Source organism: Rutidosis leptorrhynchoides, chromosome 5 (assembly GCF_046630445.1).
Source record: "Rutidosis leptorrhynchoides isolate AG116_Rl617_1_P2 chromosome 5, CSIRO_AGI_Rlap_v1, whole genome shotgun sequence".
Lineage (NCBI taxonomy): Eukaryota > Viridiplantae > Streptophyta > Magnoliopsida > Asterales > Asteraceae > Rutidosis > Rutidosis leptorrhynchoides.
This window is the reverse complement of record NC_092337.1, coordinates 92,274,650-92,346,738: the sequence shown is the minus strand read 5'-3', so window position 1 is coordinate 92,346,738 and position 72,089 is coordinate 92,274,650. Positions and strand designations below refer to the sequence as shown.

Below are 72,089 nucleotides of genomic sequence, written 5' to 3'. Positions count from 1 at the left end.
ATGCAAGAATACTTGATTATTTGAAAAAATTGTTAAAATTATAGCTTGTCATAAAATAATGTACATAAATGGGGTTTCTTTGTATACGCTTAACCTGAAGGGTTTAAATGATATGTTAGTTCGTATACTTTTAATTTTAGGGGTTATAATAATATATAAATCAATAGTTAAGGGGTCTATACGAAAACATTAACAAAAAAGTCGTCATCTTTACTCTAACTTCCTGCAACTCCTTAAACTCAATATGCAGCAATAGGCTTTGAATCTTGAACTTCACTTTTCATTGTTAAGACTAGCAATAAATATTATATACTCTAGCATTGTTGAGGGTGGCTGGACATCCCCATGCCACCCTACTAGCTCCGCTACTAAGTACTATGGTGTGTTAAAAAACTCAGTATGACTTGCTCCGTATAATAGTTGGGAATAGTTTAGGACTTGAAGTACATGTTGCCATTCATTTATTGACAAGACTGTAACAAGGTTTTCAAGAAGGCTTAATAAACAACGAGTGACACATACCACATAACAAGGCTAAGGTCTAACCTTTTTTCAGACAATCTCAGTTTATTGAAAAGATACACTTCCCTACAGCTTAATATATACTTCATGTCTTGTCTCATCAATTATAATTGAATATTATTTATTTTATTCTTATTCCTCCATATAAACTACTTACTCACTTTTTTTTATCCTGATATGTCTTGTTTTAGGTGTTGGTTTGTTACTTATTGGGACAGATCTTTAGAGGGCATGGAGGGATGTTGACCCTTCCAAAATTATGAGGAAGTAGTGTATAATGTTCATAAAATTAAACTGAAATTTAATAGGAAAGGGAAAACTGTAAAAATGGAGACGGTGTGGTGGAGTTAATAGGGAAAGGAGAGTAATAGGGAACAAGATGTCAGAAGTCCATTATTTTTTATTTTATTTCAACTAATCCATTAAGGTTCAATTAAAATACACTTTCAGCCTTACAATTTAACGTACTAATATAATCCATTATAATACACTTTCATATACGGAGTAACATACTAATATATTCATTTCATTTTATCATTTCATTCTAAAATAAAATAGTAAAACACTAAACATAATAATTTAATTTTATAAAAGTACTGGTTAGCAAAGTAGTTATAAGTAACTTCATATAAACTACTTATTTCGAGAGCACTAAATCAATGAAGTTTAGAAATGTTTATATGTAATCAGAGGTGGAGCTAGGAATTGCAATTGAGGGTGGTTTACTTTATTGGAGAATACAAAAATATAAATACGTAGTATTATATGATTATATCAGTATCAAACAAAATAAAAGAAGCTCATCAACCTTGAGATTATGAATTTGAGTCTCTTAGTTGACTATTTATAATTGAGTGTGTTTATTTTTCTTTCAAACAAAAAATATGAGTTATTGACAAAATTAAATTCTTTAAGTTTTTTCTAATAAATTCAATAGCAACTTACTCAAACATTAAAGAAGAATTATATTTTTTTGAATAAAAAGTCATGATGTATAAAATTGTCAGTTACTATATATTAATTTAAGTGTTAAAAGTGATTTATGTTATGTTTTTGCTTGCTAGTCCACTAAGTGTGGTTCGTTTCTAGGTGACATTAACCGAAACTGAATTACCGGAACGTTAACAAATCCACTAAGTTTAATTTATTAAAACAATTAATAAATTAATTATATTTTTCTAAGTTAATAATTATTAAAATAATTATTAATATTTACTCAGAGTGTTTCGTTAATCCGAAAAACAACTTTTGCGGTGATCAAAATCGTATCGTTTTATTCGTATTTCAATATCTAAAATAAGTTAATCAATTAATATGATATTATATATGTATTTATAAAGTTGAACACATAAAGTTCAAGTAAACACCGTTAAGATTAACTAAGAGAAAGTTAAGTAGAAGTAACGGAAAAAGTAGGGTTGTTACACTTGTGAATTCGGATCGATCTCATCATGTTGTTGATCTTTAGAATGATATTGAGAAGAATCTCATGTCGATTTATCCCCCTCATAACAATAGTTCATTGGTTGACCGAAAGAGTCAAAATTAGAAATGAGACCATTATCACAAGGTTGATCCACGGGAACGAAATCATTCATATAACAAATATCATAACTTCTGTTTAGATAATACCCATCATAAGTATCACAATAACCTCCCGACTCATTATTAGCTTGCCAAAATTCATACACCCGTTATCAGTTAAACCCTTGCAACTTTCATCCATATACCCATAACCATCATTTATACCCATATAATCTTCATTGTTCATGCCCATGTACCCATTATCATCATTCAAACCTCCCGACTCATTATTAGCTTGCCAAAAATTCATACACCCATTATCTGTTAAACCCTTGCAACTTTCATCCATATACACATAACCATCATTTATACCCATATAATCTTCATTGTTCATGCCCATATACCCATTATCATCATTCATGCCCAAATAACCACCATTCATATCCGTGAGACTCGAGTCTTCCATCAATTATTGACCATCATTCATGGTTCTTGACATCAAATAGTCATACAAAGCATTCCGGCGATCTAGCTTAATTACACCGCAAATAAACAAACATTTTTCGAGTACAAGCAAATATAAACAACAAAGTAACTTTTGCAAGAATGAGATTCTTACAAAAGGATCGAACAACTACTAGAAAATTTCAAAATCCAATTAAAGGTCGGTCCCCGGCAACGGCGCCAAAAAGTTTGATTTTGTGATTTATACACTACCTTTCAATTTAAACAAGAAAATAGTTCTAAACAATTATCACACAAATAGGCAACTAGTCCCAATCGTATAGTAAAGTTAATAGCAAGTCCAAGTTCGTTCCACATAGAGCGATGTAATTGAGATTATGAAAACACTAATAATTATCCTAAGTTGATTGGGGGGTTTTAAGAATGTGTTGAATAAACTAATATTAACCTAAGAGAGATTAACAAATAAGAAAAAATATTGCTCACTTGATTTATCCACCTTTTAAAATGAATACCCTTTTACAAATGCAAAAAATTAATTCTTAAAACACAAAGTTTCATTTGAATCTCACAACTTCATAAAACCTTCAATCATTCAAGTTCGTTAACTCACGTAGACTCAATTTGAACAATTGAAACCATGTTTGAGAAAAATCATTGAGACTCAATCTTGAATTAAACTCACGTAAAACTCTTAACCAAAACAATCACTTGAAAAGGCTAACACTTCCATGTTGACAATAAACCCTTTTTAAACCAAACTAAATCGAAGACACAATCACTTGAATTCTCCAATTTAAATGTCTAGATCACCAAATGGTGTTTAAGCATAAATTGCATCACAAATCAAATCACTAAGATAGTTTAATAACTTATGTAATCAAACTAAAGCTTGAAACAATCATGACAATGGTTCTTCAATCAAGCTCAACAATTAATACTCATTCAAACATCAAATTCATTATTTAGGGCAAAAAAAATCATCAAGTTTCATAATCAATTGAACAATAACAAATCTAAGCTAGCATAATTAAAGAAACAAGAACTAAATCAAAGAAATCAAAAGTATTCATCATTACAACTAGATCAAGTAAGAACAAGACAAAAATGGAAAGGAAATTACAAAGTAGAGAAAGGATGATAGAATCTAGCAACTATCTTCATAGATCTACAACTTGGATCTTCAATTAGGCTTTGATCTTGATGGAATCATGAAATGGACCCTTTTAGGGTTCCATTTTGGACCCGAATCGCAGCTCTCTTGGGTCATCTTATCTCCTTCCTTCTATAGCGGGTCAAAACAAAAAATTGATGAATCAACGTAAGTGAGCCGCATTTAAAAATGAGGAGCCGCATTTTTCTCAAAATGGAAAAGTGAGCCGCATTTTTTTCTTACTGACTTTGAGAGGGTCAAATTTGTTCTTGAGGTGAGCCACATTTCCTCTTTTGGTGAGCCGCATTTTTTTTTCTCAAAATGGAAAAGTGAGGTGCATTTATAATGTGGTGAGCCGTATTTCATCAGCATCCAACATTTTCTTCAATTTTTACTTGGTTCAATCTTGTGGCTCAAGTCTTGATTCTTTTGCACCATTCTGGACTTTTAGACTATTATTGCCTTGAACCATCTTCTTATCAACAAACCATCATTTTTAATCACTAAACTCTTATGTAAGTAACTAGAGGGTGGGGTGAATAATTACTTAATACGATAAACTTTTTCGATGATAAATAAGATTTGAACAATACTTGATCACCTTAATCAACTCAAACCAATGTGTGATGTGTTTATGTTTGTAATAATGCGGAAAGTAAAGTAAAGAACATAAACACAAGGATTTATAGTGGTTCGGGTGGATGTTAACTAATCCACCTTAATCCACTCCCCAATTCACTAATCTGGATTTTTGCTTCACTAAGCAACTTTTTCAAATCCGGTGGAGATCCGATTTACAAGCCTTGTACTTCTCCTTAGACAACAAACCTATCCTTCTATCCCTTTGAAGGATTACCTCCAACTTAGATCAACTTGTCTTCACCTTGGACAAGTATTAATGCCCAATGAGATTTATCAACTCACTAGTTCCTTTTAAGGAAGATGATAGCTAAGCTAGCATATGCTTCTAATTACAAATTACAAAGACTATCCCCTTTTCAGTGATGACAATCCTAAGACAATTTTAAGGATTAATACAACACTATGTAAACTCATAAAGATAAGAATTTGAAAGTAAGTTTACAAAGACCTCTTCTATAACCTATGAGATTATAGAACTTCTTTTGCTAATCACAAACATATGTATGAGTGTTATGTTTTTGTGATTCTCTGATGATTTTGAGCTGTAGCATGCAAGAGGTCCAAGTCTTCAAAGTTCTCCAAGCCCTGCTATTTATATGGAGAGATAAAAAAAAAGTCAGCCACTTCTGCGGCTTGGACCACGGTCGACCGCACGCGGTCCAGTCCAAAAAACCTATCCGTTGTATAGCTGTTTGAATCAGTTTTGGACATCACTCTTTGGACACTTTACTTCATTTAACACCTGCAAAAGATAACCAACATCCTATACAAGTATTATATGCATTAAATGTCCATTTACCTTGGATGTGTTGCCTTGATAGTGACTTATCGTGCTCAAAGTGGAAAGCCTAACATTCTTGGATACAAGTCATGATAATCATTTGAGGCAATCTCAGTTTTGTCATAATTCTTTATTTGTAATTAACACATTTGCTAAATCTCAATTGGTTGGTCAACATGTCATTGATGACACAAACTCACTTTAATCACAAAGCATGCTAGTATTCAAATTTAAACTTGTTTGTAATTAATTAAGTGTGTTAATGATGTCTTGACAAATTAAGCAAGTAATAACAACTAAGCATATTGCAAGACCTCAAGTTTATCAAGTTTAAACTTATTCATAAACTTAATTTTAGACTTAAGCAAACCTATGTGTGTTAATGTTTCATTGCCTTTTAAGTTTACTAGACTATGACATTTTAAGTATTATCCAAGTAACACAAGCATATATTGAAGTAGTCCAAATACTAGTTCCAACTTGTAACAAATAGCAAGACAATGTTGATACATATACATATTAACTAACTACTTAACATTTAGTACTTAAACACATAGTCAAGTAAATACACATGTACTAATAGCAAGTAGTCAAGTAATATTCATGTAATAACTAGCAAGAGATCACTAAGTAATCTTAGAATTAAGCATATAGTAATAACATAGCATTAAACTAAGGCTATGTAAGTTTTACTTGCAAAGTGGCATTTTGCAAGATTAATGTATAAGTATGCATTAATGTCCAACACGTGTACAAGGAAGGAGCAACTCTTGGTTGGGACTTGGTGACCATCCTAAGTATGTTTATATACATTTTAGATGTACATATTTTCCTATAACACTTATGTGTTATCTTTAATCAAGGCTTAATCGTCATTAAGATGTCAATTAGGTGTGATTAACCAAGATTAGTGTTTTAGTGACCAAAGCTCCTTTGGGAATGAAGGAGGCAACTATCCTAAGCATGTTTGAACATGTTATATAAATTATAGATGCCCGGAAGTGGTCAAACATTTTTCGATCAATATCCGGACAGTAGGATTATGCGGTCGATCCACGGTCAGCCGTGGAGTCGATCGTGTAACCCCGATTTCATAATTCTGGGTGCAAGTCTCCACGGTTTGACCTGCAGTCAACCGTGGGTCTAGCTGTGTACCTCATTTTTCATTTTAAGCTTTCTTTGATTTTGGTCTTTTGCTAGAGTAAGTGTGGATTAGTGAACTTGTTTATTTATGTCAAGATGTTTACCATCACCTTTAGCTATGTGCATATGTCATCATCAAAACACTTATTGTTATGGGTTAAGATTAGTATAGTCATTAAGCATAATCCCATATTAACCCACATCTTCAAAACTAAACGAATGGAAACGGATATTGCGAGGATAATATGTGTAATTCGAGCTATATCACTTACATTTCATTTTAACAAAGCAAAGTCATATTAAAAGAATATATTTTTAGAGAAAAGCTTTTAAGATTATAAATAATTTTTTTGTTATATTATAATATTAAAGTAGTTTTTGCTCTAACAAACATTAAGAAATACATATAGTATATATTATTCGTGTTTTAACATCAAATTTATAATATTATTTTTATTATCCTTCCCATCTCAATTACACTGCCATTAAAATATCATCAGTCATTTTCAATATAAAATAGAATAAGTAAATATCACGTTTATTGACGGTCTGACTTCCAAAGTCTCTATGTACCACCGTTCTCGTATGGTTTTGGTGAAGGTCGTCTGAATCTCAATTATCCGTTAGGTCTAGTAATGGCAATGGATGTTTTATCCATTGATATTCATATGATATGATCCATTTATAATGAATATGGATGCTTCAACTGGACGAATAATGGATATTGACACAGATTTGGATGATCCAAATATCTGGTGGATTGGATATGGATGATAATTTATCATTCATGGATATATACATTATCACTCGAAATACATCTATACATACATTTTTAGTACTAAAATATATGCATATACATTCACATATCGATATACATATCCATATACATATAACCTATAAATTTTGAAGTTGTTAACAATAATAATGGTTATAAACGATGCAATTGGTAAATTGTTACTAATAATATTAAATGTTACTCTTTTTAATTGGTTTAAACATATATTTACTTATATTATAACGTATTTTCCTCAATTAAAGTCACATTATGCGACATATTACAATCAAAACATGTGTGATAAACCAAAACATAAATATTATACATTTATATTTGTTATATTCTATATTCAATTTCCATAATCGTCATTAGATTAATACTTTTTGAATATCTAATTGATATCGATTAACATGCTTAATCCATTAAATATGAATATGAATGGATGAAATAAAACAAAACGGATATGGATGAACAAAAATTAAATCATGAATATCAAAGTAGATATGACATCATCCGATCTATATTCGATCCATTGTCATCCTTAGTTAGGTATGAGCTTGCCTGCTTATTACCCGGTGGTTTTTCGTGTTCCTTGGTTTTGGCCGGATTTGTTTATGGTTGTCGTTTTCTAGTCAACGTTCTATCGGCCGCTCGTGCTCTTTAGATGGTTTTCTTTGTCATATAGGGTTTTGCCGTTGATATGCGTTGTTTTTTTCTCATTGCTTGAATTTGCTTTTGGTTGCTGGAATTATCTTCTCCGGTTCCGTTCTGCTCCGGAACCAGGCAACGAGTACCTTTCTTGGTACTTCGGTTCTTGGTAGCAATCGGTTGTGGAGTTTTTTTTTTGTGGGTTTATTGTTTTTTGTTGGCGGTTTTGGTAAGGTGGTGATCGAAATTTTCTGGCTAACTTCTATTTTGCCGGGGTGGTGTCGATTGTTTTTTGGTTCGCCTCACATGCTTTGCTTCCTCCGTAACGTTCTCTTGCTTTGTGGTCATGGCCTAGATGTGTTCCCTGAAGGTGGCCGAATATTTTTCCGACAACTAGCCGATGAGTTGCTGGCGGTTTGTTGTGCTGGCGGTTAGTGTTAGCCCGACTGTCTTCCATGTCTATCTAATTCCCGCAAGCTTGGGTCTTGGGTTTGTGGTGTTCTTTCCTGTGGTATTATGCTCGTATGATTTCGTGGTCGTGTAAATGGTTTAGTGTAGCTGATATTTTATATTCTATAATAAAATGATTTAAAAGATTTAATTAATTCTCAATTAATCATTGTGAAGGAACATGGTAAATATCAATTCCAATCTGTTTGTTATTAAAATCTATCCGTAATCTCATTTCGTATCGCAGCCGGTTCCAATTTACAAGAAAGTGACACGTGTAAAGAGAGGAACAAAACACGTGGGATGAAAGCGATACGACGTCGTTATCGGACTTCGCTTCCAAATAATTTCGTAACGTAGTCGGAGTCTCAACCACAGAAGACATCTTCGGTGTTCGTTGAAATCTAATCAATCCCACCGCTTAAACCCTAATAATATATATCTTTATATACACAAATTTCACATCCTAAAAGCTAATTACATTACTGCATCCAATTTCTGCCGCATAATAAACATCAATTTTCAAGGATCTTAGAGCTAGCTAGCTAGGGTTTCAGTTTTTGAAGGAAAAAAGAAGAAGTAATGATTGAAATTGAGAATGACAATGGAAGGAGTTAAAAAAGTTGTGATTTTAGAAAATGGAACCTCGTCTTCTTCTTCTTCACCAGCTGATGGTAAACCTCCGAATCCACTCGCCGGAGGATATCGTCGTTGCTTCGCTGACGTCATCGATCCTTCTTCTTCCTCGGTTAAGAAGTCTTTAGTTCGTCATCCATCTCTCGTAAGATTTTTATGTTTTTTTCTTAATTGAATATGTGATATAGATATACAAATCTTATTTACTCATAAAGTTTACAACTTTACTGAATTCATATTCATGTATCTTAATTATGAGTAGGTTGTACATACACATAAGCTTAGGTAATTATGATAAAATGGGAGATGTACAATTATGAACAACATCCCTAGCATAAATGCACATACTTTAAAATTTATGAGATATATATGATGGTGAAGTTACAGAATTTGTCGACTTTATATATGTATATGATGTGCTCTTAATTTTTGCATTTTATGCGTCTTATCTTGATCCTTTCACTATGTATGCTGTTATGATTTGGTAAGTATACAAGATTTGATGATAGTACAGTTGCACTGAAGTTTTACCTTGTAGGAATAACTTGATGGTTGCATTATAATCCAGGGCAACTTTGTAAGAATTGATAAAAATTTTGTTACCTTGGATGAGTTTTGTAGTTTGATGACATCAATAACGTGTTTGGAAGTTGGATATATAGCGATACTGATAGACTACTAAATCTAGTGACCAAATTAGGAGCAAAATTAAGTTGCTTTTCTATTAAGTTGTTTGGTGTTGAATTTGGAAAAGTGATGATTTGATCTGTTTAAGGTGAGATGTTGCTATATTAATTGAACACCGTTTAACATTTTATTGTATGCTATGCTATGCTGTGCTGGAAGCTGTTGAACATCTTAAAGCAATTATAATATTGACTTTAATGGTTTATCAATAGCGTAACCAGGAAAGACATCTAATTTATTGAACCCTTTCGACTAAACTAGTTTACCTTTTTAGTTTGAAGCATTTATATTTAAAACGAAATACAACTCTATGATTTCAGGAACGCTATTGACTATTAATGTTTTATATATAATTATCATGTGTACTTGTGCTTATAGCCATGGACCGAAATTTTGGTAAAACGAGATCCAGATCGGCCCGCGCGTTGCGGCGGGGCCTTCCCAATTGCATATTCAAAGTTAACGTAATGTTATGTATATATAGAAGCGAAAACGCCCCATGTGTTGAGCTCTGTTTTAGATGTCGGTGTGTTTAACGTGTTTTAAAAAGGTGTCCGTTTCGCGTATAGTTAGTTGCGTTGCGTTCATAAAATTATTCCGAGTTGAACAGTGGTTCCGGAAAAATTTAACGATCAGCGAGCTAGAAGATACGGCCTGCTAAAAATTGTGGTGAAGTTTGTTTAAGATATTTTAATAGAATAATGAGTTAACAGTTTCTACCCCTGAAAAATTGTAAGTTGAACGATACTTGAAGGGACATGTTCTAATAGATCATATTCATGTGCCAAATTTATGTGTTTGCGCTGATTAAACTGATATAGGTGAGTCAGTTTGAACTAATTACATAGGTGTTTATCTATAAGTATACCTGTGTGTTACTTCTTCTACGTGTCTTGTGTGTCTGAGGTTCACAGTGTGTTGTGTCCTGTACTTTATGATCATGAGTTAATTATAAATTACAATCTGTGTTGTTGAAGTCTATATATGTAATTTTGTGTATGGATAGTAACCAGAACTTATATAGGTGAGGACAAGGATTTCAGAAGCATCTGTTGAACCAATTGTGAATCGAGAAGATTGTAAACCTGAGTTTATACCGTTACTCCGGTCAGGAGCATGGTCGGACATAGGAATACGTGGGACCATGGAAGATGTGTATATCTGTGCTGACAGTTATGTGCATGACTATGGTGGGAAGAATCCAGTTGAAGGACCAGCTGCATTTTATGCGGTATGTTATCTGTCATGGCTCACAACTTCTATTTCTTTACTTTTTAGTTTCTTACATGAGTATCGGTTATACATGAGAAAGTGATACTTAAGCTAGAAACACTCATAATTACATATTGAATTAAGTGGATCAACCTTGTGGTTGTGTTTGTTAGTTTTATTCTTGTAAACTGATAATACACTTGAGCTAAAATCAAAACCTAATGCCACATGATTGAGCACTAAAAGTGATTACACTACTTGGTGTGATGCTTAATGGCACACTAAATTTGCATATTTGTTTTGAAAAGGATTGTACTACACCAAGTGATTACACCATTTTTCTGTCACCACATTTTACATTATTGTAGGGTGCTGGTGCACACATCGGAGGTGGTCTTATTGAAGTTTTAGAATGTTGGTAGTGTTATAGTGAACAACGTGACTTGGTTCCTCTAAATTACTAAGTTCACGTGTCAAATTACTCATTCTAGTTTACGGTTTATTCTTTATGGGTAAGGGTTGGATATGGAATACTAGATCTTCTTCTTAGCTTAGTTGAATAGGTGTTATGCTGTGGAATCTGGATGCCATTGATCGTAATCCAGTTATGGTTGTAGTAGATGTGTTTACTTATGAATGGGTTGATTTGGGTTATGTCAAATAGCTTAAAGATCAACATAAGGTAACAAGTTTAATGGGTCAAATATCGCTCAAAATCTGTTCTGAATATACAAAAGTTCTAAACATCTCATTCTAGAAAATTGGGAGATTGTTGAAGCGATATAAGTTTGCAAGTATATACTTGACTCCTGGATTTACTTGAAAACTTTGGACGTACTGGATCAGAATGTTTTGGGTCATTCAAATTGACCCATTTCACCCCTACAAGCTTCTAGATTTTGTTATGATATTGTATGGTTTTACAGGTTTTTGATGGACACGGAGGAAAACATGCTGCTCACTTTGCATGCGACCGTTTGCCAAGATTTATATTCGAGGATGACGACTTCCCAATGGATATTGAAGGCGTGATTACTTCAGCCTTTGCACAGACCGACACCGCTTTTGCCGAAGCTTGCACTTTGGATGCTGATCTTGCTTCTGGCACAACTGCATTGGCTGCTCTTGTTATTGGAAGGTAACAGTTTTTTACTTCTTCATACATGTCCAAATGGGTAAACGGGTCAAAATTAAATTCATAGCTACAATGACATGTATCAGATGGGTCAGAGAATGGTCCAAGAATTCTTAAATACTTGATACATATTATTATTCGACTGCAGGTCATTGGTGGTGGCAAATGCTGGAGACTGTCGGGCAGTTTTATGCCGTCGTGGTAAAGCAATTGAAATGTCTAGGGACCACAAACCAATCTGCATTAGAGAAAAGAAGCGTATAGAAGCGTCCGGAGGATATGTTTATGATGGTTATCTCAATGGACAAATAAACGTTGCTCGTGCTATTGGAGATTGGCACATGGATGGACTCAAGAATCAAGACGGTGGGCCCCTCAGTTCTGAACCCGAGTTCATGACCACAAAACTGACCGAAGAGGATGAGTTCCTCATCATTGGATGTGATGGAATATGGGATGTTTTCATGAGTCAAAATGCAGTTGACTTTGCAAGAAGGAAACTGCAAGAACATAATGATCCAGTTTTATGTAGTCAAGATTTGGTCAATGAGGCACTCAAGAGAAAAAGTGGAGATAATTTATCTGCTGTTGTGGTTTGTTTTCAATCTCAACCACCCCCGAATTTAGTGGTCCCGCGGGGGAGGAGAGTACAGAGGAGTGTTTCTGCTGAGGGGTTAAAGGAGTTGCAGGGCTTTTTGGATGGTTTAGAAACTTGAAATGGTATTTTTCTATATTTCTCTCTTTTGTTTCTCCAGGATTTTTGTTCAGTTTTTTTTTTTTTTTTTTTTAAATTATATACTTGTTTATTTGTTGTTAGATGTTGAGAGAGAAATTAATTATGGAACTGTAACATAGGCGGCCAATGTAGTTTTCACCTGGAATTTTGATATGTTATTCTTGGTCTCAACTTGGGTTTAAAGACTGTTGTCTGCTATCTTAGTTTGTTTGACTCTGTTACTGACTATTAGGCTGTGAAGTTTTAATCTTTAAATAATAGAAAGGATAATTCGTTACTTGATAAATCTTCTCAGACTTGTCCCTTTGGCGTTTTCCCTTTAGCCATGATGATGGTGCTATAGTCACGCAGTTAGGCATATGGCCTCTTAGCCTGGCATATGGCTGCCGATATAAAGGTAAGTGGGTCCCGCGAGGTTTTGATTTGTTTATACATTATGCTTAGTGATATTGTAAATGTAAATTATTTGTTAAGATTTGGGCATGACAGATAGTCTTTAGTTATATGTTAGTTATGGTGTTTTGGTGTTGGTGTAGCAGTTATGTGAATTGCTTTTTAACCATGATAGAAACCGGCGTTAACTTGCACCTACACCTAACTGTATGGACTGTTTCTATAATATAAAATACTGTCTTATAATAGTGTCATAATAAGTGTCATGTTTTGATTTTCAAAGTTTTTTCCCTCAATTTTGATTTTATATATATTTGGTTGTGTTATATAATATTTGATAAAAAGTATGAGTGAATTGAGTTTTAAATTTAATTTTTATTTGTATTCGTTCATCAACTATTATATAACACAAATAAAAATATACGAGGTCAAAATTGAAAATGATAGACTTTACACTTATTATGGGACGGAGAAAGTAATAATTATTTAATATTTAAAATTAATATAATAATATAAATTAAATTGTTTGATATGATAATTTCCCAGGTTAATAGTCCTTTCTCTAGTAAACAAATAATGCTTTTACAAGTGCTCAAGTGAGTAATCAAGAACGCCATGTTGAATGCAAAAGTGTCTTATCTTTTCAACAATAAAATCCATTATTTATTGATGATTATAATATTGATCAATCAGTTACACAATTTTCTAGCTACTTTAGTTAATAACAAATACTCGACCATTGCCAGGTAGCAATGGTGGAAATATTGTACCAATGACAGTTCTGGTTCATCTTAATTGGTTTCTTTGTTTAGAATTAATGAAATTGGACATCTGTTTAATACGGAGTATATGGTTTACTAATAATGTACGTAACTAGAATAATATAAAATTCTGACATAGAAATGATGAAGAATATAGAATAAGTCCTGACTAGCCTAGTCAGAACCACATGAGTTCACTGGGATGGAACACGGTCTTGGGGAAGTTTAAGAGATGTGAAGAGCCCAACTTAGGCTCATTATGCCTTACTCGCATGAAAGGAAAATAAGCTAAGTTTTTTTTATTATAGAATATACAAATTGCGGGAAAACCACCTCGACTCGATTATAGAGTATAAAACACTAACCATAAGGATATAGGGACTTCATATGTCATATTTGGTGTCATAGCGACTTCTTGCAAACTCGGCAAGGTGGCGAATACAAGTCATCGTAAGTGAACTTGTGGGCCGAAAAGGAGCCATGAGCTAGTCTAGTACTTCATAACCATTAGTAGTTACGAAATGTGCCAATTAGACCATATATAACCCTGATGTGACGTCATAGGCAAATGGTGCACTTTTTGGCCAAAAAGTGTAATCTGCCTGTGACGTGACAATGTCAGAAGAATTTGACCCCCATTAATGTGTCAAATTTTGGTGTCAAAGTCGAGTATGGTCCACCAATTTTTAATTTGTTTACGGATGGTGGGTGACGCTGGGTTAACCATGGTCTTATGAAATGCGCATATGGATTTGAACCGTGAAAGGCCTTGTAAGTGCCTTGCATGCCTTCGCGCCTTACTATGCCAAAGAGCCAAAAATGCACTAATGAAGGGATGTAGGGACTCTATATGTCATCTTTGTTGTCATAGCCACTTCCTGCAAACCCGACAAGGTGGCGAATACAATACTACAAGTCATTGTAAGCGAACTTTCTGGCCGGAAAGGAGCCATGAGCTACTCTAGTACTTCAGACAGTGAACTTTCAGGCCCGGGAAGAAGCCAAGAGCTGGTCTAGTACTTCAGGACTATAACCTAAGTGGTAGCAAGTCAATCCCTAAACCGTTAGTAGTTATGGAACGTGCTAATTATGAGCGAGAATGTTTGAGAGTTGAGACGAGACGAAAGTGTTAGCAAACTAACAAATACTACATATCAAAAAATGATTTTTGATTTTTTATCTACAAGGTATTATTCTTGTATTGTCATATTATTTTTTATATTTGAAATGTTTCATACAACATAGTACTATATATCAAATGAATGTGAAGCTTATGAAATTTTCTATAAGCATTATACATGTAGTATTTACTACTCCGTAATTATTTTATTTTATTTTTTATATGCAATAGATTACAAACATAGAATGTTTCTTATCGACATAAGATACTAACAGGCCAACCTGATAAATGAATTGCTGTTTACTTTTTTTGAACGGCAATTAGGAGTCACTGACGGGAAGTCGAACGCGATGTCGACACCTACCCACCAGATCATTTCCTTGGCACGAAACATTACAATCCTACAGTCCCTTAGGAGAAAACCCCAACGATGAATCTATACGAGCATCGCGTGTGATAAAACTCCCTCGAAATGGCTTGGCGGTATCGAGGTCACCCTTACAACCTTGAGGTTGAGGGTTCGAGTCCTGTTTAGGACAATTCGTGGTGAATATCGAGTTAGATTTAGGTGGGTGTGTGAGTTTGCCTTTCAAAAAAAAAAAAAAAAAGTGAGGCCCGAACGCAAGACGTCCGCAACCTCTGACGCCCATGAAATGGGCGGGTAACAACGATGGAAATTTTGCATCGAGTGAGAGTCGAACCCCTGAGCTCCCGGGAAGACAATTGTTGTTAAATTGTTGTTTACTAATGTTAGCATATTCGAAGACAAGTCACCCTTGTTGTAAAATTGTTGTTTACTAATGTTAGCATATTCATATATTACTCTGTCTATGAACTAGTATAACATATGTTACCACAAATACATAAGGTTCTAATTATTTTTCATATAACAAGTTAATTAGGGTTAACATATTCATATACTCTAATAATACCCATTTAAGATCTTTTGTGGTTCGGTCCTTAATGAGGTGCAACACAAGTGTTCCAATTCGACGAAGTTAAGAAATTAGCTTGTAATACGATCCCTGGCTTTATTCGGCGCCGAGCTTTTGTAAAATTAGACTGTCATACTAAAAATTCTCAAAAACATAAGGGGCTGTTTGGTTCGTTGGTTTTCATTGGATTTCATGGGATTTGGAAATGAAATACATTGAAATCCCATGTTTGGTTGACAAAAAAATAGAGGGATTTAAATTACCGGGAGATATTAAAATCCTTTTGCTTTGGGATTCTAAATGCTTTGTAAAGTCAAGGGATTTCAAGGGATTTTTAATAATATGAAACACGGAGTTTTCAACTGGCTCATTTAGACAAAAATACCCTTCACTTTTATAAAGGCACAATAGCTCATCTTTCTCATTTGCACAAAACCTAACCCAGCCGCTGTTATATCTCTATGTAATTGCTGATTTTTTCTTCGATTGCAGGTAAGTATTCGACATATATTTTGTTATACATCATTTGTTTACTTCAATTTGTTGTCAATTTTATAAATAATATACTATATAACCTACTTCAATTGTAGATTAAAAGTCATACTTAATTTCATGTACAATTAATGATGTCTTTTTCATTGATTATGGGTATGTATTACTCCCTGTTTACATATTTCTGATTTCATCTTGATTATTTAATTTTGATTATACTACTTTTAGCTACTGTTTGGATTAGGTAGGTCAAACATGTGCATTTTGTTCTATGAAATTTATTGATAAATTATGCATAACGTAGATGTCTAACTTAGTTTTTTTTCCGCTGTCATCTTACTCGCAAACTAAAATAAGTTATGACAACCAAAAATAGAGGTTATCGCGGGTGGTCACCAATTGAAGAAACAAAGCTTGTTGAGATTCTAGTAAATATGGTTAATAGTGGTCGATTTAAAGCCGATAATGGCTTTAAATCGGGATACTTACAACATCTTGAAGAAAAGTTAAAAGAAACATTTCCGGACTCGGGTTTGTTGGGTAAACCCCACATTGAATCAAAGGTAAGGACTATGAAGCGTGATTGGCAAGTTGTTCATGACATGTTTAGTGGTTCTAACACAAGCGGGTTTGGTTGGTTTGATGATACAAAACTTTTGAGTGCTACTTCTGAAGTTTGGGATGCGTACATCAAGGTAAATGCTATATACTTATGGAGTATATGATTAGATATTGCATGGTTTAATGTTAGATAAATTATTCTTGCATTTAACAAAATTATTTTGGCATTGAATAGCATCATAAAGAAGCGGCTAAATGGAGAAACAAACCATTTCCTCACTATAATGAATTGTGTACTGTTTTTGGAAAAGATCGGGCTCGCGGGAGTGGAAGTAGATCATTTGGTAACATCGATGAGGAGACGAATATAGGAGTGCAAGATTTCGATGAAGATGTTCAAGTCGAAGAAAATACAAATACTCCAACTAATGAAAATGTTCAAGTCGAAGGAAATACAAATTCTCCAACTAATGAAAATGTTCAAGTCGAAGGAAATACTAATATTCAAGCTAAAAATGTTTCAAGTGTTCGTAGCAAGAAAAGAAAAAGAAAAGATCAAACTGATCCTTTTGTTGATGGATTGCATGAAGTAGTTAATGTACTTGGTAACACTATAAGCGAAGCGGCTAGCACAATGAGTCGAGACATTGACTTTCAAGTGGATTTAAAAATGAAAAGGGCCAAAATCACTACTGATATTTTCAAAATGTCATCACTTACTCAAGAAGAAAAGTACCAGGTAATGGGAAAGATTAGAAGTGATTCTGATAATGTTGAATACTGGGATTTCAAAACCTCGAACCAAACGGCCCCTATCAAAAGTATTTAAAGGACATATTTAAAGGACATTTGTATAGTTCACAAGTGTCACAAACTTCAGAGTTTTGTCAAATATTCTTTGCAAATACCTTCAAGAAGATGTAGTCTTTGACCAAATATCCCTCTCTATAGTTTTATGCATATCCTTTTGTGTTTTATTTTATTATTAACTAGTAATTTGTAAGAAAAAAACACAATTTCATCCCTGTCACGAAGTATCCACCCATGATACCTTTACCATATCGTTTGGGAGTAAAGGGGAGGGGGGTTTTACTTGGTCGTGCCCTTGGATCGGTTTCAAGGTTTCCTCCCGGGCAGCGATGGGGGCGGGGTTATTATCGCTGCATCGTCATAGTCGAAACGGGAGATGATCGCAACGGGTGGTTTAGTCCCCTCGGGTGATCCCAATCGCTGTTCAAAAAAATAGACAAAATTGCTGAAATGGTCCCTGTGGTTTGTATTAAAATGCTGATTTAGTCCCTGTGTGGTTTTTTTTGATGAATTTCGTCCTCATGGTATGCAAATGTTGCTGATTTCGTCCCTCTGACTGACAGACGTCAATAAACTCCGTTAAATCTGATCACATGTCATGCACATGAGGGCAAAAATGTCATTTCACGTTGTTTCCTTTCTCACCTTCATCTTTTACCCATTAAAGAGGATGAACAAACCCAAATTTTCCCATTTTCTTCGCACACTTTTACAAAACCCTTCAAATCTAAAATAAAACGTCTTAAATAAACACCCCAATCAATACTCACAAACACAAACTGAAATTGGAAGAGAAATAAAACAAAAACTACCTATGATTTGTTCATATTTCTCACGTAACCAAAATAATCAACAAAATTAAATAATTTGTTCCACTCCAACAAAATAAATACGGCGTATTAGAATATGATAAACACAAAAAATAATAAAATTGATAAACTTTAGAAAACATAACATTAGAAATTTGTATGAAGATTTACACTAATCAACAAACATGGAACAAAAACGGGGCACACTTTTTTGCCCCATACAAATTTCACCTATGAAACAGATCTGTAAGTCGAAACCGAAATGGCCGGAATCTGGGTGCGATTTTTGGAAATCGATATACACAAAACCAGGGTGCGTTCATCTTGTTCATTAATAGATCGGAAATCATGAACAGATCGATACTTACAAGCGACGGCCAATTTAGACATCTGTTGTTGTTGCTCTTCTTCTCCGGCAGCGGCGACGGTTCTTCTTCAACGGCAGCGATGGTGGTTCTTCAAGCGACGGCCGACAACCCAAACAAGCAACACCAACACGAACTAACTCAATTAGTTGTCTTTTGTGTGATTACTTTTATCTTGGGTAAAGATTTGTAATTGATTTGGGTTTTGCAGAAAAAATTAAAGGTGAATGAGTTTGGGGAAGAAATGAGGGGAAGAACAAAATAATCCTCCTTCAATCAATTGGTATTTTTGCTGTGAAAATATAGGGGGAAAAACAAGATGGAATGCACCATTGGTTACAGTGAAAAAGTGGGTTATGGTTTATTTACATTTGGTTTGTACTTTATGCACTAATGGTAGTACTCATGTTAGAATAAAGAAATATAAAAAAATCAATTCTAAATTGACTAAAATACCCCATGTGCATGACATGTGATCAGATTTACGGACTTTTTTGACGTCCGTCAGTCAGAGGGACGAAATCAGTAACATTTGCATACTACGAGGACGATATCCATAAAAAAATCACAGGGACTAAATCAGCATTTTGATACAAACTACAAGTACCATTTCAGCAATTTTGTCAAAAAAATAAAAAAAAAATTGTAAGAAAAAAAGGTCCTATGTATCTTTCATTGATCGGTCTAAGGGAGAAAGTGTTGGTGCTTGCTTATTGAGATAGACTAGACAGATTGATGCAACCAAGTGACCAACCATAAAGTGATTATATTTTTGTAAAATCCACTTGTTTGCTTTATTTTTAACACGATATTTTGGAGACTAAATAAAGGAATTATTTTATTAAATAGTAATTTCCAACCATCTAAAGAAAAAGAAAAAGGTGATAGCCATCTACAGAGTGGCCAGCTAGCTGTGATATAATTAATTTAAAAAAGCCAATTAAAAATACATGATACATGTGTGCAAATCTGTATACAAGTTTTTTAAGAAATAATAAAATCTGATAGGGTGGTAATTCATCATTTTTGATACATTCACCATCGTATATGCATTATATATCAACTTTAAACTGATAGAAGAATATATTATATATACATATACAATATATATGGGTTTAAATAACCAATAAATGATCGTAACACAATAGTTAATTAAAACTTTAATTTAGTTATGTGAAGATTTCCAGCCTACAATCTAGAAGCCCACCTTCTAGATATTCAAAGTAGGCAACATTGACAACTCATATGGAGGTAGCAAAGTTGATGATGATGACGGCCGTCAACCTTCTCCGTTCACACCATTCTACCGCCATAGAATTTTTACTATAAATAGAGGTGCAAACCTCAGTTGTAAATTATCTCAAATCATTCAGAGAAGTGTAATCACAACCTAGAGAGTGTGTGTGAGTTTGAGAGTTTTTTTTTTTTTTGTAAGAGTTTTGTAATACTCCGTAAATCTATTCTTGTGAGTAATAGAGTTGTTTTTCTCTCAAATTTATATCTCCCAACGTCCAGGCGATCCCCTCTTCCTAACAAGTGGTATCAAGAGCTTGGTTAGAGACGTTGGTTGAGTTTTTGGGTCTTCTGAAGTTTTCTCAAAATTCAATTTTGAGTGTACCATTGGATTCGTCTCGTCGAACCGAGTCCAACGCAAAAAACGGAGACTTAAACGGAGTTATAACGAGCCCAGAAAACGCGGTCAAAGTTTGGTCAACTCGCCGGAATCTCGCCGGAGAAGATGACCGGTGCCGGAATTTTTGCCGGAGAAGACGATCACTGTAGCAATTCACTGTAGCAGCTGGCGGCACTGTAGCAAGTAACTGTAGCAGTACTGTAGCGGTACTGTAGCAATTCTGAAATTTTACAATTTGGTCCCTGAAATTTTCAGAATTTCATTCTTGGTCCCTGAAGTTTATAAAAATTATAATTTTGCCCCGTAAGTGGAATTTAAGCCGCGAAGTGTCTATTCTACCATTTTCAACCGTTCCGGACGTAACGGTGATCTCTGTTTTCTACAATTCAACCCCGTTTGTGTTGAAACATTATTTGTAAGGTAATAATGTCTACAGAAGAGTCAACATCATCTTTCGGAGCTATGATTATGCTCACAGCCACAAACTACACGCTGTGGAAACCTCGAATGGAAGATCTCCTCAGCTGTAAGGATTTGTTCGATCCTATTGAATTGAAGGGTATAAACCCTGATTCTGCCAAAGAGAAAGAGTGGAAGAAATCAAACCGAAAAACTATTGGTCAGATCCGTCAATGGATTGATCATAGTGTCTTCCACCATGTTGCACAAGAGACAGACGCATATGTCCTCTGGAAAAGGTTGGAGGACATGTACCAGGCCAAGACTGCTCGGAATAAAGCCCTGCTGATGAGGCGTTTAGTCAACATGAAGCTCAAAAGTGGAACTTCAGTTGCCGAGCATACCAGTGAGTTCCAGAGCTTGGTCAACCAGTTATCGTTTGTAGAGATGCCGCTTGGCGATGAAGTTCAGGCGCTACTGCTACTTAGTTCCCTTCCCGATAGTTGGGAAACGCTGGTAGTAACACTCAGCAACTCAGCCCCGAATGGCAAACTTACCATGTCAATGGTCAAGGATGCCCTATTCAGTGAAGAGGCAAGGAGAAAAGACATGGGCACAGATCAGACCCATGCCTTTGTCACAGAGAATCGGGGAAGACAGCGAATGAGTAGCAAAAATAAATGGAGAGGCAGAAGCAAGAGCAGGGGCAGGTCAACTGATGGCAGAAAACCAACATATAAATGCCATCATTGTGGATTAGAGGGACATATGAAGAAGAACTGCTATAGATTAAAAGAGGAACAAGGTCAAAGCAGTTCACAGCCGAAGAATAAGGGTGGAGAAACATTAGTGACTATCTCTGGTGATGTAGCTTATTGTTCAACCCATGATGAGACATGCCTTCACGTCTCACGAGAAGAAACAGAATGGGTGGTAGATGAAATGTCCCGTTCTTATTGATTAAAAACGTTCCATATTAATTGATTTCGTTGCGAGGTTTTGACCTCTATATGAGACGTTTTTCAAAGACTGCATTCATTTTAAAACAAACCATAACCTTTATTTCATCAATAAAGGTTTAAAAAGCTTTACTTAGATTATCAAATAATGATAATCTAAAATATCCTGTTTACACACGACCATTACATAATGGTTTACAATACAAATATGTTACAACAAAATAAGTTTCTTGAATGCAGTTTTTACACAATATCATACAAGCATAGACTCCAAATCTCGTCCTTATTTAAGTATGCGACAGCGAAAGCTCTTAATAATCACCTGAGAATAAACATGCTTAAAACGTCAACAAAAATGTTGGTGAGTTATAGGTTTAACCTATATATATCAAATTATAATAATAGACCACAAGATTTCATATTTCAATACACATCCCATACATAGAGATAAAAATCATTCATATGGTGAACACCTGGTAACCGACATTAACAAGATGCATATATAAGAATATCCCCATCATTCCGGGACACCCTTCGGATATGATATAAATTTCGAAGTACTAAAGCATCCGGTACTTTGGATGGGGTTTGTTAGGCCCAATAGATCTATCTTTAGGATTCGCATCAATTAGGGTGTCTGTTCCCTAATTCTTAGATTACCAGACTTAATAAAAAGGGGCATATTCGATTTCGATAATTCAACCATAGAATGTAGTTTCACGTACTTGTGTCTATTTTGTAAATCATTTATAAAACCTGCATTTATTCTCATCCCAAAAATATTAGATTTTAAAAGTGGGACTATAACTCACTTTCACAGATTTTTACTTCGTCGGGAAGTAAGACTTGGCCACTGGTTGATTCACGAACCTATAACAATATATATATATATATATATATCAAAGTATGTTCAAAATATATTTACAACACTTTTAATATATTTTGATGTTTTAAGTTTATTAAGTCAGCTGTCCTCGTTAGTAACCTACAACTAGTTGTCCACAGTTAGATGTACAGAAATAAATCGATAAATATTATCTTGAATCAATCCACGACCCAGTGTATACGTATCTCAGTATTGATCACAACTCAAACTATATATATTTTGGAATCAACCTCAACCCTGTATAGCTAACTCCAACATTCACATATAGAGTGTCTATGGTTGTTCCGAAATATATATAGATGTATCGACATGATAGGTCGAAACATTGTATACGTGTCTATGGTATCTCAAGATTACATAATATACAATACAAGTTGATTAAGTTATGGTTGGAATAGATTTGTTACCAATTTTCACGTAGCTAAAATGAGAAAAATTATCCAATCTTGTTTTACCCATAACTTCTTCATTTTAAATCCGTTTTGAGTGAATCAAATTGCTATGGTTTCATATTGAACTCTATTTTATGAATCTAAACATAAAAAGTATAGGTTTATAGTCGGAAAAATAAGTTACAAGTCGTTTTTGTAAAGGTAGTCATTTCAGTCGAAAGAACGACGTCTAGATGACCATTTTAGAAAACATACTTCCACTTTGAGTTTAACCATAATTTTTGGATATAGTTTCATGTTCATAATAAAAATCATTTTCTCAGAATAACAACTTTTAAATCAAAGTTTATCATAGTTTTTAATTAACTAACCCAAAACAGCCCGCGGTGTTACTACGACGGCGTAAATCCGGTTTTACGGTGTTTTTCGTGTTTCCAGGTTTTAAATCATTAAGTTAGCATATCATATAGATATAGAACATGTGTTTAGTTGATTTTAAAATTCAAGTTAGAAGGATTAACTTTTGTTTGCGAACAAGTTTAGAATTAACTAAACTATGTTCTAGTGATTACAAGTTTAAACCTTCGAATAAGATAGCTTTATATGTATGAATCGAATGATGTTATGAACATCATTACTACCTTAAGTTCCTTGGATAAACCTACTGGAAAAGAAAAAAATGGATCTAGCTTCAAAGGATCCTTGGATGGCTCGAAGTTCTTGAAGCAGAATCATGACACGAAAACAAGTTCAAGGAAGATCATCACTTGAAATAAGATTGTTATAGTTATAGAAATTGAACCAAAGTTTAAATATGATTATTACCTTGTATTATAATGATAACCTACTGTAAGAAACAAAGATTTCTTGAGGTTGGATGATCACCTTATAAGATTGGAAGTGAGCTAGCAAACTTGAAAGTATTCTTGATTTTATGTAACTAGAACTTGTAAAATATATGAAGAACACTTAGAACTTGAAGATAGAACTTGAGAGAGATCAATTAGATGAAGAAAATTGAAGAATGAAAGTGTTTGTAGGTGTTTTTGGTCGTTGGTTTATGGATTAGATATAAATGATATGTAATTTTGTTTTCATGTAAATAAGTCATGAATGATTACTCATATTTTTGTAATTTTATGAGATATTTCATGCTAGTTGCCAAATGATGGTTCCCACATGTGTTAGGTGACTCACATGGGCTGCTAAGAGCTGATCATTGGAGTGTATATACCAATAGTACATACATCTAAAAGCTGTGTATTGTACGAGTACGAATACGGGTGCATACGAGTAGAATTGTTGATGAAACTGAACGAGGATGTAATTGTAAGCATTTTTGTTAAGTAGAAGTATTTTGATAAGTGTATTGAAGTCTTTCAAAAGTGTATGAATACATATTAAAACACTACATGTATATACATTTTAACTGAGTCGTTAAGTCATCGTTAGTCGTTACATGTAAATGTTGTTTTGAAACCTTTAGGTTAACGATCTTGTTGAATGTTGTTAACCCATTGTTTATTATAACAAATGAGATGTTAAATTATTATATTATCATGATATTATGATATATAATATATCTCAGTATGATGTATATACAGTTAAATGTCGTTACAACGATAATCGTTACATATATGTCTCGTTTCGAAATCATTAAGTTAGTAGTCTTATTTTTACATATGTATTTCATTGTTAATACACTTAATAATATATTTACTTATCATTTAACATAATTAACCAAGTGTATCAATATCTTAATATGATTCATATGTACCTAGTAAGACGTTGTTATAACGATAATCGTTATATATATCGTTTTCGAGTTTCTTAAATTAATAGTCTCATTTTTATGTATATAACTCATTTTTAAAATACCTAATGAGATACATACTTATAATAAAAACATGTTAACTATATATATAACCATATATATGTCATCGTATAGTTTTTACAAGTTTTAACGTTCGTGAATCACCGGTCAACTTGGGTGGTCAATTGTCTATATGAAACATATTTCAATTAATCAAGTCTTAACAAGTTTGATTGCTTAACATGTTGGAAACATTTAATCATGTAAATATCAATCTCAATTAATATATATAAACATGGAAAAGTTCGGGTCACTACAGAACCTACCCGTTAAATAAATTTCGTCCCGAAATTTTAAGCTGTTGAAGGTGTTGACGAATCTTCTGGAAATAGATGCGGGTATTTCTTCTTCATCTGATCTTCACGCTCCCAGGTGAACTCGGGTCCTCTACGAGCATTCCATCGAACCTTAACAATTGGTATCTTGTTTTGCTTAAGTCTTTTAACCTCACGATCCATTATTTCGACGGGTTCTTCGATGAATTGAAGTTTTTCGTTGATTTGGATTTCATCTAACGGAATAGTGAGATCTTCTTTAGCAAAACATTTCTTCAAATTCGACGTGGAAAGTGTTATGTACAGCCGCGAGTTGTTGAGGTAACTCAAGTCGGTAAGCTACTGGTCCGATACGATCAATAATCTTGAATGGTCCAATATACCTTGGATTTAATTTCCCTCGTTTACCAAATCGAACAACGCCTTTCCAAGGTGCAACTTTAAGCATGACCATCTCTCCAATTTCAAATTCTATATCTTTTCTTTTAATGTCAGCGTAGCTCTTTTGTCAACTTTGGGCGGTTTTCAACCGTTGTTGAATTTGGATGATCTTCTCGGTAGTTTCTTGTATAATCTCCGGACCCGTAATCTGTCTATCCCCCACTTCACTCCAACAAATCGGAGACCTGCACTTTCTACCATAAAGTGCTTCAAACGGCGCCATCTCAATGCTTGAATGGTAGCTGTTGTTGTAGGAAAATTCTGCTAACGGTAGATGTCGATCCCAACTGTTTCCAAAATCAATAACACATGCTCGTAGCATGTCTTCAAGTGTTTGTATCGTCCTTTCGCTCTGCCCATCAGTTTGTGGATGATAGGCAGTACTCATGTCTAGACGAGTTCCTAATGCTTGCTTTAATGTCTGCCAGAATCTTGAAATAAATCTGCCATCCCTATCAGAGATAATAGAGATTGGTATTCCATGTCTGGAGACGACTTCCTTCAAATACAGTCGTGCTAACTTCTCCATCTTGTCATCTTCTCTTATTGGCAGGAAGTGTGCTGATTTGGTGAGACGATCAACTATTACCCAAATAGTATCAAAACCACTTGCAGTCCTTGGCAATTTAGTGATGAAATCCATGGTAATGTTTTCCCATTTCCATTCTGGGATTTCGGGTTGTTGAAGTAGACCTGATGGTTTCTGATGCTCAGCTTTGACCTTAGAACACGTTAAACATTCTCCTACGTATTTAGCAACATCGGCTTTCATACCCGGCCACCAAAAATGTTTCTTGAGATCCTTGTACATCTTCCCCGTTCCAGGATGTATTGAGTATCTGGTTTTATGAGCTTCTCTAAGTACCATTTCTCTCATATCTCCAAATTTTGGTACCCAAATCCTTTCAGCCCTATACCGGGTTCCGTCTTCCTGAATATTAAGATGCTTCTCCGATCCTTTGGGTATTTCATCCTTTAAATTTCCCTCTTTTAAAACTCCTTGTTGTGCCTCCTTTATTTGAGTAGTAAGGTTATTATGAATCATTATATTCATAGATTTTACTCGAATGGGTTCTCTGTCCTTCCTGCTCAAGGCATCGGCTACCACATTTGCTTTCCCCGGGTGGTAACGAATCTCAAAGTCGTAATCATTCAATAATTCAATCCACCTACGCTGCCTCATATTCAGTTGTTTCTGATTAAATATGTGTTGAAGACTTTTGTGGTCGGTATATATAATACTTTTGACCCCATATAAGTAGTGCCTCTAAGTCTTTAATGCAAAAACAACCGCGCCTAATTCCAAATCATGCGTCGTATAATATTGCTCGTGAATCTTCAATTGTCTAGAGGCATAAGCAATCACCTTCGTTCTTTGCATTAATACACAACCAAGACCTTGCTTTGATGCGTCACAATAAATCACAAAATCATCATTCCCTTCAGGCAATGACAATATAGGTGCCGTAGTTAGCTTTTTCTTCAATAACTGAAACGCTTTCTCTTGTTCATCCTTCCATTCAAATTTCTTCCCTTTATACGTTAATGCAGTCAAGGGTTTTGCTATTCTGGAAAAGTCTTGGATGAACCTTCTGTAGTAACCAGCTAGTCCTAAAAACTGGCGTATGTGTTTCGGAGTTTTCGGGGTTTCCCACTTTTCAACAGTTTCTATCTTTGTCGGATCCACCTTAATACCTTCTTTGTTCACTATGTGACCGAGGAATTGAACTTCTTCCAACCAAAATGCACACTTTGAAAGCGTACAATTCTTCCTTCCTCAATACTTCTAACACCTTTCTCAAATGTTCACCGTGTTCTTGGTCATTCTTTGAGTAAATAAGTATGTCATCAATGAAAACAATGACAAACTTGTCAAGGTATGGTCCACACACTCGGTTCATAAGGTCCATGAACACAGCTGGTGCATTAGTTAAACCAAACGGCATGACCATAAACTCGTAATGACCGTAACGTGTTCTGAAAGCAGTCTTTGGAATATCATCTTCTTTCACCCGCATTTGATGATACCCGGAACGTAAGTCAATCTTTGAATAAATAGACGAGCCTTGTAGTTGATCAAATAAGTCGTCGATTCTCGGTAGTGGGTAGCGGTTCTTGATGGTAAGTTTGTTCAACTCTCGGTAGTCGATACACAACCTGAATGTACCATCTTTCTTCTTGACAAACAAAACAGGAGCTCCCCACGGTGATGTGCTTGGTCGAATGAAACCACGCTCTAAAAGTTCTTGTAATTGGCTTTGCAGTTCTTTCATCTCGCTGGGTGCGAGTCTGTAAGGAGCACGAGCTATTGGTGCAGCTCCTGGTACAAGATCTATTTGAAATTCAACGGATCGATGTGGGGGTAATCCCGGTAATTCTTTCGAAAATACATCGGGAAATTCTTTTGCAATGGGAACATCATTGATGCTCTTTTCTTCAGTTTGTACTTTCTCGACGTGTGCTAGAACAGCATATCAACCTTTTCTTATTAGTTTTTGTGCCTTCAAATTACTAATAAGATGTAGCTTCGTGTTGCCCTTTTCTCCGTACACCATTAAGGGTTTTCCTTTTTCTCGTATAATACGAATTGCATTTTTGTAACAGACGATCTCTGCTTTCACTTCTTTCAACCAGTCCATACCGATTATCACATCAAAACTCCCTAACTCTATTGGTATCAAATCAATCTTAAATGTTTCGCTAACCAGTTTAATTTCTCGATTCCGACATATATTATCTGCTGAAATTAATTTACCATTTGCTAATTCGAGTAAAAATTTACTATCCAAAGGCGTCAATGGACAACTTAATTTAGCACAAAAATCTCTACTCATATAGCTTCTATCCGCACCCGAATCAAATAAAACGTAAGCAGATTTATTGTCAATAAGAAACGTACCCGTAACAAGCTCCGGGTCTTCCTGTGCCTCTGCCGCATTAATATTGAAAACTCTTCCGCGGCCTTGTCCATTCGTGTTCTCCTGGTTCGGGTAATTTCTAATAATGTGGCCCGGTTTTCCACATTTATAACAAACTACATTGGCATAACTTGCTCCGACACTACTTGCTCCACCATTACTCGTTCCGACACCATTTGTTCCTTTCGTTCTATTAACCCCTGGTCCGTAGACCTCACACTTCGCCGCGCTTTGACCATTTCTTTTACACTTGTTGCATAATTTGGTGCAGAACCCCGAGTGATACTTTTCACACCTTTGGCATAGCTGCTTCTGATTGTTGTTGTTGTTGCGGTTATTATTGTTGTTGGGATGATTGTTGTAGTTGCTGTTGCTGTTGTTGTTGTTGTTGTTGTTGTTGTTGTTGTTGTTGGGCCGTTTGTTGTAGTTGTGATTGATGTTGCGATTGTTGGGATAATTGTTGCGATTATTGTTGTAATTGCTGTTGTTGTTGTATTGGTGATTCTTATCACCGTTTTCCTCCCACTTTCTTTTGACTTGCTTCACATTGGCCTCTTCAGCAGTCTGTTCTTTAATTCTTTCTTCAATCTGGTTCACTAGTTTGTGAGCCATTCTACATGCCTGTTGTATAGAAGCGGGCTCGTGTGAACTTATATCTTCTTGGATTCTTTCCGGTAATCCTTTCACAAATGCGTCGATCTTCTCTTCCTCATCTTCGAATGCTCCCGGACACAATAGGCACAATTCTGTGAATCGTCTTTCGTACGTGGTAATATCAAATCCTTGGGTTCGTAACCCTCTAAGTTCTATCTTGAGCTTATTGACCTCGGTTCTGGGACGGTACTTCTCGTTCATCAAGTGCTTGAATGCTGACCACGGTAGTGCGTACGCATCGTCTTGTCCCACTTGCTCTAGATAGGTATTCCACCATGTTAACGCAGAACCTGTGAAGGTATGCGTAGCATACTTCACTTTGTCCTCTTCAGTACACTTACTTATGGCAAACACCGATTCGACCATCTCGGTCCACCGTTTCAATCCGATCGGTCCTTCGGTTCCATCAAATTCCAAAGGTTTGCAGACAGTGAATTCTTTGTAGGTGCATCCTACACGATTTCCTGTACTGCTAGATCCAAGGTTATTGTTGGTATGTAGCGCAGCCTGTACTGCGGCTATGTTTGAAGCTAGAAAAGTACGGAATTCCTCTTCATTCATATTCACGGTGTGTCGAGTAGTCGGTGCCATTTCCTTCAAAATAGTCAAATGGAACAAGTTAATCATACAGAATATTAAGAGTAGTTAATAGTATTTCGTAGCATAATATGACTCATTTATAAAAGCTTTTTCTTCATATTAGCGTTTTATAAGTTTAAATTCGGGTAGTACCTACCCGTTAAGTTCATACTTAGTAGCTAATATACAATTCAACTACTACAATTCTATATGAAAAACTGATTATAATAATATTTCGCGTTCAAACTTTTATACAATATTTTACAAACTTACAATACCGCTTATTTTACATAAAGCATGAAATATAGCACACAATAACTTTGATACAAGATAGTTGTGAAGATAATTCTAGCTAGTACACAAGTCGTTCAGCAAAGGCAATAAAGACACGTAATTCATACGTCCAGAAACAAGTCATGCATTCTGGTTTTACTAGGACTACTTCCCATCCTTGGTCTTGTGGAACATAACCGTTATGGCCGTTGATAAGACAGCGTGTTGTAACGTCGTCAAAGGGACAAGGGTTACGTAATGTCCAACAGTCCCGTAATAATCTAAAAACCTCATTTCTTACCCCAATTACCGACTCCGTCACTTGTGGAAACGTTTTGTTTAATAGTTGTAGCTCGATGTTCTTGTTCTCACTTTGGTGAGAAGCGAACATTACTAATCCTTAAGCATAACATGCTTCTTTATGTTGCATGTTAGCCGCTTTTTCTAAATCACGAAGTCCAATATTCGGATATATTGAGTCAAAATAATTTCTTAACCCGTTGCGTAAAATAGCATTTGGGTTCCCCGCAATATATGCGTCAAAGTAAACACATCGTAACTTATAGGTTTCCCAATGTGATATCCCCCATCTTTCAAACGAAAGTCTCTTATAAACCAAGACATTCTTGGAACGTTCTTCGAATGTCTTACAAACTGATCTCGCCTTAAATAATTGTGCCGAGGAATTCTGGCCGACTCTAGACAAGATTTCATCAATCATGTCTCCGGGTAGGTCTCTTAAAATATTGGGTTGTCTATCCATTTTGTGTTTTTAAACTGTAAAATAGACAAGAGTTAGATTCATAAAAAAATACTTATTAATACAAGCAATTTTTACATATATCATAAAGCATAAGAACACTATATTACATATATTACACCACACGAATACAACTATCTTATTCCGACTCGCTCGTTTCTTCTTCTTCGGTTTTGGTTCGTTTTGCCAAGTTTCTAGGGATATATGATGTTCCCCTAATACTAACTGTCGTTTTCCACAACGGTTTAGAAAAACCTGGTGGTTTAGAGGTTCCCGGGTCATTGTTACAACTTAAGGACTTCGGGGGTTGACGATACATATAAAGTTCATCGGGGTTGGAATTAGATTTCTCTATTTTTATGCCCTTTCCCTTATTATTTTCTTTTGCCTTTTTAAATTCAGTTGGGGTAATTTCTATAACATCATCGGAATTCTCGTCGGAATCCGATTCATCGGAGAATTGGTAATCCTCCCAATATTTTGCTTCCTTGGCGGAAACACCATTGACCATAATTAACCTTGGTAGGTTGGTTGATGATTTTCTTTTACTTAACCGTTTTATTATTTCCCCCACCGGTTCTACTTCTTCATCCGGTTCCGATTCTTCTTCCGGTTCCGATTCTTCTTCCGGTTCCGACTCTTCTTCCGGTTCCTCTTCGGGAACTTGTGAATCAGTCCACGAATCATTCCAATTTATATTTGACTCTTCATTATTATTAGGTGAGTCAATGGGACTTGTTCTAGAGGTAGACATCTATCACATAATATCAAACGCGTTAAGAGATTAATATATCACATAATATTCACATGTTAAAAATATATAGTTTCCAACAAAATTTGTTAAGCAATCATTTTTCAAGTAAACACGGTCGAAGTCCAGACTCACTAATGCATCCTAACAAACTCGATAAGACACACTAATGCAAAATTCTGGTTCTCTAAGACCAACGCTCGGATACCAACTGAAATGTCCCGTTCTTATTGATTAAAAACGTTCCATATTAATTGATTTCGTTGCGGGGTTTTGACCTCTATATGAGACGTTTTTCAAAGACTGCATTCATTTTAAAACAAACCATAACCTTTATTTCATCAATCAAGGTCTAAAAAGCTTTACTTAGATTATCAAATAATGATAATCTAAAATATCCTGTTTACACACGACCATTACATAATGGTTTACAATACAAATATGTTACAACAAAATAAGTTTCTTGAATGCAGTTTTTACACAATATCATACAAGCATAGACTCCAAATCTCGTCCTTATTTAAGTATGCGACAGCGGAAGCTCTTAATAATCACCTGAGAATAAACATGCTTAAAACGTCAACAAAAATGTTGGTGAGTTATAGGTTTAACCTATATATATCAAATTATAATAATAGACCACAAGATTTCATATTTCAATACACATCCCATACATAGAGATAAAAATCATTCATATGGTGAACACCTGGTAACCGACATTAACAAGATGCATATATAAGAATATCCCCATCATTCCGGGACACCCTTCGGATATGATATAAATTTCGAAGTACTAAAGCATCCGGTACTTTGGATGGGGTTTGTTAGGCCCAATAGATCTATCTTTAGGATTCGCGTTAATTAGGGTGTCTGTTCCCTAATTCTTAGATTGCCAGACTTAATAAAAAGGGGCATATTCGATTTCGATAATTCAACCATAGAATGTAGTTTCACGTACTTGTGTCTATTTTGTAAATCATTTATAAAACCTGCATGTATTCTCATCCCAAAAATATTAGATTTTAAAAGTGGGACTATAACTCACTTTCACAGATTTTTACTTCGTCGGGAAGTAAGACTTGGCCACTGGTTGATTCACGAACCTATAACAATATATACATATATATCAAAGTATGTTCAAAATATATTTACAACACTTTTAATATATTTTGATGTTTTAAGTTTATTAAGTCAGCTGTCCTCGTTAGTAACCTACAACTAGTTGTCCATAGTTAGATGTACAGAAATAAATCGATAAATATTATCTTGAATCAATCCACGACCCAGTGTATACGTATCTCAGTATTGATCACAACTCAAACTATATATATTTTGGAATCAACCTCAACCCTGTATAGCTAACTCCAACATTCACATATAGAGTGTCTATGGTTGTTCCGAAATATATATAGATGTGTCGACATGATAGGTCGAAACATTGTATACGTGTCTATGGTATCTCAAGATTACATAATATACAATACAAGTTGATTAAGTTATGGTTGGAATAGATTTGTTACCAATTTTCACGTAGCTAAAATGAGAAAAATTATCCAATCTTGTTTTACCCATAACTTCTTCATTTTAAATCCGTTTTGAGTGAATCAAATTGCTATGGTTTCATATTGAACTCTATTTTATGAATCTAAACAGAAAAAGTATAGGTTTATAGTCAGAAAAATAAGTTACAAGTCGTTTTTGTAAAGGTAGTCATTTCAGTCGAAAGAACGACGTCTAGATGACCATTTTAGAAAACATACTTCTACTTTGAGTTTAACCATAATTTTTGGATATAGTTTCATGTTCATAATAAAAATCATTTTCTCAGAATAACAACTTTTAAATCAAAGTTTATCATAGTTTTTAATTAACTAACCCAAAACAGCCCGCGGTGTTACTACGACGGCGTAAATCCGGTTTTACGGTATTTTTCGTGTTTCCAGGTTTTAAATCATTAAGTTAGCATATCATATAGATATAGAACATGTGTTTAGTTTATTTTAAAATTCAAGTTAGAAGGATTAACTTTTGTTTGCGAACAAGTTTAGAATTAACTAAACTATGTTATAGTGATTACAAGTTTAAACCTTCGAATAAGATAGCTTTATATGTATGAATCAAATGATGTTATGAACATCATTACTACCTTAAGTTCCTTGGATAAACCTACTGGAAAAGAGAAAAATGGATCTAGCTTCAAAGGATCCTTGGATGGCTCGAAGTTCTTGAAGCAGAATCATGACACGAAAACAAGTTCAAGTAAGATCATCACTTGAAATAAGATTGTTATAGTTATAGAAATTGAACCAAAGTTTGAATATGATTATTACCTTGTATTAGAATGATAACCTACTGTAAGAAACAAAGATTTCTTGAGGTTGGATGATCACCTTACAAGATTGGAAGTGAGCTAGCAAACTTGAAAGTATTCTTGATTTTATGTAACTAGAACTTGTAAAATATATGAAGAACACTTAGAACTTGAAGATAGAACTTGAGAGAGATCAATTAGATGAAGAAAATTGAAGAATGAAAGTGTTTGTAGGTGTTTTTGGTCGTTGGTGTATGGATTAGATATAAAGGATATGTAATTTTGTTTTCATGTAAATAAGTCATGAATGATTACTCATATTTTTGTAATTTTATGAGATATTTCATGCTAGTTGCCAAATGATGGTTCCCACATGTGTTAGGTGACTCACATGAGCTGCTAAGAGCTGATCATTAGAGTGTATATACCAATAGTACATACATCTAAAAGCTGTGTATTGTACGAGTACGAATACGGGTGCATACGAGTAGAATTGTTGATGAAACTGAACGAGGATGTAATTGTAAGCATTTTTGTTAAGTAGAAGTATTTTGATAAGTGTCTTGAAGTCTTTCAAAAGTGTATGAATACATATTAAAACACTACATGTATATACATTTTAACTGAGTCGTTAAGTCATCGTTAGTCGTTACATGTAAATGTTGTTTTGAAACCTTTAGGTTAACGATCTTGTTGAATGTTGTTAACCCATTGTTTATTATAACAAATGAGATGTTAAATTGTTATATTATCATGATATTATGATATATGATATATCTCAGTATGATGTATATACAGTTAAATGTCGTTACAACGATAATCGTTACATATATGTCTCGTTTCGAAATCATTAAGTTAGTAGTCTTATTTTTACATATGTATTTCATTGTTAATACACTTAATAATATATTTACTTATCATTTAACATAATTAACCAAGTGTATCAATATCTTAATATGATTCATATGTACCTAGTAAGACGTTGTTATAACGATAATCGTTATATATATCGTTTTCGAGTTTCTTAAATTAATAGTCTCATTTTTATGTATATAACTCATTTTTAAAATACCTAATGAGATACATACTTATAATAAAAACATGTTAGCTATATATATAACCATATATATGTCATCGTATAGTTTTTACAAGTTTTAACGTTCGTGAATCACCGGTCAACTTGGGTGGTCAATTGTCTATATGAAACATATTTCAATTAATCAAGTCTTAACAAGTTTGATTGCTTAACATGTTGGAAACATTTAATCATGTAAATATCAATCTCAATTAATATATATAAACATGGAAAAGTTCGGGTCACTACAGTAGATACTGCAGCTTCCTACCACGTGACTCCATACAAGGAATACTTCACAACATACAAAGCTGGTGACTTTGGAGTTGTGAAGATGGGAAATTCCAGTTCCGCTGAGATTGTCGGAATTGGAGATGTCAGGATAAAGACAAGTTCTGGGAGCACAATCACTCTGAAGGATGTTCGCCATGTGCCAGATCTTCGGCTGAATTTACTTTCTGGGATAGCTCTCGACAAACAGGGCTATGATAGTCATTTCAGTAAAGGCACATGGAAATTGTCAAGAGGCGCTATGATAGTCGCTCGAGGACACATTTGTGGCACACTGTACAAGACTCATGTGAAGATCTGCACAGACAGTATTAATGTTGCAGAAAAGGAGGCTTCACAAAATTTATTGCACCAGAGACTCGGTCACATGAGTGAGAAAGGGTTGTCTACCCTAATAAAGAAGGAGCTTATCAATGTAGACAAGGATGCTGCACTAGATTCTTGCAATCATTGTCTGTTTGGTAAGCAGCATAGAGTCTCGTTTAATTCCTCTTCAACGAAAAAATCAGAGTTACTCAGTCTGGTACACTCTGATGTTTGCGGTCCCTTGGAGGTTGAATCAATTGGCGGCAATCGATACTTTCTGACGTTTATCGATGATACTTCTCGAAAGGTGTGGGTATATTTCTTACGGACGAAGGACCAGGTGTTCGATTACTTCAAACAGTTCCATGTCATCGTAGAACGTGAGACAGGAAAGAAGTTAAAGTGTCTTCGATCCGACAACGGCGGTGAATACTCTTCCAGACAGTTCGATGCCTATTGCAGATCATATGGCATCCGACATGAGAAGACGGTCCCACGTACCCCTCAACATAATGGTATAGCAGAAAGAATGAACCGAACAATCATGGAACGTGTTCGGAGCATGCTCAGTATGGCTAAGCTGCCAAAGCCATTCTGGGGAGAAGAAGTCAGAGCCGCTTGTTATTTGATCAACCGATCTCCATCAGTACCACTGAATTTTGAAGTTCCGGAGAAACTTTGGTCTGGAAAGGATCCATCTTACTCTCACTTAAGAGTATTTGGATGTTTGGCGTACACACATGTATCCAAGGAGCTCAGGCAGAAGCTGGATGCAAGGACCACTCCATGCATATTCATAGGCTATGGAGATAAAGAATTTGGATACAGATTATGGGATCCAAAGGAGAAAAAGGTGATCAGAAGTAGGGACGTGGTGTTCCATGAAAGCCAGACAATAGAAGATATTGAAAAACCCACAATATCTCAGAAGTCAAATGTTGCTGCTCAGGTGCCAGAGGCAACAACAGAATCATTCATGAGAAATGAATTTTCAGTGCAAGAAGAAATGCCAGAAGTAGAAGATAATGAGGAAAATGACGGTGCTGAGCAGGGGGAGCCACAACCCCATCTGCCAGACGTTCCAGCACCATCACAAGGTCAAGATGATGGTGGATCTCCTCAGAATGTTCCAGAAGTTCGTAGATCTGAACGAGGTCGGATTCCATCGAGTAGATATCCAGAATCCGAGTACCTTCTACTTACTGAAGATGGAGAACCGGAGAGTTTTCATGAAGCAGTAACTCATAAGGATAAAGAAAAATGGTTGCTCGCAATGCAGGATGAGATGGATTCTCTGCAGAAAAATCAAACTTATGAGATTGTAGAACTTCCACGCGGGAAAAAGGCACTAAAAAATAAATGGGTGTTCAAGCTGAAAAAGGATGGTAGTGGAAAAGTGGTGAAATACAAAGCACGACTTGTAGTCAAAGGATTCCAACAGAAGAAAGGGATTGATTTTGACGAGATATTTTCACCAGTAGTCAAGATGACTTCAATTAGAGTCATACTTGGATTGGTCGCAAGTATGAACTTGGAGCTTGAACAGATAGATGTAAAGACAGCTTTTCTTCATGGAGATTTACATGAAGAAATTTACATGGAGCAGCCAGAAGGTTTTGAGGTTTCAGGAGATAATCTCGTATGCAAGCTGAAGAAAAGTTTGTACGGTTTAAAGCAGGCACCTAGGCAGTGGTACAAGAAGTTTGACTCGTGCATGGTGAGTCACGGGTACAAGAAAACTGCAGCAGATGAGTGTGTCTACATTTAGAAGTTTTCTGAAGGAGATTTCGTTGCTCTTCTACTTTATGTAGACGATATTTTGATCGTAGGGAAAGACGTAACGAAGATCAACCAGCTGAAGAAGGAACTCTCTAAGTCTTTTGACATGAAAGACTTAGGACAGGCTCAACAGATTTTGGGAATGCAGATAACTCGAGATAGGAAGAATAAAAGGTTATGGCTATCTCAGGAGAAGTATATTGAACGAGTGCTTTCACGTTTCAATATGAACAATGCCAAACCTGTTAGCATTCCATTAGCTAACCATTTCAAGTTAAGCAAGAGTTCTTGTCCCTCATCCAAGGAAGAGATCGGGGAGATGTCGTCAGTACCATATTCCTCAGCAGTTGGAAGTTTGATGTATGTGATGGTGTGTACAAGGCCCGATATTGCTCATGCAGTGGGAACGGTGAGTCGTTTTCTCTCGAACCCCGGGAAAGAGCATTGGGAGGCGGTAAAATGGATTCTCAGATATCTTAAAGGTACAAAGAATCTATGTCTTTGTTACGGGGGAGCTGATCCAATCTTGGAAGGCTATACAGATACGGATATGGCCGGAGATCCTGATAGTAGGAAATCTACTTCAGGATTCATTTACACTTTTGCAGGGGGAGCTGTTTCATGGCAGTCAAGACTACAGAGGTGTGTTGCATTATCCACAACTGAAGCAGAGTATATTGCTGCCGCAGAAGCTGGAAAAGAAATGTTGTGGTTAAAGCGTTATCTTCAAGAATTTGGAATCAAGCAAAAGGAGTACAAGGTATATTGTGACAGTCAAAGTGCTATAGATTTAAGCAAGAACTCCATGTACCATTCTCGTACAAAACATATTGATATTCGCTATCATTGGATACGCGAGGTAATTGATCGACAACTGTTGAGACTAGTGAAGATCCATACAAAGGAGAATCCTGCGGATATGTTAACAAAGGTGGTGACTCGAGAGAAGTTGGAGTTATGCAGAGACATAACTGGAATGTTTGTGGATTCGGCTGGAGGGGGAGAATTGAAGATTTCCAGCCTACAATCTTGAAGCCCACCTTCTAGATATTCAAAGTAGGCAACCTTGACAACTCATATGGAGGTAGCAAAGTTGATGATGATGACGGCCGCCAACCTTCTCCGTTCACACCATTCCACCGCCATAGAATTTTTACTATAAATAGAGGTGCAAACCTCAGTTGTAAATCATCCCAAATCATTCAGAGAAGTGTAATCACAACCTAGAGAGTGTGTGTGAGCTTGAGAGTTTTTTTTTTTTGTAAGAGTTTTGTAATACTCTGTAAATCTATTCTTGTGAGTAATAGAGTTGTTTTTCTCTCAAATTTATATCTCCCAACGTCCAGGCGATCCCCTCTTCCTAACATTATGTAATACTGTAACTAATTAATAGATATCAAAAATATATGTATTGATGCAAAATAAAACAAAATAAAGATCTGATGAAATAATAATGAGGTGAGGATGATGTATAATGTAGCATGCAAGGAGTGTGTAAAGATTGGTGACCACATCAAATCATACCAAACATATATACAAGTTTCACCTTTTCTTAACCAATCACGTACCATGATTCAATTATAAATTGCCACGTGGTCCACTTGAAATGAAACGAAAAAGGTATTAAGACCTTATAATGAATAATTATTGTGATGCATGGAAGAAGATAATAAGTACCCCATTCAACTTAATTAACATAGAGAAGAAAAAAGTTTAAAACTTTGTTATAAGCAGAAATTTATATTTATATCATAATTATATGTGGTAATTATGGATGGTGGGGAGGTATTTAGAGTTAGTAGTGCACCTATAAACAGTTCAAAAATATGGAGGAACAGTGGTAATGATTTCTTTCCAAGATCTTCACATGAAGTTGAAGAAGATGATGAAGAAGCTTTAAAATGGGCTGCAATTGAAAAACTTCCGACGTATCTTCGAATAGAGCGAGGCATATTAACCGAAGAAAACGGCCAACTAAAAGATATCGATATCAAGAATCTTGGGCTGGTTGAGAAAAGAAACTTACTTGATAGGCTTATTAGAATAGCTGAGGATGATCATGAGAAGTTTTTGTTAAAGCTAAAGGAACGAATTGACCGGTAAGTTATTTTAAGGATATTGTTTTTCCTTGAATTCTTGGTGTTTTATGTTTGTTTGATGTTTGAATGAATATGCAGAGTTGGACTTCAACTTCCTACTATCGAGGTCCGGTTTGAACATATGAATGTCGATGCGGAAGCGTACGTTGGTGGTCGAGCATTGCCTACTATTATCAACTCCGTGGTTAACATCCTAGAGGTTTTTTTTGTTCTTTCATCTCGAATTCTCAACATGATCTCAAACATTTAGGTATTGTTTGTTTTTAAAACCGTCAATCCTGTTAGCTAGAAAGGCAAAGATTCCTACTTTTTTAAACCAGATCCCGACTAGTTTATATCAATTTCTTTGATGAAACCAATGTATCAATAGCTCACTGGTACCCGGTACCTTTTCTCATATAAACTAACACGATCCCTACTCGCTACAAGAATCTACAACTCTTGTGGCAGTGGGATGATGGTTGCGTCACATGTTTGGGAGCCAGTGGAGGTAATTAATTTTCTAGCTTCCGACTCTTTCGGGTTGAGTCTGGTGGTTTTCTATAGGAAATACAAGGTCGGGATGTCCCTGTCAAACATACACCTTTTGAGTTTTGAACTTAATTTTTTTGATGGAACCTGTTATTTAGGTAAAATGGGTCAGAGTAGTTAAAATAATATATGCTCACACCGACCAAATCGTCTGATTTTGAAAAGTTAGATTATCACTGTAACATCGTTTTATTTTATATTTAACGCCTTATATATTAACAGAAAACGGAAAATGTTTTCGGATCAACCCGTTTCAACCTGATCTCATTTTTACAGTTACACAACCCGATCATTTTGCCACCTTTAGTCACACCCATGAATTGAAAAATCTTCTCTTAAATAATCTCGATTTCTCTGTTACACACGCAGGGATCATTAAATTTTCTTCCCAGCAGAGAGAAATCATTAACAATCCTTAATAACGTGAGTGGAATTGTCAAGCCTGGCAGGTAATTAGTTAGTACCGAATAAGCGCCAATTGCCACATAAGCACCACATAAGTGCCAAGTCATGTTTGTACTGTTCTACAGGATGACATTGCTGTTAGGCCCACCGAGCTCAGGAAAAACGACACTGCTGTTGGCTTTGGCAGGAATTCTTGGGTCAGATTTAAATGTAAGTGATTTTTTTAAAAAATATTTTTTTTTATATATCAATGCTGAAATGGAACATTCAACAAGTTAACAATTCATGCTTAAATGAGATTAGGTATCTGGAAGAGTGAGTTACAACGGGCATGAAATGAATGAATTTGTGCCACAACGAACGTCTGCTTATATAAGTCAACATGATCTGCATATAGGAGAAATGACAGTACGAGAAACACTAGCTTTTTCAGCCAGATGCCAAGGAGTCGGAGCAAATTATGGTCTAAAAATCTTTACATACTTCAACAAAATTATATGTGTCTACAAACTTTCACATGATTATATGTATGTAACTGTATCTCAACTAATTCGCATTATTACGATAATCTTCTAGAAATGTTGGCGGAATTATCAAGGAGAGAAAAGGAAGCAAATATTAAACCTGATCCTGATCTTGACATCTACATGAAGGTGACAAACATACTAACTGATATAGAATTAACTGCCATAACTTTTTTTTTTTTTTTTCATATATAGTTGTTGAACTCATTAAAACTATTGTTATTGTTAGTGTTATCATAATAATATGAAAATAATAATCTAAGCATAGAACAGTCAAGATATTAAATTGGACACTGAGATACGTGAAAATCATTTCCTCTCTGCTAACCTATTTATTTTTAACTGTTTGGCCCATTTCTATTTTAATTTTTTAATTATAAAAAGGGTATTCCAAGCAATTTCTATGATTGGATTCACTGATACTCCTGTGAAATAATAAAGACTATCATTATTATTAGGATTTTTCTAACCTTAAGATGCTTAAAGTACTTGTATTCATTAACCGCCATCTAAAAGCAAACATAACCGCTACATACAAGTTTTTTAAGTATATTAACGACAGCCCTTAGGCTGTCGTTAGAAAAATCTTTACTATTGTTATATTAAGTTATATTTTTTTTGTCTTCTGGCCCATAAATATGAATTATTCTGTATCAGACAAAATATTTAATTTTTTTTTTGATGATTTCTTTAATTAGGCAGCATCACTTGAAGGACAAAAGGCGAGTGTTGTCACCGATTATGTTATCAAGGTAATACATACATATGTACCTATGTATATATATATTTAACAATAAATGCAGAAAATGTAGTTGGTGTATGAGAATAATACATTTATAAATATTTTTTATGTAGATTTTAGGCCTTGAAGTCTGTGCTGATACTGTAGTAGGAGATGAAATGTTCAGAGGTATTTCAGGTGGCCAAAAGAAGCGAGTGACAACAGGCGAAATGATGGTTGGACCATCAAGAGCACTATTTATGGATGATATATCTACTGGTTTAGACAGTTCGACAACGTTCCAAATAGTGAACTCAATTAGGCAATCAGTTCACATACTTCAATTAACATGTGTCATCTCACTCCTTCAACCTGCACCAGAAACTTATGACTTATTCGATGATGTCATACTTCTCTCAGATGGTCAAGTTGTGTATCAAGGTCCCCGACAAAACGTGCTAGAATTTTTTGATTACATGGGTTTCAAATGCCCTGAGCGAAAAGCAGTTGCCGATTTTTTACAAGAAGTAATAATAACTCTCAACTTTATTTCCTTGTATTATTGGTCTTATGGGCGGGGCGAGTCGTTAAAGCAAGTACCATTTGATACCCGTCTTGTTGGAGCGATTATGTTAATGTTATTTACCAATACACTAATTATGGGGTACTCGAAAAAGAATCATGTGTCCCGGGTTCAAGTCTCAGAGAGGTATTACTTCCCCTGAAAAAGAATCCCGTATTCAGGGTTAGGGTTGATGGTTTCCTCTGACAGGTGTTGTGGATATGAACGCATGGGTGGTCTCTGACATGAGTGACATGGCGTTCGGACCCGTCACTGACTACTAACATGCTGGTAAAAAAAAAATTATACTAATTATGGTGGAGGTATTACAGTTCACAGGGGTAAAAAGTCCCCTTTTTTCTCCGTTGCTGATGTCATCATTACATCACCCATGTTTTTTTTTTTTTCCCCCTTTCCTGTCTCTTTTCATGGGTTTTAATGCATTGAATATGGGTACCATAAACTTTATTATTCAAAAAATGAGAAAATGTTGCTTATAAAAAACTGCACAAGCAATTTACGAGCTTGTACTTACCTGATATATTATGATTACGAATTATAGAGCTTTCGGCTCATGTTCGTTTTAATGTGTGAAACTATAGGTAACATCAAAGAAAGATCAAGAACAATATTGGGTAAGAAACAACGAGCCTTACAGTTATGTTACGGTTCAAGAATTTGCAGAAGCATTTCAGTTGTTCTACGTGGGAAGAAGGTTAGGTGACGAACTTTCCGCTCCATTTGACCGAACAAAAAACCACCCGTCCGCTTTAACGAGAAAAAAATACGGCGTTAGCACAATCGAATTACTAAAAGCTTGTACATCTAGAGAGTTGTTATTTATGAAGAGGAACTCTTTCGTGTATATCTTCAAATTGACACAGGTAATATAATTATACCCGGCAAACGGGTCGAAATGGGTCATGGGTCCAATGGGTCATATTTTTAAATGGGTCTAAACGCGTAGGGTCTAATTAGTTTACGTGTTACATGTTCAGCTTATCTTTTTAGCAACTACTGCAATGACATTATTCTTACGAACCGAAATGCCAAAGAAAACAATTGTGGATGGAACCGTTTACTTGGGAGCTTTGTTTTTCACATTACTTACTATTACATTCAACGGGTTCTCAGAGCTTGGATTAAGCATTATAAAACTTCCCGTGTTCTACAAGCAGAGAGACCTTTTGTTCTTTCCTGCTTGGGTATACGCGCTACCAACGTGGATCCTAAAGATTCCGGTTACAATCGTTGAAGTTGCTACTTGGGTATTTTTGACCTATTATGTCATTGGGTTTGATCCAAATGTTGGAAGGTATGTAACAGTCAACAACAACAACAACAACAACAAAACCCAATACCACAATTAGTGGTGTATGGGGAGGTGAGATGTAGACAATCCTTCCCCTATCCGAGAATAAAGAAAAGTCCTTTCTCTACCCAGAATGAAACACTCTCAAAAGTAAAGAAAGTCATCCCTCTCTCTATTCGCCAGATAGAGAGATTGCTTCCGAGTGGACCTCCGGCCAGTACGTAGAAAAAAAAAAAAAGAAAAAAAAAAAAACGTTAACACAAATTAAAAATAAATTTTAAATATTGAAAATTGAAAAATAAAAAATAATAAAATAATAATAAAATAAAGTAAAATAAATAAAATAAAATAAAATAAAATTGAGACGTCATGAAAATGGTTGAATCAAATTTCCATGGGTTTTAAATTTTGCTTGGTATTCAATTTCGGCTCTAAACTGCAAACAAGACGCCAATAATTCGACGCTTGCTCTTAACTCAAAAATAGAGACGCCAATAAAAATACTTAATAGCTAAAAAAATAATAATAATAATAATAAAAATAATTCTATATGGATTTGAAGGTGCTGAATCGTTAAGATATATTTCAACTCTGAATGTATTAATTCTATATGGATTTGAAGGTGCTGAATCGTTAAGATATATTTCAACTCTGAATGGTTCAATAGATCATCATTTGTCATTCAAATGTCACAAACAAACACATTCAGTGCTGAACCAACCAATTAAGAGGCAATCAAATGAACCCTTAGTGTTGAATATTACATGCATTAATTTGATGAAGTTTCACTGCTGCAGATTTTGCAGACAATTGCTTCTGCTCATATGCGTTCACCAGATGGCTTCCGCACTATTCCGTTTCATAGCAGCATTAGGACGAAACATGATTGTGGCCAACACGTTTGGATCGGTTGCACTTCTCGCCATTTTAGTGCTTGGTGGATTTGTCTTGTCAAGAGGTAAAACTTGTTGGCAGATTTCTGATTACATTAAATTGTGTTTGCTAACATCATAAAGAAATGTTTATAAATAAATGTTTTTATTACATCACATAACTTTCTCACCAAATCTGATTAGAACACTACCAGTGTTTTAAATGGTGTCCATCTCGATTGACTAGTCGGGCAACTAGTCTTTGGAGACTAGCCAGTCCTGTTTCGCCCAAAAACATCTGATTAGTCGGTCAAAGCTAAAAACTCAGGTCAAAGTCAGTCAAAGTTGGTCTGAGTCTGTAACCCTGCATGAGTTTGTATGAGTCGGTCAAAGTCAAGGTTGGTCAAAGTTAAGTCGAAATCTATATAACGCGATCTACGTTCATTTGTCACTACAGATGATATAAAGAAGTGGTGGGCATGGGGTTACTATCTTTCACCTCTGATGTATGGACAGAATGGTATGGCTGTCAATGAACTACTTGGAAAGAGTTGGAGACACGTAAGCCTTTATTTAAACCTATAAAAATGAAGATTTAAATCTATTTACCTTGAACGATGCAAGTGAATTTTTCTTGCAGGTATTACCAAATTCCACTGACACAGTAGGTGTTGCGGTCCTAAAGTCTCGTGGACTTTTTACCGAAGCAAAATGGTATTGGATATCAGTAGCTGCTTTAGTTGGATATATTTTCATCTTCAATATATTCAACATCTTCGCTCTCATGTACCTCAACCGTAAGAATCTATTAATAGTTTAATACTTTATATCTTATTATTTTCTACATTGTTACCAATTTAAGCTGAAACAAAATGAAAAATTGTCGTCATAATGCAGCGTTTGGGAAGTCTCGAGCAGTTTTATCTGAAGAAACATTGGCAGCAAGAGAAGCTATAAGTACACGAGATCCGATCAATTTATCAGGTGCAGAGATGAAAAATGAAATTCCAAAAAGTGTATCGTTAAAGTCAATGTCGTCGAGAGTCAACACTATGATTGAAGCTGATAAGAAACCGAGACGTGGAATGGTTCTTCCTTTTCTTCCCCTTTCCCTTGCATTTGATGACATAAAATATTCAGTTGATATGCCTCAGGTAACAAAGTCAGAAGTCAAAGTCAAAAGTCAAGTACGTTGACCTTCAACTCTATTAGTCTCATACTAAAGTTACACTTTTCAGGAAATGAAAGCTCGGGGTGTTGCGGAAGACCGACTAGAACTGTTAAAGGGTGTTAGTGGTTGTTTCAGGCCAGGTGTACTTACAGCTTTAATGGGAATTAGTGGTGCTGGTAAGACTACTTTAATGGATGTTTTAGCAGGACGAAAAACAGGTGGGTACATACATGGAAGGATCAATATTTCTGGGTACCCAAAGAAGCAAGAAACGTTTGCTCGAATTGCAGGATACTGTGAGCAAACTGATATTCATTCTCCGCACGTCACAGTCTATGAGTCCCTGCAATATTCTGCATGGCTTCGTTTACCTCCTGAAGTTGACTCCGTGACCAGAGAGGTGAAAATGAACGGGAAACTATATTAATAAGTTTCAATACATACACGTGTCCATTTCGACCCATGTACTTATACATGGGTCGAATCGGCTTGTCTTTTATATCAACGGTTAATAGCATGGTCGCAAAATCCGTTACTCGGGGAGTACTCGGTCGGGATTTTTGAGGGAGTAATTGGCAACTCGGGAGTAATCGGATTGGACTTCTTATACATTTAAGTAATAAATTTCAAAACTATATGCGTAAATATACAAGAAATCTATAAACATTAACGTTAATATAATTGTCTAGAAACATAAACATAATCTTCATTTGAACAAACACTCCAAATATCTAATTTAATTTATGTTAAAATGTCGACCAATATTGACTTTGACCGATTTGACTAACTAAATCCGACTTTGACAAACAAAATTCGATTTTGACCCATTGACCTACGTTGACCAATTAATTACTTGGATTTTGGAAACTTGGATCGGCCGGTTCCTAAAAAGAGGTAATCGGGGAGTAATCGGAGAGTTTTACAACACTGTTCAAAAGTCTAACAAGTCAAACGGGTCGAATGTGTCAAACTGATTGTATGGAGATGTTTGAATTTTCATTTTATGATAAACAGATGTTTGTTGAAGAGGTTATGGAGCTTGTGGAGCTAACTCAACTTAGTCAAGCACTTGTGGGTTTGCCCGGTGTAAACGGGCTTTCAACTGAACAACGCAAGCGGCTGACAATTGCAGTTGAGCTAGTGGCTAACCCATCGATAATATTTATGGATGAGCCGACATCAGGGTTGGATGCAAGGGCTGCAGCCATAGTCATGAGAACAGTAAGAAGCACAGTTGACACTGGTAGAACAGTGGTGTGCACAATACATCAGCCGAGTATCGACATCTTTGATGCTTTCGATGAGGTAGGTTTGTATACAGAAAGATCAATGTTTGTGTTTGATCTGATATTTTGTAATGTTACCCGGTTTGACCCACTATAGATAAAAGATAACCCAAACATACCCATTTTATAAGTGAATGGGTCAATATTACCACTTCAACTTTCTGTAAAGATAATGTGATTTTTTATACGGAGTATAATTTTGCTACTTGCAGCTATTTCTTTTAGCACGAGGAGGTGAAGAAATATATGTCGGTCCATTAGGTCGTCATTGTTCTCACTTGATCAAGTACTTTGAGGTGAGTAAATACCAAAAATACCCTTCCACATCTTCAGTTCAAGACTTCAAGAATTAACATCAGTTCATCAACTTTTAATTATTCAAGGACATTAATGGTGTGAACAAGATTAAAGATGGTTACAATCCTGCAACTTGGATGTTAGAGGTAACCTCAGTAGCACAGGAAGCAGCTTTAGGTGTTAACTTTGCTCAACTGTACAAAAATTCAGAACTATACAAGTAAGCGATCAGAACACAATACGTACGTATCTGATTTCGTGCACTTATTCATTATTCTAATAAAATAAATTTGGTGACTAATTTAGGAGAAATAAGGAGTTGATAAATGAAAATAGCCAACCTGTACCCGGTTCAACTGATATACATTTTCGTACTCAATATTCTCAATCTTTTTGGACACAATGTATTGCGTGTCTGTGGAAACAACATTGGTCATATTGGCGGAACCCACCGTACACCGCAGTGAGGTTCTTTTTCACAACAACTATAGCATTGTTGTTCGGCACAATCTTCTGGAATATGGGTTCAAAAAGGTAATCCTGCAGTAGATGAGGAATAGGCATGGTGCACGTACTTATAGATGGGTCAATTTGGGTTATGTTTCATCCAAAAGGGTCTGATAAAAAGTTCATATAATATTAAATTGGTCAAATGGGTCGGGCAGGTTAAATTTCATCCATAATATTTTTTCTGTAGCATACGACATCCGAAATCTCTATATTCAAACTCTTAAATAGTTAAAATGTTTAAAAGTGCCTGTGGGCCAACCTGTCTTACTTCAATCCAAACTTATATTGACCCATTACCCAATCCGCCTGACCCGCCTATTTTGATACCTCTCCATCTTCCAATTTTCTTAATTTTATTTCATTGAATTATTGTATGTACAGGGGGAAAAAACAAGATCTGTTTAACGCAATGGGTTCTATGTATACTGCTGTCACATTTATTGGAGTACAAAACGCTGTATCAGTGCAACCCGTTGTTTCTATCGAAAGAACAGTATTTTACAGAGAACGAGCAGCTGGGATGTACTCAGCTTTTCCATACGCCTTTGGACAGGTATACCGAATATTTAATGTGCACATAAACCAGTAGCCTAATTTTAATTTAAAATTATTAATTATTAATTATTAATCATAACTGAACTGTTATGCAGGTTATGATTGAAATACCATACATATTTGTTCAAACAATTGTGTACGGAATTATTGAATACGCAATGATTGGATACGAATGGACAGTAGTGAAGTTCTTTTGGCATATCTTCTTTATCTATTTCACATTACTGTACTTCACATTTTATGGGATGATGACGGTTGCGGTCACTCCTAACCATAATATCGCTGCAATAATCGCATCTGCGTTTTTAGCATTATGGAACTTATTCTCGGGATTCATCGTTCCAGTGAAGGTAGGTTTCTGTCATCCAAATTATGTCTACTTATAGTATATATATATACATATATATATATATATATATATATATATATATATATATATATATATATATATATATATATATATATATAACTAGAAATGCGAGTAGAATAATCTCAAGCCGACAACCTGCTTTGCAAGCGTCGTGCATAATGAACCTCCGTGGACATCAGGGGTTTTATATGCTTCATGGATTCGAACTCCTGAACTCACTTTCTACTTTAATGGGAAAGCCAAAATTTATGTTAATAATTTTTTTTCTTCTTTTTTTCTAAAAAATTTGAGAAGGTTTTACAGACATAGAAATAAATACATTTTGGGCGATTTTTGACCCTTTGACACACTTGACTTGTTTTTTTTCTAAGCAACTTTATAAATCTATCCATTCATAACTAAAGGGGTCGAAATTGGAATGTCGACGGCCATTTTACGTGTGCATATATATATCGCCCGCAAAGACTAAAAAAGCAACTTCGGTTTTGTACAGAGGATACCGATATGGTGGAGATGGTACTACTACATCTGCCCAGTTGCTTGGACATTATATGGATTGGTTGCATCACAATATGGAGATATGAAAGACAAGCTAGAATCAGACGAAACAGTTTCAGAGTTCATCAGCAATTACTTTGGTTTTGAACATGATTTTATAGGATATGTTGCACTTATTATTGTTGGATTTGCAGTCCTTTTTGGATTCATTTTTGCCTATTCTATTAAGGCTTTTAATTTCCAAACACGGTAACAAAAGATCATAAAATCCACACATCAACTCATTATTGTAATTGAAACTTTATAAAGACCTTAATATCATTTCTCTTATATTCATATTATTACTCAGTCGAATGAACGTAATGTTCACTGGAAAGAAGTATTTTTTACTCAAATGTATTTTTCTACCCATTTTTTACTCAGATGTATGCGATCTATCCGGTGACTGTTTCCAATTTTTTTCCAATATATGTTTCTAGTGAGGTTTTACTCAGATGCAATAGAAAAGAATATCACCTATTATAAGGTGAAATATCATAGTTTAGAGGATGTGTACCATATCAAAACCCATAATAATGCAAGAGTCACTTTAATGTCACACGACAGATGTACATTGCTCTTGAAATACTAAATACTAGGTCTCTAATAACACTTCCAAATTTTTAATGTAGTTCATATGAACAAACATATACTACTTAGCTTACTTTATTAATGTTGAAAGGAGAATTAGACTATGACCAACTCCACACCTTGAGGCTTTATTGATTTTATGCGCTCAGCAGAACATCGAGCGGCTTCCTCCCCCTTCGAATCCCACCTTGCAATTGCAATCACAACCTTCTTCAGTGCAACAGCAGGAGTTTGTAAGATGTATGCAGCAAGTTCAAAGTCACATTTTCGACCCTTATATCCCGCCATTTCAACAAGTTTGAGGTGTTTGTGTGCATTTGTAGCATCCTCTGCTCTCCTCTTATGTATGATTGGCGCCATTGTTAAGATGCAAATTAGCTTAATAGAAAAAGTCTCTAAATTTGGACATGCACTCAATACGGCATCCAATAATACAAGACAATCATTGAAGGTGCCACCAAATGCCAGTTTCAATTTCTTTAGATTTGGTAACCTTGGAAGATATACATGTATTAAGTATCCCTGCAAAAACAGACAATAGTCTCATAAACATTTCCATCCATCCATTAATTAATTAATTCGTCGTAGAAACATAACAATGATGAGCGACTAACCTCAGGTTGATTCACATGCAAGGAAAGAGATTGCAGGGACAAAACACAAGATGAAATCCGGCCGAACACATTCTCAATTTTCATCCCACCCAAATCAAGGTCAAGTTCATTCAGTTTAGGAAGATGAGCAAGACGTAAATCTATATCGTAACCACGAAAGGTAAACGACACAAGGTCCAAATCCGATAAATTGACAGATCTAACATAACCATATTCAGTATCCACAATTTGAAAGCATTTTAAGTTACAACATTGTCCGCTGAGGTGAATATGATCCATATATACTGGATCTTCAATTGCTATCATCTCAAGATGCGGAGAATTCTTTAAAAATGCCTCAAAAACTCCTTTCCTTACAATAACATCTTTGAGTATAAGTTTTTTAAGATTCGGCAGCACCTTCTTGACCATAGGAAAACATCTTGCATTGCTTCTTGTATACTCACTTTTTATTCCATCTCTTGAAGTCTTATAAGGACAAGGGTCCGTCAAATCTAGTTCAAGAAATTCAACCTTTTTTTTTACTGCAAACTTGATCCATTTATTAATAGCATGTTTATGCTTGAGGTTGAGACGACAACTGATCCTAAAGTCATTGACGGTTGGGTGGTTGTAGCTTTTGATGACCGAATTGACCTGCTTAATGTACTTTTTCCTTTTTGTCTCCCTACCATCAAAGTTTAATTGCCTTAAATCACGCCACAAGTATCTCCATCTTGTAGCGAGGCTGCTAGTGGCCACCGCATACTTGATAGGCATTCGAGCCAGTATCAAAATGAGTACTTCGTCTGGCATTTGGCTTATATAATCATAAGAATTTAGTCTTTGTCTTTGATGACTTCGGGCCTTAACAATAAAAGCCATTAATGATTACTTAGCAATCAGCATAAAATGTATATTTCATGTGGCATCTGGCTTATAAAATCATAAGAATGTGGTTCAGGCCTTCACAATAAAAGCCATTAATAATTACTTAGCAATCAGCAATATAATGTACCTAGTACAAAGTTACAGGTATATTAAAGTAAATTACTATTACTATTACTATTACTAACATAACTAATATACAAAATTTGTCTTATTTGTTATGAATAGTACTATTCAACTTTTCATTTTTTACAAACCAACCCCTAACTTTCATTAAAATACAAATCAAACCCCCTACTTTATACATATATTATAAATTATTATTTATCCCATCACTAACACCAAAAACACCCACCACGCTTTACCGGCTTCTACACTGCGCTTAAACAGTAGGACCCACATAGGCCACTACTGTGCTACATTTTTTTTTTGTCTCCAACGATAAAAGAAACAACTTTCCTAAAAGGAACAACCCTTCAATGCTACCAAAAGATGTCGAAAAATATTTTTTTTTACAAAATAGATCAACTAACTTTAACGCTAAAAGAAGCAACTTTCACAAAAGAAACAACCCTTCAATGTTAGATCGAAAAAAATGCTTTTTTACAAAATAGATCCACAAAATGAAAGATTTTTTTTTTAACTCGCATTCAAAACGGAGCTCCCGGCGCGAAGCGAGTGCTCCACAACTGGTTGACACTAAAATTAGTACTCAAATAAACAAAAAATGGAACCTGCAGTTGAAAAGTAGTTGAAGAGCTCTGTATGGGGTCCATGATAAAAGTAATTAATCTGCAGTATTGGGCCAAAAACGACGGAATCAGGGTATGATTTTTAAATGTTCAGATTCGAAACAGTCACATTTGTATAAAAGAATCAGCTGATCCGCAAACAAAAATTTCAATTTATATTGATAAAAATTAACCTAATCGCCACTTTTATTTTATTAAACAGCTTTAATCAACATAGTCAATTTCCTAGTCAATTTCTGATACACAAACTAATGGTTTAAAACAGTTGGAACGTGCATCCCTTTTATTAGTTTTTGAAGGTGAAATATTGTTTTATATGATCAATTGATAAAAAAGAAACGATCAAAGGGTTGTGTACAGGCGGATCCATATTGAATATTTTTTTCAAAAACAATATTGAAACAATTTCAAAACAATATGAATATTGAATATCCAATATCCAATATCCAAAAACAATTATGACAAATTGAATATTGAATATATTTTTTCAAAAAATGCACTTCGCCCAAAGACTTACATAAGGGTTCCACGGATGCCCAGATCCAGATAAAAGTAATAAATACTGTCAACTCTCCCATCCAATTTATAAGGCTTCTCTCTTATTAGAGATTTATCAGTAGCCGATGTGGGAATAGAAAAAGTGCTGTAGTAGTGATAAATGGAAAGTGCTATTTGGAGTTGTATATATTGTACTCCGTATTGTATATATTTAAAATAAGAATAAGAACATGTCATATCTAAATTCATATGTCAAACAATATAAATTTAAACTTTTTATGGTATTTGTTATGTCTTTAAGTTTATGATTTTAATATTAGTTTGAACCGATTAACCATTTGTCAATTTTACAATAACTTTTGTGCCCCATATGACTCGAATTTCTGGATCTGCCACTTTTGTATTTATTTTTTTAGGTTTAGTAGTTGTTACTGGGTTATTGGTTTTCTATATGTTTAATAGTAGTAGTAGTAATTTTAGGGCAAATGAGCTGGACGGGTGTATCTGTTTTATGACTTCATCAGTGTTCGAAGGTGAAGTATCGTTATATATGATCAAATTATAAAGAATTGATCAAAGGTTGTTGTGTATTCGTTCTATTAAGTTTTGTAGTTATTACTGCATTGTTGATTCTGTATCTATTTGTTTTTTCGGTAATTAGTAATTGAAGAGTGAAATATTGTGTTCTTGTTAGTTTTGTGTGTTTGTTCACATAAACTCTAAATCGATGATGATTGTAATGACTTCTCCTTTATGGTTTGGAAAATCACAACTTTTACTATTTATATAGCATGTTATCATGAAATCTTTTAGAGTATACATAACCTAACCCCCGACCTGACTATAAAACATAATTATCTATTTGATTTTCTCAATTTCACTCATCACCGTTGTTCAACATGTCTTATGGTAAAACCATAGATGATGATAACTTGTGTACATCAATATTTATCTATTTGGTTAACTCACATTACCTTGCCAATTCTCACATTCGTGACATAAGTTTAATAGATACAATTAAACATGTCAAAACAAGTAGCTATATGTTCAACGTTGACACATGCTAGCACACACTCACCCGTTATACACGTACCCCTACACTTTTTTAATGATTATATATGATGGTTGTTGGATATGGCTTCAACAAAAGATGCTAAGTTATGAAAGGAGAATTAAACTATGACCAACTCCACACCTTTAGGCATTGTAAATTCTATTAAGCCCTCGGCAGAATATTGAAAAGCTTCCTCATACATCGAGGGCCTTGTAACTATGATCGTAACTTTCTTCAGTGAGACAACGGTTTCTATGATGTATGCAGCAAGTTCAAAGTCAGATTTTCGACCCTTGTAGTTCTTGATTTTAAAAATCTTGAGGTGTTTATGGGGATTAATGGTAGCACCCCTTGCTTTCTTCATACTTATGATTGGTGAATCCCACCTTGACTGCACAAAAGATTCACACTGGTCAAAATGTTTAACATACAGTGGTAATTAAGGTTATGGTTAGATTAACTCGAAATTGTGTGCGTACCTTTATAGAAAAAGACACCAAATTTGGGCATGCATTCATTAGGGAAGCCAAATATACAAGACTATCATCATCTCTGTTTTCACCAACAGCAATTTTCAATTTCTTCAGATTTGGTAACATGGGAACAGAGTCATGTATTAAACATCCCTGCAAAAACAGATCAAACATTTCCATCAATTAAGTAAGGTTTCGTTCATTATTTAAAGATGAGCTACTAACCTCGGTTTGCTCCACCCGTAAGGAAAGAGACTGCAGGGACAAAGCACAAGATGAAATCTGGACGAACACATTATTAATATTCATCCGACCCGAATGAAGGTAAAGTTCATTCAGTTTAGGAAGATGAGCCAGACGTAAATCTACGAAAGGAAGGTAACCACCGAATTTGAAGGTGAACGACACAAGGTCAATATCAGATAAATAGAGGGATCTAACATCAAGATTATACATTATTTTTAGGTGTTTTAAGTTAGGAGGAGATTGTCCATCAACATGAACACGAGACAGGTATTTCAACTCATGGACCGATATCATCTCAAGACGCGGATAATTTTTTAAAATTGCCTCAAAAACTCTATCTGTCACATTAACCCCTTCAGTATAAGTTGTTTTAGATACGGCAGCACCACGGGAAAACCGGGAACATCTCTTGACAGAAAATCATAACCTCTAAATCTTGAAGATCTTAAATCTAGTACAAGAAACTCAACTTTCTTATTTAGTGAAAATTCGATGCAATCATCAATAACATGTTGATAATTGCGCTTGAAAGCATAAGGGACTCGAAAACGGATCCGAAAGCAACTGAGGGTCGGTTTATTGTAGCTTCGGATGACTGAATTTACCTGATTGATGAACTTTTCTTTTTCCGGATCACCATCAAAGTTTAATAGCCCTAAATTATGCCATAAGTTTCGCCATCTTCTAGCCAGAATGCTAGTGGTCACCGCATCCTTGATAGGCATTAGAGACAGTATCACAGCGAGTACATCATCCGACATTTGGCTTATATAATCATCAAAATTTGGTCTTTCATGACTTCCCGCCTTCACAAAAGAAACCCATTAATTACTAACATAACATATAATATATATATATATATATATATATATATATATATATATATATATATATATATATATATATATATATTACTAACATAACATATATATTATATATAGTGGTAGGATCAAGAGGGAAGTAACCATTCGGGGGGAAGCGGGGGGAAGCAAAAACTTTTTTTTTTTTTCGTTTTTTGAAAAAAAATTTGTTCACAAACATTATAGATGAGATGAAAATATGAACATTTAGTAGAGACACTTTGTGATAAATGTTTTTATTTTGGCGGGAAAACGCTCGAAGAAGTAATATATAACAATTATCGTGTTTTTCGAGCGTATTTTGAGGTTTTAGCTATTGGGGTTTAGATATTAGGGTTTAGATATTAGGGTTTATAGGGTTTAGATATTAGGGTTTAGAAATTTAGGGTTTAGGGTTTAGATTTAGGGTTTAGATTTAGGATTTAGATTGAGTTTTTAACACGAACGGTTTAGAGTTTAGGGTGTAGGGTTTAGGGTTTAGATTGAGTTTAGGGTTTATGGAATAAACCCAAAACACCAAACCCTAAACCCTAAACCCTAAACTCTAAATCGGGCTAAATTTTACTTCACAAAACATGGAAAAAAAAACGTTCATATTCTTCACGAACAATATTATCTTGAATGTTATTTTTGTCGATCATTTTCCCGCCTAAATAATAACATTCATCACGAAGTGTCTCTTCTAAATGTTCATATTTTCGTGTGATCTTGATGCCGGAAAAAAAATTCAAAAAAAACCGAAAAAAAAAAAATTTTTGCTTCCCCCGATTGGTTACTTCCCCATTGATCCTGCCCCTATATATATATATATATATATATATATATATATATATATATATATATATATATATATATATATATATATATAGTGGTAGGATCAAGGGGGAAGTAACCAATCGGGGGGAGGCGTGGGGAAGCAAATTTTTTTTCTTTTCGTTTTTTGAAAAAACTTTGTTCACGAACATTATAGATTGGATGAAAATATGAACATTTAATAAAGACACTTTGTGATAAATGTTTTTATTTTGGCGGGAAAACGCTCGAAGAAGTAATATATAACAATTATCGTGTTTTTCGAGCGTATGTTGAGGTTTTAGATATTAGGATTTGGATATTAGGGTTTATAGGGTTTAGATATTAGGGTTTAGAAATTTAGGGTTTAGATTTAGGGTTTAGATTTAGGATTTAGATTGAGTTTTTAACACGAACGGTTTAGAGTTTAGGTTTAGGGTTTGGGGTTTTGGGTTTAGGGACTAAACCCAAAACACCAAACCCTAAACCCTAAACTCTAAATCGGGCTAAATTTTACTTCACAAAACATGGAAAAAAAAAAACGTTAACATTCTTCACGATCAATATTATCTTGAATGTTATCTATGTCGATCGCTTTCTCGCCTAAATAATAACATTCATCACAGAAGTGTCTTTTTTAAATGTTCATATTTTCGTGTGATCTTGATGCCTGAAAAAAAATTCCAAAAAAAACGAATTTTTTTTTTTTTACTTCCCGTCGATTAGTTACTTACCAATTGATCATGTGCCTATATATTATATTATTTATTATAAAATAATACTGTATTTAAATTTAATTTAATTTAATAGAATTATACGGAGTAACAATCATAGCAATCAATCAATAACACTCTTTTAATACTCCCTCCGTCCCAAATCTATTGTCCATTATTCCATTATGGGATGGGATGTCCCAAATTAATTGTCCAGATTCCTTTTCAACAAATCAAAAGAGGTTATTCTGGAGAGAGAAGATATATTATTGGTGGAGAATGAAGTTAATATGATTTCCTAAAACTGCTTGTTTTTTTTTTTTCTGGGGACAATAGATTTGGGACGGAGGGAGTATATGGAGTACCTAATACAAAGTTACAGGCAAAGTAAATATAAATTAGCAATGAATTTAGTACTATTAATTAAAGATTGAAACCTGCAGCTGAAGAGTAGTAAAAGAGCTCTGTATGCGGTCCATGATAAATATAAACAATCTACAGTATTGGGCCAAAGGACGGCGTCAGACTATGTTTTTTAAATGTTCAGATTCCAACAACTCACATTTGTATAGATGAATCAGAGACAGATTATCAGTCTATTTTCGACCAAATTAATCATATTTAAAAAAAAAATAACCTAATCGCCACTTATATCTATCTATTAAACAATTTCTGATACATAAATTAATGGTTCGGATAATGTTTTTTAAATGTGTAGATTCCAACAAGTCACGTTTGTATAGATGAATCATGAAATAGTGACGAATTATCTGCATATATTCAACCAATTTTAAAGTTCTTTTTATTATTGTAAAAAAAAATAACCTAATCGCCACTTATATATCCATTAAACAGTTTCTGATACATAAATTAATGGTTCAAAACTGTAAAATAGTGAGCGCCAAAAGAAGCTTACAGATCATCGAAGGCAGGGTGGTGTTGGTAGCGGTGAGAGAATATTTGCGCAAAGAATTGACTGCCCAGAGAAGAAGTCTAAAAAAACGGCAAGGGTGAAAAAATGGCCCTACCTTATTCCAGGCTTTGCTTATAGTGGCGTAACATAAGTATTGGGGTTTTTTTTTTTTTTTTTTTTATCGCCATGAAATCAAAATACTTTATTCCAGGCTTTGCTTATTTGGACCATGTCAATTTATCAACTGGACCGAGTGCCAATATAACTAGTCACATTTTAATAATTGGACATGACATCATATTTGATAAATTCAGCAAAATTATCTAAATCTTAAATGATGGTTTATACAATACATATCTTTGTTCGAATTTATTTAATGATAGTTTAGAAAAATAGGATTAAATGATGGCAAATTTATAATTTTAGATGGTGAAAGTATGGGCAGTGTCGATTTTAGATTGTGATAGTGACATAGTAAAATGATGATAATGATTGTGATTGTGATTGTGATTGTGATAGAAAATACAATAATGATTATCGTATAGCATATCGTTAATATTAGAGTAATTTCAATAAATAAAATAAGATCTTGAATATTAAAAAAGTTAGTAATTAAATAAAAATGGAATACGGAAAAATTAATAACAAAGGTATAAACAATCACTTATATCCACAAAATCGCTTTCACGACAATAAAATCGAGCAAATAGTTGTAGGCACGAGATATACGAGTATTCCATTTAGTTGCAGACTTACTATCACACGAGTTTAATCTCAGGCGAGTGTAATCTCAGGCAGTCAGTTGTCGTCGGCTTCCTCAAATATTCTCGACCATATAAGTCAATTATACACTTGCAAAAATTATTTAAGCAAACATATCTCGTTTTCTCAACCATTTTGTCGTTCCATAAATTAATTCCCGCACTTTCACGATCTCTATTAATAAAAAACATAGCTCGAAGTTTGGAATCAACTCGTTTCGTTGGCATCAAGATGGGATGGCCCGTTATGCATTCTTGGAGACTTTAATTCAACATGCTCATAAGAAGAAAGATTAAGAGAGGTCGTGTAGAAGGGTGTGTAACCGTTAACACCCTTGGAGATATATGATAACAAAGAGGCTGATAATCTTTATGAGATTTTGAGAATTACTTCAGTCAACGAGATGAAGGAGGACTTTTTTTGGGCCCTGAATCCCTCCAATGAGATCACAGAGGATGAGGTTATTTGGGTAGACTTATCAAGCATAAGGTTTTTATGTGGGTGATACGGTCAATAACAGAGTCATCAAAGTCAACAATGGAGTCAACGTAAAAGTCAACAGTGGAAGAACTGAACGATTGAAGAAGGCACCAAAATAGTACAATTTTTTTTTGTTCAAAAAAGCAAGAAAAAGGTACACTAATAAACAAGAAATTGGTACATTAAACCGTGTATCTATATTTTTTAAGGTGAAATATTGTTTTGAAATTTTCTAATTATAACTCAATGGTTGTCATTAACAAACAAATTTGTTTATTAAATAATGATACATTTGTGTTGGAGATATGGAGAACTTTAAACAATTAGAGGGAAGATTCCAGAAAACTCACACGAAGTTGTTAGGAAACTCACATGTAGCTTCAAGAAATTGTTTTTAGCTTACTCCTTAAACCATTCTATAAATAGACCCTCTTGTAACTCATTGTAAACACACCACAAATATTCAGTAAATACATTATCTAGTTAGTCCGTGGACTAAAGAAATCACAACGATTGCATATAACCACGTTATCTCTTGTGTCGATTTACATTTCTTGCATTTATAATCTTTCGTTCATTAAGTAGGTTAGTAATCTTGTAGAATTACTATCGGTGAGTGATCTTGTTGAATGTGTTGTTTTGGGTCCTAATATCCTTACAACTGGTATCAGAGCACAAGGTTTCGTTAAGGGAACGATGGCGGAAGACGGAAAGTTTAGAATCGACCGATTCGATGGGAGAGACTTTGGCTTTTGGAAGATGCAAATTGAAGATTACTTGTATCAAATGAAGCTACATCAACCTCTGTTAGAGACCAAGCCCGAAAGCATGAGCGATGCTGATTGGACGCTTTTGGATCGTCAAGCTTTGGGTGTGATTCGTCTTTCACTTGCTAAGAACATTGCTGTGATGACCCGTCCAAATCCATTTGGATGAATACATCATTCATTGATTTCATAGTGAGGTTTTGACCTCTATATGATACGTTTTGTAAACATTGCATTCTTTTGAAAAGGTACACCATAAATGAATATATAAATCCAAGGTTTTCGACGTCTGATGATTTCTACGTATAGACAATCATCGTATATAATAGTTTCTAACAATACATCCGTTGACAATACAGTCAAATAAGATACACGGTGATGATTTTGTGAATGCAAAGTTTTCTCGAATAAAGCATGTATGACTCCATGCACATAGCTTGTATAACGTATAAGCAAACAGCGGAAGACTTCTAGAAACCTGAGAATAAACATGCTTAAAAGTGTCAACACAAAGGTTGGTGAGTTCATAGTTTTAATATTGCTCATAATCTGTATATAAAGGTGGATCACAAGATTTCAGTTATTTCATCCAAAATGTTTATCAAAAGATTATACGAAATTGAGCACCCTGGTAACTAAACTTTAACGTCTATATAATAAGTACCCCTGTTTTAACATACATGCAACCAACATGTACAATACACGCAAACCAACGTGTACTAAACTCAAATAGCATACGTCTGTTTTATAGTTCAAGCTAGGGTTTCTATACCTGGAACAGACGGGGATGTCAAGCCCTATGGATCCATATACCACTATTCGCGCCCACCAGTTCTTATAACTGGCAGTTACTAGTCCCCAAAGCTAAGGGATTTTTGGTTCAAACTCGGTGTAGAATTTAGTATATACTTGTATCCATTGCGTTTAAAATAAAGTGCATGTATTCTCAGCCCAAATATATAGATTGCAAAAGCAATTAAAAAGGGAGCAAATGAAACTCACCTTAGCAGCACATAAGGTCATTCACCGAAATGTGACCGAAACTCGGAATGCAAAATAACCGTAGATCTCAACCTAGAGAACATATGTTTGTCAATACATGTCTAACAAGCTAGGTCAGGTCATAGTGTATCATAATCCTAATGCTCGAGACCGACATGCAAAAGTTAACAAAAGTCATCTCAAAAGTCAACCTGACCCAATATGATCTTTAAATCTATACATGTTTATTAACATAATATAAGTCTTGACAATTGAACGAATTTATAGTTTATCAAACTAAAAATATTATTTATTTTAGGAGCTATATTATATTTGAATTATCATGACAATCGAACATATTTTATTATTTCACATAGTTTTTCCAATACTTGTAAAATTAGATTATAGTGTTCATAAAGCTTTAAAACCTGATAAGACAGTCAATTTTGACAATTGTTTACCAAAACGAGACATGCCTTATATAGAAATTCATTTACTCGATTAGTAATATCTAAAAATCCAATTTATCAATCTCATAGACAAGTTGTTTAAATATTAATTTACAATTTCAAACTATATTTCAATTAACGTCAAACATAATTCAGTTGACCATATCTTTTAATTCGTTCATCGAAATCACGCGATTTCTAAATGAAAAGTTAATAATTTTTCGTCAGCTTTCCAAAAAAATGCATATCATATACTTTATATCAGTAGCATATGTATCAAATTCGTGATTCATCATAAACTATCTAACGATAAAATTAAAGCATACAAGCATGCATAAACATATATACTCGAGCACTAGTCATGGATACACTATTAATATATAAAAGTTGAGATATGAATGCTCACGTATCAATATTGAGATTCAATATTGCAGGAAAGTATGTAGACGCAACGGAGATGAGAAACACTAGTTTGACTCACGAGCAATACCACCGAACAATACCCATAAGCTCCATAGCTATAACCCATAGTTTCCTTAGCTCTATTCCGCTCGAAAAACCCGTTTCGAAAATAATACGCTCATGACCTCGTTGTAGTATTTTATGTATAATACTAATAATAACGGTAACGATATCTGATAATACTAATACTAATAATAATAAGATTAATATTATTAATCTAAATAATAATAATAATAATAATAATAATAATAATAATAATAATAATAATAATAATAATAATAATAATAATAATAATAATACAGAGAGAATGAGATAAGAGTGTGTGTGCCTGCAACCAGAAATCGACGAGCTTTATAGACTTGTCCTGAAAATCAACCCCATGCGATCGCATGGGTTTCATGCCCATTTGCCATGCGATCGCATGGCCAGCTGGTATGCACCCAATATGTTTTGTTTCTTGTTTGTCGACATTTATTCACTGTAGCAAATAGTGTTTGCTGTAGCAAAGTCATTTTTACTGTAGCAAATAGTGTTTTACAGTAGCAAGTCGTTTTTACTGTAGCAAATAGTGTTTTACTTGTTCATCTTAAATGTTTTTGTTAACTTATCTAAATATCAATCGAATCAATAAACGAATGTTACTATCGTTTACTAAATAACTTGAAATTATATATATGTATATGTATATATCTTTATTTAATATACATAAATCAGTTTTTAAATACGCATTGCAAGTTATTTTTGAATACTTAATATTCCAACTTATTGTGTTGATAATGCTAAAAACGAACATATATTTCATAGCATTATCCTTCAAGAAAGACAAGCTTTTGGTTGCAATTGTTCTATTTACAAGTGATATTCGTTTAAATAATAAAAGGTGAAGACAAAAGACAGATTCGACGAATTGAAGATGCAAACGACCAAAAAGCTCAAAAGTACAAAGTACAATCCAATTGGTTCAATTTATTGATAAGAAACGTCTAAAAGTTACAAGAGTACGAGCCGCGAAACGCAAAGTACAAGATATTAAATTGTACGCAAGGACGTTCGAAAATCTGGAACCGGGACATGAACCAACTTTCAACGCGCGATGCAACGGAGCTAAAATGACAAGTCAACTATGCACATGAATATAATATAATATATAAATAATTCTTAAAATTATATATATATATATATATTATATTATATATTAAAAACCGTCGGCAAACTAGCAAACAAGGGAATGTGAGCTGTCCCAGGGGGCCATGCGATCGCATGGCCAGACAGTGTTAAATCCATGCGGTCGCATGGCACACTGTAGCGTGTCAGGTCCTATAAATTTCGTAGTTTCTGGCCGAATTTAACACACAATATATCAATCTCTCTCACTCTCAATATATATATATATATATATATATATATATATATATAATTTTAATTTTAATTTAAGATTAATAATAATAAGGTTATGGTAGCGAATGTTGTAAGTTTGTAAGTCGAAATTCTGTCTGTGTAACGATACGCTATTATTAATCATTGTAAGATATGTTCAACCTTTTTAAATTAATGTCTCGTAGCTAGGTTATTATTATGCTTATTTAAGCCGAAGTAATCGTGATGTTGGGCTAAATATTAAAGACGAGATAATTGGGTTTTGGACCATAATTGGGGTTTGGACAAAAGAACGACACTTGTGGAAATTAGACTGTGGGCTATTAATGGGCTTTATATTAACTAAACGATACCTCGTTAATTTAATATAAAGATTACAATTTGACGTATCTATATATAACCACATACGCTTAATCGGGTACGGTGGGCAGGATATCTATAAATACGAATTATCGTTCATTTTACCGGACACGGGGATGGATTAATAGTTAATGGACTCATTAAAATAGGGGTGGATTACATTCAAGGGTAATTGGTGTAATTGTTAACAAAGTAGTAAAACCTTGGATTACACGCAGTCGATAACCTGGTGTATTCATTAAACAAAATATTAAGAACTTGTTACAGTTCGAATCCCCAATTAGTTGGAATATTTGACTTCGGGTATAAGGATAATTTGACGAAGACTCTCGCACTTTATATTTATGACTGATGGACTATTATGGACAAAACCGTATGGACATATCGAATAATCTAGGACAAAGGACAATTAACCCATGGTAATAAACTAAAATCAACAAGTCGAACATGATGATTACGGAAGTTTAAATAAGCATAATTCCTTTATTTTATATCTTATCGCACTTTTAATTATCGTACTTTTATTTATCGTCATTTACTTTACGCTTTAAATTAAGTTATTTGTATATTTAATATTTTACATTAGGTTTTAATTGTGACTAAAGACATAAAATCGACAAACCGGTCATTAAACGGTAAAAACCCCCCTTTTATAATAATAATACTACTTATATATATATATATATATATATATATATATATATATATATATATATATATATATATATACAAATATAGTTTTAAAAATATAGCGTTAAACTTAGCTAGCTCCCTGCGGAACGAACCGGACTTACTAAAAACTACACTACTGTATGATTAGGTACACTGCCTATAGTGTTATAGCAAGGTTTAGGTATATCCACTCTAATAATAAATAAATAACTTGTGTAAAATTGTATCGTATTTAATAGTATTTCGCAATAAAAATATAACTATTTCATATACACCTCGCATAACATCAAGTATTTTTTGCGCCGCTGCCGGAGACTTCAACAACGCCGAAAGCGAAACGCTATAAAAAAATTAGTTTTAATATATTTTTGTAAAAATATAATATTTCTTATTTTGTAAAAATATTTTGTTAAATATACAAAATATAAAATCAAGAAAAAGAAAAATATATATCTATATTTTTAAGTTTTGTTAAATTTAAAAAGTTTATATTTCTTTTTATTGTGAAAAGTTATAAAAACTAATAAGTAAGTTTTTCTTATTTATAAGTTTTATATAAATATTTTACAAAAATATAAAACAGAAAAAAATATAATAATTAAGTATTCGGGCCCGACAATGTAGCAGCCCAACTAATCAGGCCTGGTAGCCGGAGTCATGCGATCGCATGATAATATAACCTGCACTCCATGCGATCGCATGGAGTGAGGTGACAGGTCTGAAACCTTTGACTGTCGATTAGGGTTAGAGTTTAATTATTATTATTATTATTAATTAATTAAGATTAGGGTTTAATTTAATATTAATTAATTTTAGTTTTATTTAATTTGTATTTTTTAAGTTTTAATTAGTTTTGTTAATATATAAAATTAATACTTTTATAAAATAATAATATAAAAATAATATTTTTATAAAAATAAGTAATTTTATTATTTTTTTATCTTTTTATAAATTGTATATTTTAATCATTTAATTCGTAATTTATATATTTATCATTCGTAACTAGTTTGTAACTTAGTATTTTGCCGTAGTAACTTTATATTTCTAGATTTGTAGGCTTTGCCGTAAAATCCCTTAAGTGTTTTTTCTATAGACTAAGATTTAGGTGCTTTAGAATTTTGCGACGCCGTTTTAAAATTTTAGTACTTTTTAAGTTATTGCCGTTTTGGATTTAGAATTCCTTTTAAGCTTTAATACCTTTAGACGTAAGTTTTAAATTTTATTTTTTAGACTTTTCAGTTTCGACGCTGCATTTTATTATTTTTCGACGCTTAATTTTTCGACCTTTTATTTTTCGACATTTTTCGACGCGCTCTTTTTCTTTCTTATTTCTCGACGCTCTAGTTTTTAGGACATAGAATTTTCTATTTCTTCTCTAAAATTTTAAAACGAAAAATTATTTTAAGCGGTTAAATTGATAGACATCCAAAATTTTCTGGTTCGTAGTAATAGTTGGATTTGTTAGTGGCGAGTTGTGGGCTTCCAATTTAAAGGGTCCTGGCTACCTGCTGCATCTATTGGCTATTCGAAACGTGGGCAAAATCAGAAAAGTCTATTAATTTGATAACTTATATAATTTTTATCTTTTATAACTAATAGGATATTCAGTGAATGCACCGAGCAAAACGTTCACCACCTTTCATACGTTCACCACCTGTAACTCGATCAAGACATTTAGCCAATATTGTCGCCGTTGATTTTTCTTTAGAATCGTCATCTAGTCGACCAAGTACTCCAATTCAAATTTCCGATAATCCATTTTTTGAACCCGACCTCACAATTGAGAATACGGAGGATATTCAGGGACAATTCAGAGATCCTGAACCACTAATCATTCCTCCTGAACCACAAATCACTCATCCAGAGATTGTCGAGGAAGAAACCATTAAGTCAGAATCCTCTAGTGATTCAGATTCGACAAACTCAATTATGGAAAATCTGGAACCTCTAAGTATGGAAGACCAAATGAGAGCTAAACGCACTGGCCAAGGTCACGCAATTACTCAACCAGACATTAATGAGCCAGATTATAAAATCAAAGGACAAATCCTACACATGGTAACAAATCAATGCCAATTTAGTGGTGCGCCGAAGGAAGATCCAAACGAACATCTTCGTACCTTTAATAGGATCTGTACTCTATTCAAAATCAGAGAAGTTGAGGATGAACAGATCTATCTCATGTTATTTCCCTGGACTTTAAAGGAAGAAGCCAAAGATTGGTTAGAATCGTTACCCGAAGGGGCGATTGATACATGGGATGTCTTAGTTGAAAAATTTCTTAAACAATTCTTTACGAAATCTAAAGCCGTGAGACTTCAAGGAGAAATTGTTACGTTCACACAAAAGCCAAATGAAACTCTATATGAGGCATGGACAAGATTTGGAAAATTATTGAGAGGATGTCCGCAACATGGTTTAGATACTTATCAAATAGTAAAAATATTCTACCAAGGATGCGACATCACTACACGAAAAGACATCGACATAGCATCTGGTGGTTCTATTATGAAGAAAACCGCAACTGAAGCTTACAAAATTATTGATAACACTGCCTCCCACTCACATGAGTGGCATCAAGAAAAAGATATCGTTAGATCATCTAAAGAGGCTAGAGCCGATTCTAGCCATGACTTTGATTCCATGTCTGCAAAGATAGATGCTTTCGAAAGACGAATGGAAAAGATGACTAAAGATATTCATGCTATACGAATTAGTTGTGAGCAGTGTGGAGGACCACATTTGACAAAAGATTATCTCAGTATTGAACAAATAATAGAACAAAGAGAGAATGTTTCATACATGAACCAAAGGCCTGGAAATAATTATCAGAATAATTATCAACCGCCAAGACCAAACTACAATCAAAATCAGAATTATAACTGAAATGTTCCATACAACAACCAACAAGGTCCTAGCAATCAGCAAGTATCCAACAATACTTACAACCAGCAAAGACCTATTTTTCCAAATAAACTACCACAAACCGATGATAAAAGGCCAAATTTAGAAGATATGATGTCGAAGCTAGTTGAATCTCAAACTCAGTTTTTCACATCTCAGAAACAAACCAATGAACAAAATGCTCAAGCATTTAGAAATCGACAAGCTTCTATTCAAAATTTGGAACAAGAAGTGAGCAACCTAGCAAGGTTGATAGGTGAAAGAAAACCGGAAAGTCTACCTAGCGATACAAATGCTAACCCCCGGAATGAAACAGCTAAAGCCATTAACACGAGAAGTGGTATTACACTTAAACCACCTGAAATACCTGTAATTTCTGATGATTCTATTCCTGCTCCACAGGCACCACAGCCTGAGCAAGATAAGAAAACATAACCGGTAGTTGAAAAGGTTAATGAAGATAAAACAGTTAAGGCTAAACCTTATATTAAACCATACCAACCACCACTTCCTTACCCGAGTAAAATGAGAAAAGAAAGACTTGAAGCCGAGCAATCTAAATTCTTGGATATGTTTAAACAAATAAATGTAAATCTTCCTTTCATTGATGTGATTTCAGGAATGCCAAGATATGCTAAATTCCTGAAAGATCTAATCACAAATAGAAAGAAAATGGAAGAACTCTCGGCTGTTACTATGAATGCTAATTGTTCTGCAGTGCTGTTGAATAAGATACCAGAAAAATTATCAGATCCAGGAAGTTTCACAATTCCATGTTTTCTGGGTAGTCTTAGTTCAATAGAAGCATTGGCAGATTTAGGTGCTAGTATAAATTTAATGTCGTATTCACTATACGCTAAACTAGACCTTGGAGAATTGAAACCAACACGAATAAGCATACAACTAGCCGATCGATCAATAAAATATCCTAGAGGGATAATGGAGAACATGCTAGTTAAAGTTGGTACTTTGGTATTTCCAGTAGATTTTGTTATTCTGGACATGGAAGAAGATTCTCGAGTTCCGCTCATATTAGGAAGACCAATCTTAAACACGGCTAAAGCAATAATAGAAGTGTTCGGTAAGAAACTGACCCTAAGTATAGAGGACGAGAGTGTTACCTTTTCTGTGGATAGAGCCATGCAACAACCGCAATCTGCAGATGATACATGTTATTACATTCAAACTATAGATTCACATACAGAATTGTTAGAAGAATTTTCAGAATTACAAGGAATAGGAGAATGTTCTTTAGGAGAAGGAACTGAACCAATTGATGAAGCTGAAATGTTAGCCGCACTCATGGCTAATGAATATGAACCAACAACAGAAGAACTTCAAATGCTAAAAGAGGAAGACAGATATCGATACAAATCCCCAACATTAGAGTTAAAGCCACTTCCAAACCATTTGGAATATGCTTATTTACATGGTGAATCTGAATTACCTGTAATAATATCGTCTTCTCTTACGGAAAATGAAAAATCTCAACTAATTTCTGTGCTAAAAGCTCATAAACCAGCTATTGCATGGAAGATTCATGACATTAAAGGCATAAGTCCTTCGTATTGCACACATAAAATCCTTATGGAAGAAGGTCATAAAACGTATGTGCAACGCCAACAAAGACTAAATCCTAATATGCAAGATGTTGTTAAGAAAGAAATTATTAAACTGTAAATGTAGGTTTAATTTATCCAATCTCTGATAGTCCATGGGTAAGCCCAGTTCAATGCGTACCTAAGAAGGGTGGCATGACTGTCATCACAAATGAAAAAAATGAGCTTGATGTGTCAAAACGTAACCTTTAAAATGAAGACAATATGCTTAATAATTAACACATAATACAGGCAACTAAAACCCGATCATGCAGTAACTAGCAAGTAAATTGACCAGTTCGATCCACAGGGAGAAGTTTGTTTTTAAGATTTTACCACGATTAATTATTCTAAAAGGGGGGTTTTGAGTTTGAAGTTGTATTTTCGTTTAACGAAACAGTGAATAAATATAGTAATTAACAAGAATGAGAATGCGGTGTTTACTTCTATGCTTGATAAATGACGGGGATTGTTCTTCTATAATTAAAACCGTTATGAGATAGTTACAATAGAACAGTTTATATCGATTTCATAATTTCTATAAACTTAAGAGCTATGTTTAATCAACAAGATTCTTTCATGGTTGAATTCACATAAAACCTAGTTTACTACGATCACTCTAGGTAAACTACATGATTGTATATCCTAAATATCGTTCAATTAACATCCTATATTCACATATAGTTGGCTAGATCACTAGGTGTTGAAGTATAAGCTATAGTCTTTGATAAACTCACATAAACCAAGTCATAACTTACATAATTGAACTAAAATACAAGGATGATTACAACAATGGATCTTTTGAAAGAACATGGTGATTTAGATCGATTAACTAACTAGATCCAACCTTGTTAAACTCTTGTAAAACCTAAATTACAACAATCACTTGAGGTAATTTCATAACTTTGTTGCTTTAGAACTTATTCAATTACCGAATTAAACACATAATAAAATCACTTAAGTGTATGTATCTAATTGTCTAGATTACTAGGTGTATTGAAGTATAGATTGTTTTCCTAGTTAACTCACATTAATAGGTTTTCAATCTATATAATTGAAGTGAAGATCTAAACAAGCATAACAATGGTTCTTACGGTTGAACTAGATAATTTAATCAATCAAACATATGTATAACTAGCATAACATCAGAGTATAGAACAATCCCAAGCCATAAATCTTACATTGAAGTAAACACACAAGGCTTTTAGCCTAACATAATCATAGTAGAACTAATGAAACAGTAAATACAAGTTGAATTCATGTTAAAAAGATATAGAACAATAGTACCAATTGCGATAAATGATCCTAGCTTAATCTTGATGTCGAAAGAGTGGAGATTGACTTGCAGCCTTCTTTGAACCTTGAAAATCGTCTTAGAACTGAGGGAGAACATAGTAGTAAAGGGTATATGAAGTAAGTGACCAAAGGCTCCATTAAATAGCCTCAAAAGTTAGGTATTTTGGCCAGAAAGTGACCAGATGTGCCGCATCTCTTTGGGATGCGCCGCATCTCTTTACGTTCAGTAGATTCCAGCTCGATTCTGCACTCAGGACTGTCGGCAGGGGGTCAGATGCACCGCATCTGGCTTGGATGCACCGCATCCATCTCAGATGCGCCGCATCTGAGGCTGTTTTGGTCCAGAAGTCTGCATGCTCCGCATCTAAAACTGTCGGGAGTTATTTAGTGCACAGATGCGCCGCATCTAAGAGAGATGCGCCGCATTTGGACCTGTTTCAGTGGTTTCGGGCTGTTTTGCGCGTTCAATCTTCGTTTTAACTCTGTTTTTGCTGTTGGTCTTCATTTATTCATTCAAAATGGACTTTTACAAATATACATGAATTACAATACATACGTACAAAAATTACATACAAATGGAACAACTTTGGATCGAAATAACGGCAATAAACATGTATAATTTTGGCGTTATCAAAATCCTCACACTTAAACCTTGCTTGTCCTCAAGCAAGACTTACAAGAATTTGAAATTTACTATAGTACACACACTTATTTAATTGAGAACACAAAAATGGGACTCACACTCACTCGAAATAATACATAAGACACACAAGTTATTTTGGAACACAATAACTCACGCTATATGGAACACACACTCGGGTCACAATATATACACACTCACACTTTTGAGTATACACACACCTTTGGAGTACACACGCTTTTATTTATTTCACAATGTAATACGCACACTAAGAGTACACACACGAAATGAAATTACACCAAAGTCAAAAGGTGGGTCTTAAAGTCCACATTTCTTAAAAATTTGGATCCTTAGGGAAATTGGGACCTTTGCGAAAAACCTTTTATATTTTAAAAATTAGACATGTTAGTTTTTACACTAACAAGTTTTCCGGTTTTAACCTCAAAGTCTGGTTGAGGGTAACTAAAAATCGAAGCCTCAGTCGGCGTTTAGCAAGCTACTCGTCCCCATGATTGAAGTATCATGGAACTTGAAACCGGATGTCCTAAAAATGGTTTTACATAATATAGTTCATAAAATAGCATAAGTTTTAGAAGAAACTATATCGTGTCCAAATATCATCGGTGAACCATGAGTTTGCACACCTCAATTTGTTATGGCATATGTATGTTGACCGCGGTCAACATAGATGCAGTTGATCTTTATGGAGATCATCCATCTGGGGATTAGATTCATTAGTCTTAAAAGCTAATTTGCAATGTGCCCTCCCATTGTACGAGACAGATCCATCTCATGGTTAGGATAAGTATGACCACCAAAAACCCTGTTTGATGCTGAGGTGAGGTGGATTTCCAGCCGATGATAGAGATGACTTTTCAAGATTTTTCGTCAACCTACAGCTGTTCTGGACTACATCTTCTAACATAAGTTAGCAAGTGTGTCAAATTGGAAGACTTGACTTCCTTCACAATCATTACATAGATGAGCATTGGATTAGATTGTTAGAACAACAAATTACTTGATGATTCTTTTTCATTCAGAATGTGGTAGAGTATGATGGTTATATCTTTTATATGACTACTAGTTTTATGATTTTTAACAAAATAAACTCAATCATCTGGTTGTTTCTTAATTTGTTTCGTGATAATAATTTCGGTATATACACCTAGTTTTAAAATCTACAAATTTTAAACAAAATTTGAATTTATGAAGATAAAAGGGTAAAATTTTTCACCATTTTAAGCCTTTTTAACCAGAATCAAAAACCCTAAAGAACCCGAAAGAATTTATAACTTCCTCCCCACACTTGAGTTCATGTATCGCCCTCATTACATGAAATCAGAAAAATTTAAATGCAAGAGGGTTAAAGAGTGTAAGAGAGTTTATTACTTTCTAGGTCTAAAACCGAAGTTCACGAGATGATGGCGCTGAACTGAATGCCAGCATAAGAACATCATCCACTTCTTGCAACCACAAAACAATCACCAATCAAGAATGTGCTGAACTTACTGCCAGTCTTTGTAAAAATGCAGCATATAGCACAATGCTCACCTGTATCAATTCAAACAAAGGAACCATACGATTCACACAAATAAATGGGGATGTACTCTATGTACTAAAAACCCCACTTATAATTATCTAAATTATTCAAATTACAATCATCCAAAATACTATCAAGTTATTACGCACCAAACATAAAGATAAATTTTTTTTGAAACAAACCAACATCAATCAAACCGTTCACACACTTCACCATTAATCATGCCAACTTTAGAAGAATCCCCAAAAAGAGTTACTTGGGCCAGCTCCACCTTCAGTTTGGTTTTCCGTGTCGTCGTCCTGAAATATGGAGGGGTTGTACCCCTGATAAGTTCCTTGAGCAGGGACGACAGCAGTGTCTTCAGTA

The 72,089-nt window shown here is 34.5% G+C and overlaps 3 protein-coding genes and 1 pseudogene across 3 annotated transcripts; 2 read left to right on the top strand and 2 right to left on the bottom strand.

Moving 5' to 3' along the window:
* Positions 1–8,366: 8,366 nt before the first annotated feature.
* Positions 8,367–12,780, top strand: LOC139847649 (probable protein phosphatase 2C 22). Its single transcript, XM_071837370.1, has 4 exons — positions 8,367–8,884; positions 10,451–10,657; positions 11,565–11,776; positions 11,922–12,780. Exons 1-4 carry the CDS (start codon positions 8,702–8,704, stop codon positions 12,487–12,489), a joined length of 1,170 nt encoding a protein of 389 aa, XP_071693471.1. The 5' UTR covers positions 8,367–8,701; the 3' UTR covers positions 12,490–12,780.
* Positions 12,781–39,080: 26,300 nt separating this feature from the next.
* Positions 39,081–49,329, top strand: LOC139847519 (pleiotropic drug resistance protein 1-like; annotated as a pseudogene).
* Positions 49,330–49,582: 253 nt separating this feature from the next.
* LOC139850424 (F-box protein At4g09920-like) lies at positions 49,583–52,493 on the bottom strand. Its single transcript, XM_071839996.1, has 4 exons — positions 52,404–52,493; positions 51,869–51,926; positions 50,268–51,113; positions 49,583–50,175 (listed from the first exon to the last, which is right to left on the bottom strand). Exons 2-4 carry the CDS (start codon positions 51,908–51,910, stop codon positions 49,750–49,752), a joined length of 1,314 nt encoding a protein of 437 aa, XP_071696097.1. The 5' UTR covers positions 51,911–51,926; positions 52,404–52,493; the 3' UTR covers positions 49,583–49,749.
* Positions 52,494–53,354: 861 nt separating this feature from the next.
* LOC139848180 (putative FBD-associated F-box protein At3g12840) lies at positions 53,355–57,508 on the bottom strand. The gene is made up of 6 exons (XM_071837907.1): positions 57,439–57,508; positions 56,960–57,017; positions 54,763–54,963; positions 54,137–54,193; positions 53,918–54,064; positions 53,355–53,829 (listed from the first exon to the last, which is right to left on the bottom strand). The coding sequence occupies exons 2-6, from the start codon at positions 56,999–57,001 to the stop codon at positions 53,557–53,559; spliced, it is 720 nt and encodes a 239-aa protein (XP_071694008.1). The 5' UTR covers positions 57,002–57,017; positions 57,439–57,508; the 3' UTR covers positions 53,355–53,556.
* Between the last annotated feature and the right edge of the window lie 14,581 nt (positions 57,509–72,089).

Excerpts from the sequence above, each read along its gene's own strand:
- LOC139850424 (XM_071839996.1), bottom strand. The coding sequence starts at position 51,910 with ATGGACCCCATACAGAGCTCTTCAACTACTTTTCAACTGCAG. Across the intron at positions 51,114-51,868 it reads CAACTACTTTTCAACTGCAG|GCCCGAAGTCATCAAAGACA; the intron begins GTTCCATTTTTT and ends TTTATTGTTAAG. Across the intron at positions 50,176-50,267 it reads TGCATGTGAATCAACCTGAG|GGATACTTAATACATGTATA; the intron begins GTTAGTCGCTCA and ends CTGTTTTTGCAG.
- LOC139847649 (XM_071837370.1), top strand. The coding sequence starts at position 8,702 with ATGACAATGGAAGGAGTTAAAAAAGTTGTGATTTTAGAAAATGGAACC. Across the intron at positions 8,885-10,450 it reads TAGTTCGTCATCCATCTCTC|GTGAGGACAAGGATTTCAGA; the intron begins GTAAGATTTTTA and ends GAACTTATATAG. Across the intron at positions 11,777-11,921 it reads GCTGCTCTTGTTATTGGAAG|GTCATTGGTGGTGGCAAATG; the intron begins GTAACAGTTTTT and ends ATTCGACTGCAG.
- LOC139848180 (XM_071837907.1), bottom strand. The coding sequence starts at position 57,001 with ATGGACCGCATACAGAGCTCTTTTACTACTCTTCAGCTGCAG. Across the intron at positions 54,194-54,762 it reads AAGAAAAGTTCATCAATCAG|ATTTCATCTTGTGCTTTGTC; the intron begins GTAAATTCAGTC and ends GTGTTCGTCCAG. Across the intron at positions 53,830-53,917 it reads TGGTGTCTTTTTCTATAAAG|TCAAGGTGGGATTCACCAAT; the intron begins GTACGCACACAA and ends TCTTTTGTGCAG.